The 72,089-nt window shown below is 28.7% G+C and overlaps 1 protein-coding gene and 1 long non-coding RNA gene across 3 annotated transcripts; both read right to left on the bottom strand.

Annotated features, from left to right (window-relative positions):
- Positions 1 to 18,507: 18,507 nt before the first annotated feature.
- LOC129961973 (protein PTHB1-like) lies at positions 18,508 to 52,347 on the bottom strand. 2 transcript variants are annotated; one of them, XM_056075624.1, is made up of 23 exons: positions 51,961 to 52,347; positions 51,490 to 51,600; positions 49,217 to 49,349; positions 48,767 to 48,929; positions 47,512 to 47,576; positions 46,613 to 46,726; positions 45,855 to 46,026; positions 43,873 to 43,948; positions 43,700 to 43,784; positions 41,994 to 42,089; positions 41,781 to 41,910; positions 39,895 to 40,070; positions 38,151 to 38,227; positions 38,012 to 38,074; positions 36,109 to 36,310; positions 33,412 to 33,552; positions 31,813 to 31,908; positions 29,272 to 29,447; positions 27,348 to 27,500; positions 26,628 to 26,810; positions 24,741 to 24,936; positions 23,855 to 23,980; positions 18,508 to 21,571 (listed from the first exon to the last, which is right to left on the bottom strand). In XM_056075624.1, exons 3-23 carry the CDS (start codon positions 49,326 to 49,328, stop codon positions 21,486 to 21,488), a joined length of 2,688 nt encoding a protein of 895 aa, XP_055931599.1. In that variant the 5' UTR covers positions 49,329 to 49,349; positions 51,490 to 51,600; positions 51,961 to 52,347; the 3' UTR covers positions 18,508 to 21,485. The 2 variants fall into 2 exon arrangements, with proteins under 2 accessions (XP_055931599.1, XP_055931600.1); XM_056075625.1 differs by lacking the exons at positions 47,512 to 47,576; positions 49,217 to 49,349; positions 51,490 to 51,600; positions 51,961 to 52,347 and having other exon boundaries at positions 48,767 to 48,897.
- Positions 52,348 to 60,513: 8,166 nt separating this feature from the next.
- On the bottom strand, positions 60,514 to 63,228 carry LOC129961722 (uncharacterized). Its single transcript, XR_008783817.1, has 3 exons — positions 61,720 to 63,228; positions 61,429 to 61,508; positions 60,514 to 61,333 (listed from the first exon to the last, which is right to left on the bottom strand). It is a non-coding gene; the product is annotated as an uncharacterized LOC129961722 (long non-coding RNA).
- Between the last annotated feature and the right edge of the window lie 8,861 nt (positions 63,229 to 72,089).

The following is a 72,089-nucleotide window of genomic DNA, read 5'->3' as shown; positions in this document are numbered from 1 at the left end:
TATTAGATGTTATTAGTTTGATTGCCTACTTAAGGAGAGAAAATACAAATTTTACTAGTTATAAAACATTTAAAGATACTATTAGAACCTCGACAAATATAAATGATCATGGTTTTGTTTGTTTTTCTACGGTCACTTAGCTATTTTAATTTTATTGTATAAATACTGACCATTTAATGATATAATTTTGGGTACCAGCTTTGATACCACGCAGTTATGAATCATAATAAAAATTTTAAAATAAGCATAAGACTATTTACAAAATTTTAAAATAAACGTAAAAATATTTACAAAAAAACGTAAAATAAACAATTAAAATGTCAATTAAATTAAAAAAAAAATGTGAAATTCGCTTGAACAAAAGGAGTGAATTCATAATAAACACTGACCAGCCCACTGACTAGAACTACAAGAAGCTTTTAATCTGTTCCTGACCAAATATCTGTACCAAATTATTGATCCAATTCTTTACAAAGATTTAATTTCTTTATTGATATTATGAAGCACAAAATGATCGAAACCCGAGGGTGGTAAAACACTCCTGATTCTCTTTCCTTCCTTGAAATATGTTTCTCCAAGACACAAATTCTTATAAGAGGAACGAAAATAAAATGTGCTGCATTGTGCAAATATACAAAAAAAAAAAAAAAAAAAAAAAAAAAAAATCGAGAGGAGAACCTTTGCTGATTAGTATTAACTGTCTTTATATATTTGCTAGAAAAGCTGTTCTGATTCTAGAAATTCAGTGTCGATATAAGTGTTTTGTTATCAGCTTATATAATCCACTGCCGTCCGTAACTTTATGCAGAGTTAAAAATATGCCATCTCTTTTGGTTGTGTCTTTATCGAATGTGAAATACCATCTTCTGTTTCGGCACCCAGAGGCTGAGATAAGTTTGTTTATGATGTTCAAATTAATTTATACATTTGTGATCAGATAAAACTAAACATGAGCAAAAATTAGTTATAGAGTCACAAATTTCACATTTTATTTACCCTTTTCTTATATTGAATTGTCTTTCAACGGGGGGGGGGCACCTCAGAAATGAGGATTAGAAGCTTCTGGCCTGGTGGTTGGTTCCCTCCATTTTGGTTTGTACAGAAGTGGTGGGGGTCGGCTATTTCCTATCGATGGCGGGACATGTTTTCCACGAGAAAGGTTGTACGGTGACTAATGATAGTCCTTAGGACTCAACCATATTTTCCGCCAATGTTGTTGTCTCGGCAGTCCGGCCAAATTTAATCCGAATGCCTTTAATTAGGCGGGGCGGAGTAGTGTGGTTATATATATATATACATATATATATATATATATATATATATATATATATATATATATATATATATATATATATATATATATATATATATATATATATAGCATTTTACCAATATATATGAGATTTTCTATTACCACTTCCGCAAGTTAATCTTTTCCATTCATAGGCGACCTAGATAGTCATACTTCCAGTTTTCAAAAATTTATTGCTTAAATTAGATTATATTTTCAAACATGGAATTCTCACGCATGTGCTATAATTCAGAAGAAGAATATCTTTATTAAATTTTTTTTCTCCCTTCTCCCACTTTCAATATAAACTTACATAAATCCTCAAATTCTGAATTTTAAATCTGTTAAAACTGCATTAAGAGATTAATATTTACTTAATATAAATAATACATATTTTTTTATCGACAGAAGGTCAACCTTTCAATCAATTTGATTAAAAATTTTATAGGGATCTGTTCTTTATATCATAAAATTGTGCACTGAAAATTATTTATATAGCTCACTTGCACTCAGATATCCTGACAAACAGATTTGCTGTGAATATGTTTTGTTCGAACTTTAATAGAAATCTTAACGTATAAAATTTTGTACGTATATATTAAAATGTTCTTCAATTATTGCGGTTACAGGCAGACATAACTTCCTACGTGCATTTTTGGAGATTCAGAGATGTTGAAAGAGTGGAAATTCTTCAAGATCTCGAAACTGCATTCAGCGTTTCGAAAAGTTTGGACGATTACATTACTTTTTCCTTGTTTAATTCGTACACAAAACATTAAAAATATCCCATTTTTCCAGCCAATTTTTATACCTATTCCATAGTTTCATTTTAAATGAGATAATTGGCAAGGAAAAACTTTGATACTATGAATTTTATTGCGAACTATTTTCTTTTTTCAATCAGTTGAAGCCTTATTCTTTAATAATCAGCATTCACAAGCGATAATTTTCCCGTTTCCAGAATTTGTAAATTTTGGAATAATAATTCTTTAAGAGTACAGTGTGGCTTTAGAACAGAGAGTGTTGTTTCATGCCGAATTATGAAAATTCTGTTCTATCAAATGTAATCTAATTTCTTCTACATATCATTTCTACTTTTATACTATTACTATGCCGCATCGAATCTTTGTTTCTAGAGCGTAAGTTGCTGTAAATCAGTCTGGAATGAATTTGAGTAGAAACGAAAAATAAAAGGCGATTTTTTAAAGATCTTATGAGTAGAGAATGAGGGAAATTTTTTAAATTATCTGAAATAAAAATGGGGAGTTGGCAATTCATTTTACAGCATGAATTAAATTCAGTTCGAGGTTTGAAATTTTCAACATAAAAATTATTACTGGACCTACATTTCATCTCTTTTCTTTTGTGGAACTGCTACTTAGTACTTAGAAGAGAGGAATTAAAACTAGAGCAATTGAGTGGAAAGAAAATTTGGTAAAAGAAAGAAAGAACATTGACTGAATATGAAACATAAGAAAGTAGAATTAAAATCTTTCATTATTCGCCCAAAGAACAGTGAAAAAACTATTGTTTGTTTGTTTGTTTCTTATGGCACTTGCCACTGACAAGCCCGCTGTTACAAAGACAGCGATTTAAGCCTGAGGGGGACGTCTCTTATTTTTTATAGCAGCGCCAACTAGGGCCAAGAGTACGACTTTGCTACTCACGCATCACTCATTCGCTTGCACAACCCCTTTTTACAGGAGGGCACATTCACACATCTCACAGATAGAACAACAGAAGAACAACCATGCCCAAACCGGGACTCGAACCCGGGACGCCCAGATCACGGGGAAGACGCGCTACCCCTATGCCAGGACGCCAGCTTGAAAAAACTATAATTTTGAAGATTAAACTATAAAAAATAACAATTCAAAATGCTTAAAGCTTTTTTAAAATTACTCTAAACATATAACTTCATTTTATTCAGGATTTACTGGAAAATAATTTATCGAATCAATAAAGAGGAAATCACTTTCTTCTGTATTTCAAATAGTACCTGTGATCGAAATTCGATACTGGTATCTCTTCAGGTTTCTTGTATTCTTATGTGATATTAGTTATAACACGTGATCAAATACTATTTTTTCTAAATTAATTGAGTTTTGAGTTATTTAAGCAAAATTTTTTGACTGAAACTCTTTGTCTCTTAAACTCTGATTTATATTATTTATTAAACGTAATATTTTTATATGCTTGTAGCTTTTTTTAAAAAAATAATAGCACCCACATCATTTAGTTTTACTCAAGCTTGCATGAAAATAATTTTATTGCACAAAATTATACGCATTTAATTTATTCCACACTTAATAGAAACCAATAATATCTAATATAAAAGTTCGGAATGATATCTCCTGAGATTTTTCATCTTCTTCATATTGATGTGGCGAAAACTAATTTATCTTTGTTAGATGGTTTTGAAACAGATATTTTTTGACTGACGTCCTTCAAAACTCTCTTAAAGAATCCAAATGAGTTGATAAATAAGATAATGTTTTTATATGTTACATGAAATCAGACAAACAACATCTGTACACGTAGATGTACAGAAAATACATGTTGTAAAAATCTGTCAAAGCGCTCTATAGAGCAGATCATTGGATATAAAGCTCCTAAATTTGTTCGGGTAATTATTTCTTGGGTGATAGTAAAAATGTATTTCCTAATAAAGGAAATTCGACATTTTAATTATATTTTTTAAAGATGAACGAAGCGAATCTTTGACACTTCCGTTTTAATGATATTGGGGAATAAATCATTTAATAAAATCTAAACAAGAGCTTTTCATTAGTATGAACTCTATTTTTTTACACTCTTTTTTTATATAATCTCAATAAAACTTAACAAAATTTGTAAAACATATTTAACGGCAATACTTTTCACTGTCTTAGTTAATAAAATATAATCACTCTCTTTTTAACAACATTAAGTTCATTTTTTTCATGTATGCATCATTACTCTTATAATTAAGAGACTAATTAAGCTTAGGACGCCATCATGCAATTATATTTCATTTAGATTTTCGAATGAAGTAAATTTTCAACTATGATTCGTTTTAATTGCTTTATGGATTAGTAAATTCCGTACTATTTTCCGTTAGATATTATTTGAAGCCACAGTGTCTAATTTCCACTAAATTTTTTCGCATACTCTCGAATAAAGGCTTGACTACTCCATGCTTCATATAAAGCAAGGCCCAGAGCATGGATGACATGAGTGTTCAAATTGTTATTTTCATACATGGTAGTTGAGGACTCCTTAGAATTGGAAAGAAATGCTTACCTTATGTATTAACTGCATAGTATTAGGGAACAATAAATACAAAAAAAGGGATGTCCAATGTGAATCCAACTTTTGCAATTAATTCACAAGTATCTGAAAGTCAGAGTATTTTGGGCTTTTTTCCCCGACCGTTTGAAACCCAAAATTCGACATAGAATTATAAAGGTAGTCATAGAATCACATAACAAAGTTTTTTTTTTAAATCATTGTGTTTTTATGCTATCACGTTCACATGTATGCAAAAGTATAGATCACATAGGCTAAGCATTTGTAAATGTGTGTACCAAATTTTATCTGTGTAGCTCTTTATGTTTTGCAAATATCGTATTTACTTGGAAACCGGAAAGGAAAATTTCCTCTGAATGGATTTCGTTCTAAAACTGATAGCTGTCTACAAATTTGATGTAAAAACCATATATCAAATTTCATCCTTATAGCTCAACGCATTTTTGAGTTGCCGTGAGTTCAGACAGACATAGTGCCGTGAGTGAGACAGAGCGACAGACATAATTCCAAAAATGTATTTTTCTAATTTATAGGAGTCTGAAACATAAATTTTTGTCAAAATTCTATGCATTCCCTAAATATATAGTTGTGCTAGTAGGCAGACGGCAAACCCTCGAAGGTCATGGTAATTCACAAACTCGAGTGTCATTCGATCGTTACGAAATATGCCGTGTTTTTTGCTTCGTAATATAATGGAAAAATATTATGTATGCATTTTGGACTCCTTTATATTGACTGACTAATAAAATTTTATACAAATTTGGAATCTAGCTATAATACCACACACCAAATTTTATTTATCGAAATCGTTCTGTTTTCCAGTTACTGTATTTACAATGCATGTTAATATGCAGTTCATGAAATATTGTCTCAGTGACTAATTTGATACAAAATCGAATACACAACTACGATTCTGATGACAAATATGCATACCAGATTTCAATTGTATAGATCTTTGCATCCTTGAATAACTGTGTACACATGCATATGGATAGACTTCTCTTTAAAATATTTCGTCCAAGTTTTTGATTAAAAATTTAGAAATTTGATACTACATATATATCAAACAAATTACATACTAAATTTTATCGCTCTAAGTAAAAGCTTCCGCCACACAACCCCCACCCCTCATGATGCAAACATATGACAAACAGGCATTATTCCGAAAAAAAAAATCAAATCTGAAGAGTTCTGAAACATGGAGATTTTTTAAAAACTCGAATTATAAGATGGAATCTTTAGATGATTGCTACATTTTCTTAGTGTTTGTGAGGAACTAGAAACAGAAAGAGTTATATGAATGGTGTTTAATATGGAGTTATAACATGAGATTTTCTACTAAATAACATCAAATAGAAGATGATTTTTCTGTCTCCCATGTATATGCGAATGTATAAATCGAAAGCTACGAAGGATTAATTAAATGAAAATTGTATGTGGTCTCAATACTCCATATCTGTCAAGAGGATTGTTTCCTTACATTATGAAATTGAATGAAATGAATGCCGTACTATGAAATTGAATGAGAAACTAGAAAGAAGATTCCTGCTCATGGAATTATCGAGTGTATCGCATGCACCTAGCTGAGACAACATGTAAATACAGTTAGAAAAATGCCTTTTCAGTCTCAGGACTATCTAACAAGCAGAATTTATTAAAATTTCGAAGTTGATCATCTTGACGATTACAGTCCTTTACAATATAGTATCTGAAAGATCAAGCTTCGTTCAGCATTTTGCGTGTGTGTGTGTGTATAAAATAGTAAATAAATTCCTATCCTATAGCTTATTTAAAGTTATAAGCGAAATCTAATGGAATTGCAAATGCTGGACCGAAAGTGAGAACAACCCATGGGCATTCGAAGCCATAACAACTACGCCATCTCCGGTGATTATAGACGCATCCAGGTCATTTATAGACGCATGTCAATATTTAGTTATTAAAAACAATTGCGTAAAATCACGTTTTTCCAGGAAAGGCACCTATATAGAAAGACTTAAAAAGCAAAACCTTATCTAATTCATTTTAACCCTATCTAATTTTATAAAATTGGATCTAATTCATTAGAGTTGTTTCTAAGATACACGAAATAAATTTATATATATTCAAGAAATAATCGTTTAAAGTTGCAAGATTATTTATGTATTGTGTAAAAGGAAACAGAAGCCTCAAAATTTATTTCTTTCAGTTAAAACAAGAAAATGGTATCTTTGAACACAATCAGATAGATTGAAAATTACTTATTTCCAATGATAAAAAAGGATAACATATCGAGTTATCAATTTCAAAAGTATGATAGTCTAGAATCTCGAGTTTAGTGTAATTTAGTTAAATTATTTTCGTTTTGAAGTGACCAGAAGCTGTTTCAAAACGCTGTCGAAGAACTCAGCTAAGCAATGTATCCATAAACTTTAATGTTACATAGGTAATAAGACATTTGTTTCTATAAAATTAAATGCTCTCGCAATGCTACGGAGGTTCTTTTATTCTGATTATGAAGCAATCCGATTTCGAAGCTGAAATTCAGCCATTAGGCTGGCCACTGTGGCCCTGTAATCGTTTATATATTATCTAAATTTTAAAAATAATTTTGTAAGAAGTTACCAGGTCATCATTGCTACCACTGGTCCGATTTCTCTAATTTTTAATTCATTTTAAAAATTATGACATATACGTATTGAGTTTTAATATGTTATCAAAAGTCTCCTATCTCCCTTCTAACTTCCAAAAGAAATCTGAAAAACACAATCTCAGTGTGCTTTATTTATGACGTAAAATCTCCAAAGTGCTCCCCAGAATTAAATAATCACCGATTTCACCAATTTCCTTGGAAACTCATAATGGCTAGATATATCAATAATTGATTGCTGTCACCATTTCATTTTTGAGAGAAATCTTCAAAATATTGTTTCACAGCTTATTATTTATGAGACAAAGCCTAGACATAGTTCTCTACAAACAATTGGGTCCTCGACATCTGACCACGGTTCAAAATTCTTGTCCCCAAATGGAACTAGTGTTGCTTAAAAATGGGACGTTAATACAACTGAAGTGAAACCAATCATTGGTGCCAATTTGAATTTTATTTCATTTAATGTTAGGGCGTCTGAAGTCACCTATCCTCTACCGTCTTTCATTGCTGAAAAGTATCTCAAAATAAAACATTGATGCAGACCCCAGGGGCAACAACCCGCCATTCATTTCATTGTTTGTGAGCAAAGAAAGCATATCAGAATACTCTATGCTTAGTATGCCATTATGATTTTCATTTGACCTGCTAAGAGGTAGTTCGCCAATGTTCGTTGATGTGACTACTTCAATGCTGACTCAAATAACTGCTTACCAAAAGCAGTTTGTAAATATTGTTTTAATATCTTCTGTACTGAAGAATGTAGCATGTTAGATGAGATTTGATTTTGATGATTTGATGCAAAATTTTATACTAGTTCACATAATTTTCTCTTATAATTTGTCATTTGCTAAAATTATTAGATTCAGCACACGACCTGTTAACATTTTTATTGATAAATTGAATAGCTTATTTCCAACAACAAAAACAAAATGATGGAAAAATAAGGAAAATATATGATGCTTTAGTTAAATCAACCCGGGGGACAAATGTAGCATGAAATTTTCACTTTAGCTATAGTTATTTTCTTTCATATTTTTCTAAACACATTCAAAAATGCCCATTTTCTGCTAGCTTCGCAGTTTTGCAAAAAGAATTGAGTTTTAGTTTATATCTCTTTCCGTTGGTCAGATGTATTCGAAATTCGGTTTAAATATATAGACCATATGCTATATATTTAATTTTGTTTGCTGTGTTTTTGAATTATCGAGCTAAAAATAGAACAAAGGAAATTCCAAAAAATGTATTTTCCGAACTCAAGGAAATCTGAAACAAAGATATCCATCAAAATCTCAAGTTCAAAATTTTTTTATGGTTATAATATTTTCTCTATAAAAATAAAAAGAATTTGGAAAACTGTGTGATTTTCAGCTCAAAAAGCACCTCAATTGAAGGAATTCATCAAAACTTAGTTGCAACTGTGATTACAGACAACGCACGTATATAGTCAATAGGGAACCAACTATTATTCGGTTACAATTTCAATTAATTTTTTATCTATTATATTAATAATTGCGATTATGTATGTGTGTTTTGATATGCGAACTTTGTGTCATTTATTAGTATTATCAGCTGCTAGACTATTTATTACACAATTAGCTGATATATGGAATTTCTCAGGATTAAAATATTTTCCTGCCCAATATTTTTAAATGCAAAAATTATTATTTTTTTGTATAAATCATTATAATAAACGACATCTTTTTATTATTTGAAATTGTTTTTAATTAAAGCAAGAATATCGATTGAAACAAACGATTTTTTTAAAAAGAACCATGGCTTATTTATTTCCAAAGCAATAAACCAAATAAATAGTTATTCCTGATTCAATTTTTGATCATCTGTTCTTTTTAATGTTCTTTCAGAGTTCTGTTAACGTGTTCTGGAAACTACAACTTTATTTGCCTTTTTGTTCTTTTATAACAGGAAATATTGTTATATTACATAAATTGCCTTTAAAAACGAATAAAAAAAGGTGTCAAAATTATTTTAAGAAATAAAGCAGAAATATCAAAAAATAAAAGTAGAATATTTTGAAGTCTCACCGCTGTCTAGGTCCTACAGTTTTATTTCAAAATCATCTGAATCGATTGAGTTTTTCTTTAAATTTTGAGAAATTATTAAAAGTTTAAGAAAAAATAACACGGAAATGAAATTCATGTCAATTGGAGAGCGTAAAAATAATTTTAAGATGGTATTAAAGTATTTCTTTTGGAATAATTTGCACCGAAGATACTGAAAAGATGCGTCAACCTTTCGTTTCATTTCTAATCAAGTGAAAATTTAATTAACTTTTACATTTTGAAAAGTTAACAACATTTTTTTATTTGTCTTAAGGAATAAATATGCAAAATTTGGTTTCATTCATCCCAATTGTTTATTAAGAGATGTAGAGCAAGCATACATAACACAACCACAATGATTTTCATTTATATTAAGACATTTATTTTTGGCAACATGACATCATAAAGCCTTTTCGTGTAAATGATCAAATCATAAATTATATACTTTGTAGTTGATTCTCGTTTGCATAATTACGCGAAGATTTCTTTATTCTTTTCTTAACTTTTAGTAATACACAATATGCATAATAAGTAGCATATATTGAATCTTTGGAAACAAAAACAAAACATTTAGGCATCCACTTAATTGACTATTCTTTTATCATTTTTTGTCTCGTCATGTAACTGTTAATTTAATTTTTTCTGTGCGAATACGTGTAATAAGTAGAATGAGCCTCCTATGAGTCCATTACATTCTTTTAGGGAAAGTTTAGCATGACTGGCAGACGGAAGGACATAAAACAAAACTTTATCCTATATATAGAAGTACTCATTAATAAAATAGTAAAATTTCATTTATACTTGCAACAAAATATTACAAAATACATTTGTAATTATAATATAGCAAAATTAATTTGTAGTTAGATAATTAGTATTTATAAGGTGTATCTTGTCAATTGACGAGCATAATAAAAATCCAGCTTATATTTGAATATATTCTACTAATAATATTGAGAACCCTTCTTTTACTGTTTAAACTAATTGCTTTATGTTTTATTTTACATTTCTTCATATAATATTTTTAGACATTACACTAGATGTGTTAAAGGTTTAAAGATTAAGAGGCTTTTTTGTAATAGTTTTGAAACATTATTTAATATAATTTGAATAAGATTTTTAAAAAATTCCGTAAATTTAGTATTAAAATGTTTTAAAATATAGGAATTTGAACTTTAGTGTTAATATTATCACGAAAAACGTTATCACGCGTTGTTTATATTTTCAAATAGGTTTGACCCGTCAAATAATAAATTTAAAATCTTCAGATTAAACTTCCATTGAATTTCAAATTAAACTTTCATTCTCTCTTTTCAAGTAAATGCTTGGAAAGCAATTTCATTGCTTTAATCGTCTGCCTCGTTTGTATTAAAATAGTTGAAAAATAAAAAATAAAAAAAAAAGAAAGAAAGAATCATTCAGTTAAAAAAAAACAAAAAACGAGATGCAAAATGTGTCGTTATACGGTTGATGATGCAGTTATTTTTGTCTTGTTAAGTAGCGCCGCATCAATTGAATACTTTTCAGGCATGCCGGTTTGAAAATTAGTTTAGTATTTATGTAAATTAGTTATGTACTTTTTTCGAATTATGGCTCATACATAAATCAAACCCCATATTTATTTAATTCAGAAAACTTTGAATATCGGCCGATTTTTTGGTCTTAAATGAATCATTCTCCAGATAACTAAATCTAATTGCTGTCACATGTTAAAGGATGGCTATTAAATGCGATGAGTATGAAAGTTTATGTAAAAAAATAAAGAATTATGAAGAATATCTAATCCGAATTAAAACATGAGCTAATCATTTATACCAGACAAACTGGATTCGTAGATTCCGTGCCTTCTCCATTAACCATTTGACCGCTGTTTGTAAAAAAAAATTATGTTAATAAATGTCGTTCATTTTCAAAATGAGTAGCAAAAAAGTAATTTTTGAAAATATTAAATGTTATCTATTATATAAAAATATGCTACCGAAACAAAACCCATAATGAAAAAAAATGTAAAATCAAATATGAATATGAACGTAATCATTTCTTAAATGTTGCTTCATCTAAGATATTTTTTATGAAGGTGAAATGGAATAAATAATTTTGTTTCAGGTTTCCTTACCATTGTAAAAATGATAAGGGAGAAACCCTTATCAATAAATGATGTCATTTTCTATTTTAAGCGTGATAATGAAACGACAGAAGGAAAAATATAATAAGTCCGTAATTCATATAAAATTAATGTAACCTAATTATACCATGGAAATTTTATGGAAATATCTATATCTCTATTACAGATACAAATTTTGGCAAAGTTTTAAACTAAAACAATTTTTATTAATTATAACTTAATAAGATTACGATTCTTGGGAAATGGCGGAAATGTCTGATAGTAATTGTTATTTCATTAGATAAGAAAAATCATTAAATTCTGAAGGCATTCGTATCATAATAAATCCAGCAAACTCAAAAAACTCTCTACGTGACAGAGAAACATACACTTCAAGTTAATTAATGTTATCTGAAAGAAGCAAATGCATAATGTATAAAGTCAGATAATATTGTAAAAACATTGCTTTAGGAAAATTATCAGTGGAGAAAGATTTTGAAAAAGTGAAATAAAGAGTATGTGTTGGGAATAAGTATCATCCATTCGCCAATGTAATAATAATCTTGTTTACATTAATTGACTGTCCGTTGTATGAATTTATATTTAGTTCTTACAATTCTACGACGCATTTTTCGTCATGACAATAGCTGAAACCTTAAACAGAAGAATTTAGCTGCTCAGTTTTACAGGAATTTAATGTTGTTTTGTTCAATGGATTATTTTCAGAAGAAAATGAATTGCCAGGAAACATAACTGTCACCGTCAAAATCGTTTGGCAAAGTTGTTATTGCCATTGTCGAAATCAATTATCGTTTTGGTGGCAACTATAGTAATCGTGAAAAACAAAAGGTATTTGTTTGGAAGGAAGAAGAAAGGTTAAAAGGATTGCATGACAAGCATTTTTATATTGATCATGAATTAATAACTAATAATTTTTATTGTATAACGTTGATTATATTCTTTGATATTGTTTTTATTGCTGGAAAATTAAACATATACAAGCTGAAAATAATATATATTGATTTGAAAAATAAACCTAAATGTACTTATTTGAAATTAATCATACAGAATTCTGTGGTATATTATACGAAGTCATGGATACACAATTAGTTAATTTTGCTTGATAAAAATTCTACAATTAACTTTTTGTGTTTGTTTATATATATATATTCGATAAACGTTATAAAGATAATTTCATTTAGAAAACATACGGGTAAAAAAAACCCACAACGTAAACAAATAATTCTAACAATTTTTTAAAAAATCTGTTTTTAATATATTTAATGCATCTATCTATCTCTATATATGAATGGAAATATATGCCAAACCTTTCAAAAATATTATATCACAAAAAGGATTTTCACATTGTATTAAAACTTCAAATATTATATATTTAACGATACCAATTATATTTTCGTGCAAATTTTCCCATAATTTTAATAATTTTTTTAACATTTACTTTATAAAATACATTATAAAACATTTAACATTATAAAATAGCTGGTGAAATTTTGAACAATGCTTTCCTTATTAATAATTCAAGAAGCTAGAAAACCCAGTACTCTGCCTGAACGAATGGGTCGCCAGAGGTCATAAAGTTGCACAAGAGACATATGCTCTCCTATTATTGTATCTTTAAAAGAATTTTGTACTGTTTCAAGCAGTAATATTTCAATAATATGAATTTGAAACACATTTGTACATAACTTATAAATTAACATACATATTATTAATTTAACCTTTAAAATTTACTTTAATTTTTTATTGTTTCAGCTGAAAAAAGAAATTTCATTACCATAAATGAGCTTAAACGAATGTGGGGAACTATCGAAAAAGTTATTGCTATTTAAAAGAATTTTGACTTTTTCTGAAGGAGTATTTTGAGCCAGCAGCCAGCAAATGAGTGAATTAAAAGATGCCTATTTTACAGATACAACGCGACTCCATTCGTTTATTAAAAAAAATACAATTCACATACATAGTGTTCAAGCAGCAAATGCAATGTTCTTTTATGTTTAAATGCAATAAATAATTGTTTCATGAATTTTCATGTTTTGTAACGTAATGAGGGGTATTATTATATTATAGTACGCAGTAGATTTGTAGAACTAACTCAAGGAGTAATTGTTCGTGATGATATAGAAATTATTATTATTATTATTACTATTATTTGAAAATTAAAAAAAAAATTGTGTGGTTTTTTTTTAAATGTTCCCATCAAGCTACACTTATTACCCAGTTGATTTCAAATTTTATTCATTAAAAAGGAAAATTTATGCATTTAAGGGTTAAAAAGTAATTTATTTAGTACTCAAAACAATGGCAGAATAATCACACCTAAATTAACAATAATATATGAAAAAACAATGATGATATATTTGCAGTAATGGCAAAATCCATTTGTATTTCATTATAACAAAGAAAAATATTATTGTAAAATATACTTAAAAATATTTTTCAGCATATTGAAATTGAAGAAAAAAATCAGAATCTAACTGATGTCATATAAATGACAATTAAAAAAAATCCTTACAATTTAAAAGTTGCTTTTGTGTTGTAATATTTTTGGTAGTTGTAAAGAAAAAGCACTCAAATGTGACTTAATTTTTTAATTCATTAAATTCTTTTTTAAATGCTAAGTCCACATTTATTCAAAACATATTTGTGAAAATATTTCATCTGCTTTTTCAAAACTGGATAAAGCTGTGTGGCAGATTCAAAAGGCGTTTCTGAGAATGACTCCCATAAAAATCAAAAATAGATTAACAGAGGGGAAAACCCACATGTGGTGTTACTTTTGGACTTCTCTATTTCTCGAAGTCATTTATTACCATCGAGTTTTATGCGATTTCTGAGAAAATCTCAATTTAGATTTTTACATCTAGCGCAGTTGTTAGTCACGAATTCAAGTCCACTATTTTTAGGTAATTTTAGAAATCAATCCTGTTTGTAGATTTTATATTTAATTTTAAAAATCACTCACATTATATAAAAAATATATACGCTCTTCATATATAAAATATGTAAAGAGGTAGCATTGCAATCGACGAAAAATTCCACCTCGAGATCTTAAAGAATTTCCACGTTACAGTGCTATTTGAATTTGTAAAACACATTTTTGGCATTATTTCGGCTTTTCTAACTGTATCTATGATAGTTCAAAATCCCTTTGAGTTAGACAAAGGAAAATGAGTTCAGGTCTTTACATTTAATGAGTAGGTGTCTATCAAATGTTGAACGAAATCCACTCGCAGGAAGGTAGGAATGTAGGCTGTACAAGTACAAACGTGAATACGATAACAACAAATTGTATAGAGATAGACAAACAAAATTAAGTGCGCAGGCTTAGTATCTTAAGTGAAGATGCATATTCATTTTTTAATCGCATCCGTCAAGAGGTTTGATCATCCGTTTGCATTTACTTTCGCAAACATTAACATGCAATAACTCGAAAACGGAATTAGACAAATGAAACATTTTACACAATTTGATCACCTGAAATGTAGATTCTTATTTCATTTTAAATCTCATCTATCAAAAGATTGGCTATTTGTCAGTCTGCACATGATACAATTGTATACAAATTTTGTATGCGATCTATTAACTATAATTGTAATTCCATACCAAAATTCAGAAAACAGTTTCGGTTCCGGCTGAAAAAGAAAAATGCGTCCGAAATACATATTCATTTTTTTTTTTTTACCTACAGAAAACTATCATAAAACTTGGCTCTAAAAACTCGAAACTCTTAGTGTTTACAGTCTTACCTATAATGCAAAATTTTGTATGGGGGAAGGGGTGGCATAATACATTTATTTGAGAGTATTGGAGAAACTCTATGGGACCACTTTCACTGTTTTATTTTTATTGTTTTCCTATTTACATTTATATTACATGAAAAGCTACCAGACTAACATACTAAAATTATGTTCACAAGATACTGTAAACAAATGACATTTCCCATGTGCATTAGACAATCGAGGTAGGGAAAAAAAAATGAACTGAAAAAGAAAAGAAAAAAAAAGTTACTGAAATGATAAAAAAAAAAAGTGTTGCAGCACGGGTTTATTCTATTTACGATGCAAGTGTCGCCTCCTGAACTAAGGGTAGCGCGTCTTTCCTGTGATCTGGGTATCCCGGGTTCGAGTCCCAGTTCAGGCATGGTGGTTCTCTACCCTGTGAGGTGTGTGACAGAGCCCCCCCCCCCCTCGTGTAAAAAAGGGTTGTGAAGCGAGTGTCATCTTCATATGAACTAAAGTCAGACTTCTGCCTTCGGTGCTCAAGGGTCCTTACTCTCATAGTTTACTGCGCCCCTCTATCTCTGATTTCTTACTTCGTTTGAATTGGAGTTCAATCCAAGGAGGAGAAGCAGCAGCAGCAGCAGACACGATTTCGTCGAAGAATCGTCATGTAAGTAGGTCTGGTGCATGCTAAATCTGTCAGGGTCACATGTCTTCCCTCTGATGGGGTGTGGAAATTTGGAGAGAAGAGTGCCAGTTCAGGCGTCGTCCTCGTCATCTGACCGCGGTTCAAAATTACGAGGTCCGTCCCAAAATAACTCTAGTGTTGCTTTAAAATGGGACGTTTACACAGATAAACTAAACTAAACTCTCTAAAGATGTGAATCTACTGTCTTATTCATTTTTACTACACATGATGAGCATATTGAAGAATTGGAATCTTACAGGCTGCCGAAAGATCTACAGATTTATCGTCAACTCACTTGAAAAAAACAAGGGTGGAAGGGGTGCTTTCCCGTTTCTTAGTAAAAACCACCTTTTAAAAGGATTTTCAAATTTTTCTAGACCGTAATCTAATTTGTGCACCAATGCATGCATTAATGCGTAAACGAGTATGAAAACGTGGAATATCTCGTCATGTTGGGTTAGAAAACATGGATTATTGTTTAATATAGTAATAATTTATGCCAAGAGTTTGTGGTGTTTATTGGAGAGTGTGATATAATAATCTATCCCAAAAGTTTGTGGTGTTTATTGGACAGTGTATAAGCAACCCTTGTTGTTATAAATTTGGTAACGTACTAAACGAATGGGTAAGTTTTTTTCCTCGGGTTTTTTTATATTAATTAGTATTTTAACGTAATGTATTTTTAATATTGGAGAGGATACATTTCTCGGAGAAATGCTGTTTGAATTGTATTTTTAACTTTATTAGTTGTTGAGATATAATTTTTTAATATGGTAAAGGGGATTCGTTTTCTATTCTAAAATTTAATCGTTACATCCGTTTATATAAATTAGTATTTTAGCATAATGTATTTTTAGTATTGTAGAGGGTACATTTCTCGTTGAAATGCCGTTTGAATTGTGTTTTTAACTTTATTAGTTGCCGAGATATAATTTTTGAAATTAAGTTCATCCTTCCAAAAAAAAAAAAGTTATATTTTTGAGATTTTTTTTCAATTTCTACTTTATAGCGTAGTAACTCAAACACTATTGACCCGATTTTAATTTTGTGAAAAATTATCTACATAATAATCATTTTCGTATCTATCTATACTCGATGCATTGATTTAGAATCATTTTAAAATGTGCATGATTTTTTAAAAACAGTTTACTTTTTTTGTCACCCATTGGCTAACATATATAAATATTGATATGTTTTTCTTATTGGTAATATAAGCTGTTTTTTTCTTTCAACGGCTTGCTTTTTATAATAGTGTGTCTTTTTTTTTTGTATCAAGAATTGAACTTACTTGATAGAGAGATGGTGAAACGCACATTACTTAGTTTAATAATATTAATATATATGTTATGCTGTTATTATGCTTGTTGATTTAACGTTATATTTATGAATACTAATGTTATATATTAAATTAGTAAATAACCATTGAGAAATGTAATTGTAATGTTTTACCTATACTAAAATACTGAATATTTTTGGCCATTGACTTGTGCGTCATTACATGTGGTAACGTAAAATATAATCAAAATAAAATCTGCAGTTTCTATAGCATTTTGACGGCATAACTGTTTTGCCCGTATGCCATACGTGTATCGATTTATCGAATTTCGATAGTTGCAAGCAACAAGTAAACCATTCATAACGATTATAATTCAATATTAAAATTACTTTGATTACATAGATAAGTCAAGTATACAACGGATATCCATTTGAATCAAAATAAGAAAATATTCCCAAAATAGAAAGTGTCATCTTATTAGATAGAAAATAAAATAAAAGAGTAAAGTGGTTAAACACCACAAGAACGAAAAATATGTTCAAAGACGAACTAATAATAAATAGAATAGAATATAGTCTATATAAATAAAATTTTAACACCACGTATTCCCGAAGAATTCCAAGCCGATTCCGAAGCCGAGACCTTACCACCAGGCCACCGCAGCCTCGTTTAAGTGACTAGATTATCTCCCACAGTTTTAGTACACCAACTTGACTCTGTATCGTATTTCGCCGATAAAATCTTAAGTAAATCCACTCTTCTTTTCTTGTTTTTTTCATATCATAAGTAAATTTTAAAATTACCATGCACTTTAAGTTTTTTTTCCCTCACGCACAATCACTTGCTAAATTATTTCACTGCTTGTTATTACTTAATCCAATTGCAATACTTGTAAGAACTTTGTGTTCAAGTACTCTGTGAATCTTCTTGTGAAACGGCAAGATACAAGAATGAATTAGAAATAGTTTAATTTTGAGGCTGCTGTTAAATAATTCCAAATAAAAATTTTAGTTGAACAATCTAATTAAAGTGGTTAAAGTTAGAACTATAAGAAAATACTGAAGATTATCTTTAGCCTGTATGAAAATATGCCAACTTTAAATTTACAGTTTCCTACAGACGCTTGCCCATTGTGACATAAATCCTTTTCTTAATTTGTTTCCATAATGAATACTAATGTAGGAACGAAATGTGTCTAAACTTAGAATGAAATATATTATTTCAATATAAAAATGCAAAAATTCAATTGTTTTATGAAATATTTTATTTTCAGTACTATATAAAATATACAAACAACACATGTTAATTTCCAGAATTCATTTTATAGAGAAAATATAACCTTATATTATTTGATTTGATTGCTATAATAGAAATACCTCTTTTGTAAGAAATAATTTATAACATATATTGCAGTACATATTACATGACTTTAAAAAGCACTGGACGGATACATATGTATGTATATAATATATTATAAATTATAAATTCATATTTAAATGTAAAAATTTATACAACAGTCACTATTAAAGATTTATTGAAAGAAGGAAGCAAACTATATTGGCTACAGGACATTGCAGTTACGAGTTTTAAATTTATTGCATTTAACTGAAATTAAAAATATATTTTCAAATGAAATATTTTATAAAATAATTTGTAGACAGTGTGGTCCTTAAATTAATGCTGATGCAAATTTAAGGGTGATGGAAAACTAAAATAGGTAAGTGGTAATGTACGTACAGAAATAGCAAGTTGAGGTGATGGCAATTGTTGTAAACAATCTTGAGCAATATGCACCACTGCATAAAATAAAATTTTATACCTAAATTAATCCATACAAGCAGCAGATACCATTTATGCCAACATTCAATTAACTAGGGTGAATCTATGGCACAAATTAGCACTTGAACACTACACCAGTTGAAAAAATAACAATGGAGAATCTTTGTTAGCATGTTATCTCATGCCATGTGAATTACCATTCATCAAAAATGTGAATAATCGGTGTTAAATGTTTGTATTATCTCTTCCATAGCTCTCTACCACCTCAATAGGCTGTTTCCACAACAAAATCTATTTTTCTTGTACAACTCTATTTGCCACTATATTTGCATCAGTTATTATAGCATCTCATTTAAATTAAAAAAAAAAAAAGTCTGAAGAAATATCATACTACATTTTTCATTTAATTATAAATATATACATCAATATTTTGAACAAACATTACATAAAGTATATACTTAGTGAAATTCCATAAGCATATTAATAGAATTTTTATCAGTTTCAAACACTGTAAATATTTGTAAGTTTCATAAAATATATCAGTGCATATAAAGTTTTTAAAAAAAAGTATACAGCAAAATTCACAAGTTTTTTTTTCTTTTGCAAAAAGTACAAAAACACCAGGCATAATTTTTAACACATTTTAAGATTTTTAAAAAATGATGTACAAACTAATTTTCAAATGTACTCCTTAATCCTATACAATCAAACAAACAAGCACATGTGAATATACAGGATATGACTAGACTTTAAACTTTAGAAATAAAGAACAGTCCTTTTCATAAAAGCATTGCACATTTGAAGCTGCTTCTTTCATAGCTGATCGATTGAACTTTACAGTTAAACTTTTTTTAAAACCTAAATCAACATATTAATGGTTTATTACTTTTCTTTTTATTTTAAATTTTAGTAACTTCGAGAAAAAGGTATATGTTTATATTGATTTATTTTTTGGTATATGCATTATAGGAACATATTTAAAATAATAAAATTCTTGAAAATTAGCTGTAATTATTTTAATACTCAAAAATAAAAGCATTTGATTACTATAAAAGATTTTATAATGTTACTGAATTTCAAATAGACATAACGTTAAAATTTATTATGTCACAGGATTTGTCAAAAACACAGCATAACAGTTAAATAAACAATTAATATTTCAATATATTATAAAAAATAATTAAATAAATTTGAGTTTATTTAATAATGATTTTAATAATTCAATGTAAACATGCATTGTAGTCCAAATATCTTATAATAAATAGAATTTGTACTTTTTACAAATATATTTGGTAACTAGGCTGACATATTTTTTTGATCGATTCTATCTGCAGTCTTGTTCAGCTCAGCGGGCACAGGCAGCCGCCTAGTCAGTGGTCTGTCTCTGAATTCGCGATTCGCGGGAAGAAAAAAAAAAAAAAAAAAAGAAGACATGTATAATTCTAAACATAAAAGATACAATGCTATTGCAGTATATAGAAAAGAAAGTTTGCACAAGTACAAATAAAAATTCTACAATTAAAATTCAAAATTACATTTACAGACAAAATGTACATCAATAGTAGACATGAGAAAAATTCTAAAATAAATTTGAAGAACTATCTAAGTTCAATATGCATCTCATATTTTCAGAAGGCATTGTTCATTGAGTAACTGCTTTAACATGTATAATTGACTATAATAAGCATTCCTTGTTATGTGTTATGACTACAAACAATGCTACGCGAAACATGCAAACAATCATCCAAAAAACAAAAGTGATGTATAACTAACTATAATGAACATTTCCTGCTATAGCTACAAAGAATAATATAAAAAAGATACAAAGAGCCTCTCTACAAGAATGCACATATTGAAGTTAATAAATATCTTGAATAAAAGTGATATGCCATTGCATTTTTATTTGCACATAACCACTATGTCCATTAGCAACTTCGGTATAATAAAACTAAACAAACTAATTCTTAAGGCACATTTTTTTTTTTATTGTTCTAAAAAGCAGAAACTTTTTCATTTTCGACTTTTTAATCTTTAATTTACAACTCATCATAATAAATTTTAATTTATAGAAGAAATCAAAATGCTACTTCCATCAAATGAAAATGAAATCAACCAATTAATAAATAATTAAGTATTGAAAGCATTAAATTACTATATTGCTATATAGAGTAAACAAATAGGCAAAATTTATCAAAAGTTAAACAATTCAGAAATAAAGGTAAAATTAATTTCAAAATTCCATCTTGTGATAATTGTAGCAAGGCTAGTTAAATTAAAGAATGCATAACATTTTGGACGGATTCTTTTTTTCAATACCGCTCTTGTCTTACCAAGTTTGGATTTAAGTTCAGTTTTCAGAACAAGCTACAGACAATTCTTAGCAACGGGAATTTCATTTAAAAGAAACATTTAATATGTCTCAAGCTAAATACATATAAATAAATTAATTAAATAAACACTTACTAATAAAATTAATTATTAGTAATATTGTCTATTCATTTAATTAAATTATAGTAATCGCATAGTAAAAAATGAACATTGGTGAAAAGTGCAGTTTATCACAACAATCACAAAAGCCAGGGAAGGAAATTAAATTTCGTTTTCCGCTGCGTTTCCGTTGTTTGGCATTTTCAAATTATCATTTCTTCATTTTCCATATCATCAAATGTGTTGCTGAAGTCATCTTGTGGAATGTATTCTGATTCATCTACATTACCTATAAAATAAAAAATTTACACATTTATAAATAACATAAAGTAATGTTCAAAAGTCAATAAATATATTAAACATATTCTTTAAAAATCAACGGAACCAAATTTTATTTGTCTATGTTGTTAAATGTTGTAGTCACCGGGTTCCCTTTTTTTTGAACAGATGAACAGATAGACTTCCTGGGATGGATTTCGTTCAAAATTTGATAGAAATATGAACGTTTGGTGTAAAGACCGTGTACCAATTTCATCCACTTAGCTCAAAGCATTTTTGTGTTATCGTATTCCCAAACAGACAGATGTATGCGAAAAAGACAAAAATATCGATGACGCAGCTTTATGTCACACTGTCTTGAAATTTATTTGCCAAATAAATTTTAGGATAGTATAAAATTTTATTTTACATTAATCTTTATGTTACAAGTCTTTATTTTGGAAGATGTCATCCGTAAAAATAGTCAATACGCAATGAACAAGGAAAAATAATAAAAATTAAAATGAAATTAACGATTGCAAATTTCAAGTTATCCTGTGAGAACATTATTATTTTTAAGTCATTATTTGTCTTAATTAATTTAAGCCATTAACCAGTTTAAACCGGTTTGAAACAATCACGAGACTCTCTCTCTCTCTCTCTCTCTCTCTCTCTATATATATATATATATATATATATATATATATATATATATATATATATATATATATATATAATTTTTTAAATTTTCATTTTCAATTTTTCTAGATGGCGAACAAAATTTCGGAGCTCGACCGATTTTGAGATGTAATAACAGCTATGATGTGATAGTTCTACGTCAACCTTTTAAAAACGCATCTACTGTCAAAGAAGCATACGTAATAATAAAGCAATAAAACATGATGAAAATTGCCATTTATGCTTCATTGCTTACGCGATACCGAACTTCAAAACCCCTAACCAAAACAACAGCATGTTTTCACATGATAATAAAGATTCATTGCATCATAAAATGTTTACTTTTACTGTTAAAGATGTAGACCATTGCTGTAAAGATGTAGGGATATTAAAGAAACATCAGCATTCATATAAAACTCTTGGAGTATTCTTCTAACAATGCCTCTCCCCCCCCCCCCTTCTAGAAAACTTCCAATAGGAAACATTGAACTGAAAAAATATTTTTCAACTCACTAAACATGGGAAAATCCCAATCTGAGAGGTCTTGTCTCTAGAGAAGTGATTCAAGACTCCGACCTGAATGTGCCATGTGTATTCGGTCTTCATGTGTAAAGAAAAGATCAATGTCGATGAACAAAGTCATTTAGAATAATTTACATGTCAAAAAACTTATTTTGGAAACAGGACATGAAGTAATGATTCCAATAAAGTCAAATATGTTCCAATAAAGTCACAGTTTCTCGATAACATTTTTCCTTCCTTTCTTTAGCATTCAGAGACTACCCTACCATTCCTTGTACGAAGTTCTTCGGAATTAAAACAACTAGTTAGAACGAAGCGCCCAACTAAATGTATTCGTTTTGCTTATCTTCGATTAATTTGCATGCCATTCGACAGAGAATTCTTGTAATAGTTCTTCTTGAAGTCTTTAGGACTTCAGGAAGAACTGCCCCCCCCCCTTCATCCTTCGACTCTTTTTTAGCATTGCCCATTTGTCCACCCTTTGCTTTTTTTAGCACTGCCCGATTTTATACCACCGGGTGGAGGTATGAGGATGAGAAGCTTCTGGCATGGCGGTTAGGTACAGAAATGGCGTGTGACCGATTACTAACACCGATGAAAAGATGTGGTTCTCACGAGAAGGGTTGTACCGAGACCGGTGATGATCCTTAGGAATCGACCTAGATCCCGCTAATGCTGACGAAGCGTTCCGGTCGTTCAGATTACCTCAAGGAGGGTCGGAGTAGTCAATGTATACTTGTACAGCTTGGGTCTTGTAGCAGGATTTGAAACATTACTTACTGAGCGATTCTGCTAACATACATAAGAAAAATTCTGACTACAAATAATTTACATACTAAACAAAATTACTAAACTAAAGCAAAATTCTGAAATTTATAAACAAGGTCTACTTCGTCACACACACACACAAATAAAAAAAAATCGTCAAACATAAACAAAATCCACCATGTTAGATGGCTACAAAAAAAAAAAAAATGCCTATTAGATTGTTATAAATTTGCCAATATTATATTATTCGCCAAATGTAATTGCAAAAAAAAAAAAAAATCACTTCCGGAACTTGCACTGCATTCTAGAGGTTTTTTTTCAAAATATATTTGAAATGAAGTCTTACCATTCGAATAATCCTCTGGCAAACTAGCCTGGGAAGCGGATGTTGGACGAGTAGTGCTATTATCGACATATTTACAGCCTTCAGGAAGAGACAGGTCATCCATTTCATTAGCGTTGAATCTTGCAGCTAAATCATTATAAGAAATAAATTCATTTAAAATTATACATAAAAATTTTCAAAATGTGAATGAACTTCAAGAATAAAATCAAACACAGTACATGCAAGAGTATCCGGCCTAGTTTTCCTTTATCGTAATTAAACGAGGAAGGCAAGGCTTGCATTGACAACATTGCAGGCGTCTGCTTCGATCATCTTACGTGTTGTGTACAAAATGCAAGTTGTGAGAGGAAAAGAGCAGCGTTCGGCTCGTTGTCTTTGTTTTGTCAGTGTGAAACGGAAATCAGTTATTGATGCTATTCGTGACTATAATTGCACAGTACGTACAGTATTCGTAAATTGTTTGCTTTTTTAAGTGTACCACAGAGGAAATTTCAAAATGGGTAATAACAGAAAAAAAGTTGTAATGACTATGGAGGAGATATTACGCGCTACAAAGCGACTAGACTGGTGTAACGGCAAAAACCAACAACTGCTCCTATGATTTACACACATTCTACTTGGCTTGAGTCAAATGGAGGACTTAGTACTCAATAAAGAGCGAGAAAATACGTATTATAACAGTGAGTTTTGGTATAAAAACTTTGTCTTCTGGCTTTGGTGGGGAAAGAAATGAGTTCATAGAACTTCGCCTATCCGGGGTTGTTGTTGTTGTTGTTGTTTTTGTTGTCCGGCCAACCCTTCCACCACATTAGGCCGGATACTCAGGAGTGTACTGTAGATTATTCAAATAATTCTAAAAATCTAATAATAAAAATAATAATCTTACTATCGTATGGAGAATCGGTTAGCGCAAGCGAGGTGTTTTTCATGATTTTGTCTACCACAAGTGTTATATGCTTCTTCAGTTTCGAAATATCTTTCAGAGGTTCCATCTTCGCTTCGGGGAATTTCGTTTCGTCGCCCTTTCCCAGACAGTGCTTCAACAAATAGATCAGAGCAATATTCACTTTTTCTTCCCAACCCTGGCAAAAAAAAGAGAAACCATTAAATTAAATACAAAAACATATTATGAATAAAAAACCAAAAAGGAAATAAAATTTAAATATTTTAACACATTAGCCTTTCTTATTTATACAATGGTCCTTCATTTGAGCGCAAATAATGATCAAATGAATAGAAATTCCGACAACATTAAATTTTATGATAGCATCGTCAAGCTTGAAATTTTCTTTGGTGATAGTTTGCCAAATCAATTTATTTAAATTGATAATTTTGGCAATCTTTTATATTTGGCGGTGGGGGAATCTGGCGAGAATTGTACATAAATCTCACTAAAATTCCGTTTGATTGTCTCCTATCTCTACTACTAATAAAAAAGATGAATGTGCATGTGTGTGTGCTTTGGTGATCTATAGGTCCTAGATATAGTTTTCATTAAAAAAAATCCGTAAATCTCTCGTCGAAGCTATCAGGAAAGTAACACAATAGATTCATGACGTCATCGTAGAATGCAGATTCCATTAGTGAGATATATCATGTTGTGGTCAAGGGTAGATTTTCTATAATGCAGATTAGGGAGATAGCTACCTGGCAAGAATAACTGGATTGAGAAAGGCGTGTCTTTTAGAAACATTATTAGCTTGGCTGTTAAATAAAAAGTTTAACTTCTTTAGATTATAAAATGTTAAGGCTATAATATAGTTATTACAATGAATAAATAAAAGTAATCATTAATGACATAATTATATTGTAATATTAATCAGTTACTAATTCTTTATTTCACATGCGATTTTGCCATTGCTGCAAAATAATTCTACTTTTATATCCGTTAGAGATTTATTATTTCTTTACCGTTTACCATTTAAAAATGCATTCTTTTATTTACAAATAAGGAAATCATTAAATAATTATGTTTCATTTTTCAAGAGTTTCATTATTTCAATCATTTTTTCAATATTATGCATATCAAATAAATATTTTTGCATAAACATTTTGATTATATCAAAAATGTACTGACATGAGAAACTATATCGATTAGTAACTAAACGATGATCCTCATAATGTGCACTGCTTTATTTTTTGAACTATGAAAAATAAATGTTATTTTCATTGCACATGTATTCGCTTTAAAATATTAATTAAAGGAAATTTATATGAAATTCATTAAAAATTAATATAAATAAAACTATTTAAATGACTTGCGATTTTAGTAACATGCAATCAAAACTAAATGTTTCCAGCCTACACATTCAAGTATATCGCCTATGGCCAATAAAATCTTAAATGGATGGTGAAACTTTATTACTCCGCTATTTTACAGTTTGATGGTAGGATTTGTTTTGAAAGCATTCACTGAATTTTAAAGTGAACGTCTACTCAGAAAATAATTTTCTGCACTACACAGTAAAACATCATCTAAAAAGGTATGAACTAAACATTATTTTAATACATTCTAATTTATTTTCAATTGTATAATAAATTTTATTATTAAACCCAAGAAACATTCGAATATTTATTTTGAAAAAAACGATTAAAAAAAGTCCTTAAAAAAATAGGTGGGACAGATGTGGGCCCAGCGACCCCTCAAAGGGTTAAAGGACGAAACATCTCAATCTTGGAAAGTTTTGAGGCAACTATCAAGAAATTCTAATAGATATGACAGAAAAATGGTATATTCATACACAAAAGAAATAATTTTCGCGAGAATTCTTACCTGATAGGAGTCAGAATTAACAGCAGGAGAAAAGCAAGCCGTCAGATACATCCACTCATCTTCTTTCATGCCGATGGTGACTTTGATGAGCAAAAGAATTAAATTTGTGGCGGCACTCAGAGCGCAGCAGCTACTTTCCAGGGCCTTCAGGTGCCTGTCCATAGTTTCAGTGACAGACATGATCTGAGGATTCAATCCAATTTTTAATTTAATTCAATTCAATTTTAATTTAATTAATTAATTCGAATGCAAAACATAAGACAGTGGGCATGGCATCAAAATACAAAACTGATTTGGAGCATTTAAACACATTTGGTTTAGTTATTTAAATTAACGTCTCGTTTTAAAGCAACATTTGGACTACTTTGGGACAGACCTCGTAATTTTGAACCATGGTCAGATGACACCTAAGTTGATACCCCCCTCTTCAAACTTCCACACCACACTAGCGGGTGAGCGTTTGGCCAAGGCGGATTTAACGTACACCAGACTCGCTTAGACAATGGTTCTTCAGTGAAATCGGGTCTCTAACCTGAAACCCCCTGGTTCTGAAGCCGAGACCTTACCACCAGGCCACCGCGGCCCCTTTAAACACATTTGGAACATTTAAACTGTGATGGGAAAAGTGATAGCAGAATATTTCATATTTAAAATTTGAAAATTTAATTTTTAATGTGGAAGAAAAATTTTTATCTATGGATTTCTGTGTTGAATACTCACTTGACGATGAGTTGCTTCTAACAAAGTGTCTAAATTATTCAGAGGAGAAGGTGTGCTGTCTTTTAATTTTGTGAGGAGTCTTTTCTGTACGACTCGAAACTGGAGGGATCGGTGAGCAATCAGATCTTCCACTTCTTGGATCACTTGACGATTCTGGAATGAAACAGAATAAACTAGGGTAAGTGAATTGTCTAATGAAACTGGGTAAGAACGAAAACGTCCAATTATCTGCCAAGCATGCGAAAATCGCAAACGCGGCAGATGCTTGCCATTTTGAATGGCCACAAAAATTGCATTAAAAAAAAAACTTGTCAGAATCATCATATTTAGCAAGAAATTTTTCAAATCGTGAATTACATGAACAAAGAAATACATATAAATAAAACCTAAGGTAAATGAATGATCTTATACAACAAGTAAATGGGTTATATTCAAGAAAAATGTTACTTCATTTGGCGAAAAACCCTTCATACCAGAGGGAATAGTCTCCCCAAAACTTGATATTGATTATTAAATTGATGATTGATATTGATTATTAACCCCATTGATTATTAAAGATAACTAAATGAGTAACAATAAAATTTCAAAATTCTAATTAACAAAGTCTGATAAAATTATGAAAATAAAATGAAAATTATAAAAATATTTTCTTAAACAACTAACAAATATTCATTTAATACAAAAGGTAAAACCATAATAACCTCATGCCGTACTTTGACGAGTCCAATACGTGATAACAATTTTGGACTAAACATGAATATCACGAACCACAATGCCAATCGTGAATGTGACAATTCACACTCTCGGAATGAAGAACTGGACCGTATGTACTGCTTAGTTGGTGTCTTCGTAGTTTTAGGTTTTATTTAATTATATACAATATACATATGAATAATCCATATCAATTGCATTATTAATTGTTGGTATAATGTAGCTTTAAACAAAGAACACATAATCAGTTATAATTTAATTTTATCAATTGTTTTTTTACAATATATTATTTGTTTTTAAACGAAACGTTGCTATATTTCTTCTGATAACGCCCCACTGGATGATTCTCAAATGACTGGCCTTTCATTATTTACTGGTTGCTCTTAGTTGTTGTTGGCTCACGAGGGATATTGCTTATATTTAATTCCAGTTAAATTATATACATATATTTTTATGTGCATGACTCTACCAAATTGTGTGGCATTAAAAGTCTTATTATTTTAATTGCCTTACATATGTTCTTTCATTGCATACATGAACCATCCTAATGAAAACCAGTTTTATGATATGATAGTGCAATTAAAAAATGTAATGTTGCGATTCATTTATCTTCCAAATTTTGCGATATTGTAACTTTATTTCTTTATTAGTTTTGCAAGTGTTTTAGTTCTTTTTCACGCCTTTTCTACACTTCTAGCTTACTTTCAACTTTCACTTTATTTGTTACTTTTTCGTTGTTGTTGCTATTATATTTTTACTTGAACTTTCTCGTACGTGCGTCAAAATTGAATAAGTTTCGACATACACAAGAGTGATTCATTTCGGTGAATAATTCTGGCTCGTTTAGTGCACGCCGTCGACTACCGATTGAGCCAGGAGTTCATTGAATTAAATGGTACGGGCAAGGGGTTAATAATATATAACTATAAAATACAAAATGTAATCTTCAGCTAACCAAACAGCAATCAACTTATGCGAAAAATCAATCATTATAGGATAAGCGCGAGCTATATTAACGTGACTCATGCACTAAGTACAGCAACTTTAAATCGCAAAACATAATTTTATTTCTCATGGTGCATTATCTAATACTTTAACAACTGATACAATAACAGGAAATTGATTTGGCGCCTCAATTATGCTCTTTGAAATTGTTGCCGAGTTAGTGGAGAAGCATTAACATGTAAAAAAACATCACTAGATATGCACTCACTGTGAAATGTTCTTCAATCACTTTAAAATAATCTTGCAAAGGAATGGGAGAATTAAAGCTGCATATTAACTTTGCATTATCAGCTTCTTTTCGAAATTTATGTTGAAGCCTCCGAACCAATTCAGAAACAGCCAACCAGAGAGCAGGGAACTGGTCACTCTGAATCCTGTAACGTTCTTAAGAACAAAATAAATTAAAACAATTTCAAATATAGAGAAAAACAAACATTTGCGGGTACAATTCGGTTTTAACGGAGGCAAAAAGCGTCAAGAAAAAAATTCGCCAAATTATGGAAATATACTCAAGTCGCGAATCACATGCTATATAGTTTGACGATTGAAATCGCCAAATTGGCGAAATTTTTACTTGGCGCTTACAACCAACAAGTAACCCTTTATGATACATTTCAAGCATTCATTTATTTTCACAGATTAGAATTCCAGTTGAAATCTACTTTAAAGTGTCTTTTTCCATCGTCAAAATTGCTAAATCGTGAAAGTAAAAGGTTACAGTACAACAAAAAATATTACTTAAAACATCAGTAATAGTATCACCCTATTTGCTTATCTGAGCTATATTAGTGACAAACTTAAAGGAAATATTAAAGTAGATTTCATTCTAGAAAAACTAAAAAGGAATGGAATGTTTTTGCAAAAAGTTTCGGATATGATTCTATAACAAACTGTTAATTTTGGCGATCAACTAAGTTCGCCTAGAATATTTACCTCCTTGGCTGGTTTAATGTGGAAATCATTGTTCTAAAATTTCGCTTTTGTTGTTTGAAAAGATTGACAAATGTAAATTTAACGAAAACTAGAATAAATGCGAAAATAAATTCCCTGTTTTCTAAATAAAATAATTTAATATTTTGGGAAAACTAAATATCTGTGCAAAGTCGGTTTTAACAGAAAAAGTTAAGAGATGAGCAAAGTTGCATCCATCTCTAAGATTGGTATATTTAAGAGAATATATCATTATTGGAAAGCTTTTTTTTCCTTCTGTTTTCCCCTTTAAAAAAAAGTATTTTTAAAACTCAGGAAAACTTTTTGGACAATTAGAGATAAATGAAGAATAGTGAGCACTTATATCAAAAAGTTAATTAAGTTAATTTAATGAAACAGAATATGTTATAATTTTAAATGTTTATTTCTATCAAATATTTTTTGTTTTTTACAGCTTTTTTCATTTTGTTACAATTTTCTTTTCAGAATAATTATATAAGTCGAAGCTATTAAATCCAAAGGATGATATATTTTGTAAATAAGAATTTTCATATTTGTTTAAAATGCTTTATCTCTACCAAAGCTTCCTAACTTCAAATTTTTCAGTGGAAATCTACTTTAATGTGCTCCTCCACATCGCCAAGAATGCTAAGACATCAAAGTCAAAAATCTAGATAGCTGACACGGTAAACAATACTATGAACAGAGTAGTAGAAAAATTACTCTGCTTACTTGCTATAGTTACTATATTGGCGACAAACTCAAGAGGCATTTTAAAGTAGATTTCAAACAGTAGTTTTTTCACAGTTTAATTCTAGCCGAAAATAACCCTGTAGATGCGGATGTCAATAAAAATTATTAAACCTTTGGTTGAAATCTACTTCAGTGTGCTCTTTGATTTTGCTGTTAACATGATAACACAAACAAACAAATAGACCTTTTTTAGCAATTCCTTTCACAATAATGTTAACAGCCATTTTGTTTTCTGACTTTGACGAATTGGTATTGTTGAGATCTTTGGCAAAATGAAAGAGCACATTAAAATAAAGGACATTTTATTAGTTTGCTGTAGTCCATTATGTTAAAAATGGTGGCAAAGAAAAAAAAATGGTCCAAACAAGGATAAACCACTAAAAACTAAATGAAAAATAAATTTTTCACTTGAAATTATTGATTTTCAAAAATCGTCACGGTTAAAGCTAGAGTTCATTAAGCTGTTATGTGAATATGACAACGGGAGTAATATCATTCAGCACTGCTGCGATGGACATTGCACATTCAGCCAACACACATGATCACATTTGGATGGCCTAATAGAAACTTTCTTTGCTCCAAATAACACCTCTGAAAATTCGTTTCGTTTCCAGATATTCCTTGCCATATCGTTTCCTTCATTCCAAGCTTGTCAAGGATACTTGAGTATTAACGGCAGCCATTGGTGAACTTTTGGCTTAATTGCATTACATTGGCGAACTTTAGGCTTAACTGCTCGTCACTATCGAACATATTCAAATTCTAACTATGATTAACATGGCATCTTTGACAGTTACTTTTTACGAATAATCACTGGTATGCGGTTGATGCACAAGTACTTCTTTGAGAAAGGAGCTGCAATTTCAGAATTTGGGATTCACTTTCACAGTCCCATATAGTTTTATGAGCCTTGTAACACATACTTGTTTTCATTCATCTACTCATAACAATTTATTCATTAGTTCAAAAGTTTGACTTTTAATATAAAGTCAAATATTTTGAAATTCAACTGTATGATCACTTAGTTAAAATGAGGAACTGCTAAACACGATTTATCATTACTTACGAGCAGTTTTAGATGGCATAATAGTGACCACATGTCCTGAAAAGTATTCAATACCCAAAGCTCCTCCAGGATACGATGCACCATCAATAAACAATTCTAAAAAAACAACAAGATATATCATTCTGAGAATAACCATTACAAAATCCATAACCAATAACTGCAAATTTATCCATACAATATGGAGAAGTTAAATGATGATGAAATGGATCGGCTCACATTCAAACTTTAGAAGCTCAATACAATATTATTAAAATTTTTAAAAAAATTATACTCTAAATAAGAATACATAATATCTATATTAAATTTTAATATACAATAAGTAATATAAACGATAAAACATTGAAAGTCATAGACATGAGATGAGCCAATGTTGTTTACAAAATAAAGAAACAAAAAGCTAACAATAAGATATGCTCAGGAAGAAAAATAATCTAATACAAACTAACCTTCAAGTTTCAGAGAATCAGAAATTTGAAAACGCTTTTCTGCGTTTTTAAACAGACTAACTAACAAAAAAGCATTTTATTGAGACTTATTTATTATGTTGACTTATGGGCAACTACTAATGGGAAAAGATAAGAATCCTTTATCAGTTTGCAAAGAAAGAAAAAATTGCATACATCACCAAATTACCCACAGATGGAATTCGACAAAATTAATTATTTGAAACTGAAAAGATTGTCGAAGAAAGGATCATAATTAGTAACAAAGAAAGTTCATGGTCAATTAGTAATGAAGATTTTAGAATAAATTTTGAATAGAAATTTCCTCACAAGTATCCCTGGTTTCAGAATTATTCCAATAAAAAATCATATATTCAAAGCAGCATTTTTTAAACGAAGAATATGGCGTTGGTAAACTCTTAAAATATTCCTCACAATCGGTATCAGTTTTCTAAAATGGTCGGTCATTTTAATCACTTGCAATACTACATAGAACCACTGTACTATATAGAAATATTAAAGAAAATAAATATTCATTTGTTATAATTGTAAAATAAGCATTTATACAAAATGAAAAATACAAAGCAAAAATCAGAACAAAAATGGAAAAAAAAAAAAAAACCAGGTTTACAAATAAATATACTCTATGCAAACAGGCATTCTCAAATTTTATTAACTAAAATAAGTATTTTATATTATTGGCAAATTAAATTTAATTTCTTATAAATGTTTATGCTTTTTTTGCGACTTAATTATCTTACTGCATTTTTTTAACACCTCAGGCTTTTATTTATTTATGTTCTTTTTCTGAGCTGCAGGCTATGATAGAGAAGTTATTTTCGGTAATGTTTTCATGTTCTTTTCACTCGTATTTTTACTCAACTGCCCCTTTGGCTTTTAATATGCAATATTTTGAACGAGATGTAAGTTGAAACTGCCAATTATATTCTGTTAGCATTCTTCAAAAATTTGCAGCTTATTTTAGAGGAGTACGCAAACATGGCGATCAGTTCTTTGGAAAAAGAATGTATCCAAATGAATCAAAGTATAATGAAATCTATATAGTTTTAAAATAGATAAGAAGTTAAAGGTAAAAAAATCTTTTAACATTGAAACGAATAATACATATCGTTATGTAAAAACAAATAAAACTTACCAGGAAATAACTCATTCAATAAAAGTGGTTTCTTGTTGATGTCAATCGTTACTTTTGTTTCCCCTTCTTTCACAGGTGGGCATGCTTTGGCTACTACATTGAAGGGAAGCAATGCAGATACATCAACGATTCTAGGAGCTCCTATACACATATGGTTGAAAATTCAAACAAATAATCTTTCAAAAATTATTAATAGTCCAACAATTAATTAATTATTAACTAAAAATGAAAAAAAAAATGTAATTATGAATTTAAACTTATAGAAAGACCTGCTGGTCTCAGACTAACAATACTAAAAAAAATGATATATTAGGGTGATTTTATTGAATTCAGTACACTTATAAAAAGAAGAAATACTGTTTAAAATCTTATAAGCAAAACTTTTTTTTTTCTTCTAAAACCAATATTAATAATCAAAATGCTGGATGATTAATTTTATAAAAGATTTTTTTTTAAATTTACACTTTGATTTCTTTTCAGAAAATCCAACAACTGTTTATTTTTTAATTTACCAGGTAAATTGTAAAAATCATAATAATGATTAATTTTATTTTGCTGAGTACATATTTATTAATTAAAGTTTTATAAGCAAAATTAATTTTTCTTTAAAACTCTGTCTAATATCATAATGTTGAATAACACATTTTCTCTGAAAAAAATTCTACAACTGTTAATAATTTAGTACACCAGGTAAATTAAATACTTGAAACATAAAACATTTATAATAAATTATTTTGCAAAAATTCTTCTAGGATGATTTTACAGAATTTAGAACTTAAAAAAAAAAGAAATTTTCGGTTAAAATCTTGTACACAAAATTCTGTATTAAAACTCTTTACAATATCAAAATCTTAGATGTTTAGTTTAATGAGTGACATCTCTGAATAATACAATTTTAATTGTTTTCATGAACCTGTTAATTTTCAAGCATACCAGGTAGATTAAATATCTGAAGCATGAAGCACATCATGATTAAAAATAATTAATGAAACCAGATCCATGATGTACATTTTTTTTTATAATTCACAAACTGCTACAAAGAAAAGATTATAAAACATAAGAAAGATTCGAAGTGTAAATCAGGCACATGATAAACAAATTAATTTCACAATAAGATATGAGGCTATAATCACAAAGGGCAATCAATGAGGAAGAAGTGAATTTTGTAGATTGTGCTATTGTAAATTTGTATTCCATTAATTTGTGCATATATTTTTATTTAATTCCATGGCAGCCTCTTTGGTTATTCCCCTTTCGTGAAAGGAAAGACATTCGTAAAATAAAAGGATTTAAATAGGCAAACTTACTACATTGATCTTATAAATCCAATAACACTAATAACACCCTCTTCATTAAATTCAGAGTTTTCAGATTTGTTTTTTTATCTATGTATGCTCTATTCAAATGAAAAACTTTACTGCTTCTTATATTAGAAGCAGTAAAGTTATATCACCAAAAATTAAAATTACTTGTTTCTTCGTAATTGGAAAATAATTTGCAAATTTTTAAGAAATTCTGACTACAATGACAAAATAATGTGGGCAGTAACTTCTACAAAAGTGTTTAGCTATTTTTGTAAACAGCTAAGCATTTTTTCTTTATCTTTTAGAAAGTGCAAAAAAAAAAAAAAAAAAAAACATTTAACAAAATTATTTACAAGAATTTAATATAGTACATGTTTTTAAATTAAATATTAATGAAACATAGTTTTATTACACAATTTTGATTAATAGTATTTTTAAAAAAAAAATTATTTTTCAATTATTATTTTCTTTTTGAGGGTAAAAATAAAACACAATAGTAGCTGAAGGAGAGGTAAAACAGAACATTCAGTACTGCATTTGTAACTCTTAAAGAAAAATTAAGAAATTATTTTTAAAAGAAATAGAGGAGAATAACTTAATTTGAATCAAAACATCATAGACATCTCCTTTTTCAGAAAAAAAAAGGAAGTAATATTATCATAATTAATTGCATATACAACAAATGTAGAAACTTTTAAAGAAATAAATGGATACTTTCGAGAAGAAAAAAAGTCAATTTTGTCTATTTCAAAACTTAAAGTAGGAAGGAAATGGAAGTCCTCACTCTCTCACTTCAAAAATAAGAGTTTTAATAAAAATATATTCAAAACAAATAAAGAAAGAATTTAAATTTATTATAAAGCAGAAGCTCGTGGAATTTTCTAAAATGATAATTTTATGCAGAAGTAATAATAAATATTTAATTGCTTAAAGCAAAGCAATTAAATAAGGAGTAGAAAACTTTAGAAAACTCGCAACTAATTTCACCATAACAAAATAAAGAAGGTAAGAGAGAGAAAATTTTTTATTTCCCCTAAATGTGTAATAAAAGGAAACATATAAACAATCCATATTGCATAGTAAAAGAAAAAGAACCAACTTTAGAAAGATGTTCGTTTGCCAAAGTTAAATATATCTGGCTGATTGCCTACCAAATATGGTAATTCTGACAACTTTTACAGCGACTCTAGAAGCCATTTATTAATTTTTCTTATAGAGATTCAAGATGACAGATTTTAGGCGAATTTTTGGACGGTTGGTACTATTTTATAGTATTGTATGAAAACTAGTCTTAATCAAGAAAAAGTTAATTTTAATTTTTAAAGAAACAAACAGATTAAAATGATTTGAATCAAAATTTAATATACCTTTAAGAAAAAAAAAGTAATTTTACCATAACTATTTGTATAAACAGCATGTGCAGTAACTTTTAAACTTGAAGGAATAAATGGATATTCTAGAAAAACACTGGCGATTGCTTGTGAGCCATCCATCACAGAACCAAACACAAAAACGTTCTGAGACACTTTCAAAGGAGATTCTACATGGACCATGAGTCTCACATCATGAATAACAGACCTGCATTTCAAGTTCACCTGAAAAGTAAATAAAAGATTTAACAATACTTCATAATAATCTCAAAGACAGAAATCACAAGAAAATTAATAAAAAATTTTTAAAGTAGTAAATGAATTTTAAACATTGAATAACAAAATTTGAACTAACCTCCCGAGCAGAGATTTTGAAAAAACTCAATCGAAGATAAGATACCCCCCCCCTTCCATACCATTGGAATACATAGTTACCAAACCTTATTCTTTAATCCAACCTCTCTTTTCTAAAATCATTTGAGTACAGGAACCTCAGAATATTGAAACCTCAGAGTACTTTTCTCAAATATAAGAACAATTTCCTCCACCCCTCAAAAGTCACAATGACAGCTTGTGTTCTTAACCAATAGTTACACAAAAGAGGTCTCTGCTTAGCTAATAACTATTAAGCCACTGTATGCCCCAGAATCCTTTCATTATTCTTAAATTCCCTGTCCCCAAATTTATCTGGGAGAGCGTCTCTAATGAACAAAGAATGTACCATATGTCTTCAATCTATGGCACTTACTGAAAAGTAATAGAATTTGGAAGTGACATCCAGAGGACAGGGACAGGCTTTGCAGTTTCGTTAAGTGAGTGTTTGGTGGCCTTTCTATATTGAAAGAGTTAATTCTAAAATTTAACTAAGCATTTTCGGCGGCCTGGCCATATTAATAGCATTAATTTAGCGATGTTACCAAATCTGATGAACTGCATCTTGAAACTGCATCAAATGAAAATACTATTTTAAATTATTGTTGCACAATAGACATGAAGTATCCTAACTGGTTATATATAAACATAATGTGACAAAACCACTCTAGCTTTTGAGGCTGAATGCTCTGCCACATTATTTTCTTTTTTTCCTTCAATCTTTATTATGCAATATTTCTCGATAATAGAGGGCGGAGACGGGCATGTAATAAATGATAAAGTATCTAAACGAAATAAAAAAAATAATTGGCAAAAACCAGTTAAATTATTTGGTGTGGGTAACTCTGTCATGAGGAAAAAAGAAATAAAAATAGAAATAGAAAATTTTACAGGGAAATAATGTTTTATTTTCCCTGAAATTTCCTTCGAAAATAGGATATGGTGGAAAACCAGTAACTAATGGTAACATACCAAGGGGGGGGGGGAGGAGTCATGGGATTTCAAATGAAACAAAAACTGGTGAAATATGTATAGAAGTATCGATGCAGTTGACGTCACATTGTTGGTTCAAAAGTATACTTAAAAACATAATTATTTCTATTTTTTATTTTTACCTCATGTTTATTTCTATCTCATTAATTTAAACCCTTTTTTTTACATTATTTTGCAAATGGAACAAAAAACGAATGTTCGATTTCGAGATTTTGATGAATTCCTAGGTTCGGACTTCCCTGTGCCCAAATAATATTATATATAATTATGTCCGAGAACATAATACAAAACTTTTTTGCGCCAAGCATTTGAAATGCGTGGGACTCTGAAAATAAAAATCTAACACTTGTGAAGTTCACAGCTTTGCCCAATATATACAAATTTATTTGGAGGGAGGAGAAAATATCTATATTAGAGAGTTTGTAAGAAAATTTTAAGAAGATATGACACTGGTTATATGAAAAATCATGAAATAACTTCAGATAAGAAGTCTATAAATAGAATGGATTTTTAAAGGCTTCAACATAACAAAATGAGCATGAAATACAAATTGTGGCATACCTTTATTGGCACAGCAGGAACAGGTCCAAGTGTTCTTCCGGTAGTATCTCTAGATTCATTCATCTGAAAATGAATCATATATAAGTAGACAAAAATAAAATAATCTGATGTAAAGAAAAGGTTATGGAATGAAACTTACATCCGCAGGTGCTAGATGATTGGAAACAGTTATCGATAGTGATATTTCATTCCCCAGTTTTTGAGTTCCAAGTAAATCTAAAATAAAAAGGGGGGGAATCAAAATTAATGAAATATGGAAATAATTTCATATTCAGGACAAATTGTAGATGATATGCTGAAATCTATAAGAGCTCACATATTTAGTACATGTACATATGAAGCATGAATAATACCATAAGATTAAATGTTTTCAAATATAGATATTTCATTAATGATATTGCATGTTTTTGTTTCAAACTTTTTTTTGCCAAATGAATAGACTACTTTATATATAAAGGTGATATATTACAAATTATTTAGCTATACTACATGATACACTGAATTTCCAGCCTTGTAAAGCCAACTTGAATTGCTATTGATTGTAATGCTTAATACTTCTTTGATTTCAAAAAATATCAAAATAAAGGAAACAGGAAAGTATGGCCAACAAATATATAACAGATACCATCTTTACATTTAAATATTAAACTTCATTCTCAGCGAATTCAAAGCAAATTTAATTTCATAATAAAGTGAAATATACATCAGAAAATGGGAAAGTAAGCTACTTTCTTTCATATTATTCTAATATTTTCTTTTATCAAATTTCCAAACCTTTCCTACACATAACTTCATATTAGTAGCAAAAATATTTCATGATCTAATTCATGCCTTTTTTTTCTATGATTCTAAGTCAGATATTAAGATACATCATTGAGTCCTTAATTAATATTACTCATAAGGAATTTATAACATTTAGAAACTTTCATTCAATTTAATAAAATGCATATGGTTATAGCCTAGTTGCACATGCTAATAATAAAGTTTATTGGCAATAAAATTTCCAGAATTTGAAAATTCTTGTATATAATCCACTTTGTGTTAGAATCTATACCTTAAGAAACCTTAATAAAAAAAAAAGTGCATAATTCATAGTAAATAAAATAAATTTTATTTCTATAATTATTTTAGTTTAAAATTATTTTAAAAGTTGTATATTTATTTAAGGTTGTTACAAAATGATTTTTGCAAGATTTTTTTAAAATTAAATATTTGAATAATAACACTCAGTGCTAATTTTATTTATGCACATAATTTATATAGAATGTGACTTTTAATATGCTTGTATCCTAACAAAGTTTGATGACATCTAGTTGGAGTTTTGACTTGTCACCTTCAAATTCACCAACGTATAAAATAAAATTTATAAAAAGCAAATAAAAGAAGCAAATTTATTAATTCAAATTGCAAAGTACAGAGAACATAATGTTAATTATTTTGAAAGCAATTTTTTATGATGAAAAACACAGTAAATAAACTAATAAAATATAATGTCAGAAATTAATAAACTACTTTAAAGTATGATGCAAGAATTTTTTTTTTTCACAGTTATAGAGCATAATTTTATTATTACTATAATGCAATTTAATGAAAACTCAATTATTTACAAATTTCGTTCTCTAAATCCAACGGACTGTGCCTTAACATAATACTAAGTTCTCTTCTTTCTAATAAATTGTTCTGCAAATTTTGAAATTTCATCCTCAAAATACATATTTTTAGTAACACTATTTTCAATTGAGAAAATGGCTAAATTAAAGCATTCATAGTGGACCTCAGATAATTCGTAATAAGTCTGAGTTCATATAATTTGTTCAAGTTCATAGAATAATAAGTTTATGTTGTTTATAAGGAGGAAGATGATATCCAAAATTAAATCTTACTTTGATTCGATGACTTAATTACTTTCTTTAACCTCTCCATTTCTTGTTCAGCTACTTTAAAATCAATTTCTTGAGGTTCTGATAAAGGTGATACAAATAATGAAGGTTCTGTGCCTAGATAACAACATGCTAAATTGCCTTCCTCAGATAATAAAGTAAGGATTCCTCTGATGTCCCTAAAAATTAAAAAGAAAAGAATAACACTTCTGAGTTAGTAAGAAATTTTAGTGGTTTTAAGTTACATTGAGGCAAATTATTTCAAAACTGATGTCAGTTTTACCAAATTGGCTCTAGTTTTTAAATAAATACACATTCTCAAAATTTTAATGATGTCTTCAGCCACTGATTTATCCTCCTGATTTTAATTTCTATATTTATCACCTTATTTTATTCTTTATGTAATTTTATTTATATATTTAATGTCACAAAGGAAATGGTTACATATTTTCAATTAATATACAAAAAAAAAAAGCTTGTTAGTTAAAATAATAAAAAAAGAAAAGACATTAAAATGGTTAAGCAGAAGTTCTACTATGGTTTATTTGTGTTGATCTAAAGATGGTCAATTTCATATTATTGCAACAATGTGGATATAACAAATATCCTAGTTCTATTTGCTAGTGGATTAGTAGGGCACACGAAGATTACTGAGAGAAAATAATATGAACTTTAAGAGAAATGCTAACTATAAGTCAGTAGATATTACCAGAAAGCCATGGATAGTCAATTCTCCCACTATTTCATATAAAACTTGGTCTAATGAAATTATTCATTAGAACATTTAATAAAGATAGTAACTGCTCCAATACTTTTGAAAAATGCTCCCTGGTCCAGACAATGGAAAACTACAAGCAATGATTTTCAATGTTCCTCAAATTTGTAAATGCATTAAAAACATTGGAATATATGGAGAATATTATTATTGTTGAGTAGTGCTATTATTGGTTAAAAAGATGCTAACCCTTTTTTTTTATTATTATTATTTAGAGAAAGGTAAAATTACAAAAACTAAAAAATAACTTGAGGATATATATTTTAAAATATTACATATATAACAGCTTGAAGCAAAAAAAAAAAAAAAAAAAAAATATTGCCAGAAAATTCATTACATTTTACTTTTTTTTTTTTAATATTTAGAGTGTACTATTTTTTTAATAACTATCTTGCATTTCTAACAATAATGGCATCAGGATGTTAAATGACCTAACTTAAAAAAATACAATCACACATAAAAATAACAAGGGCTTTTTTTTTCTCATTTAATAGGCATGAGGATTCTTTGAAATTGATAACCATATATTTATTAGCCCTGTTATTTGTAGTTATAATTACTTTAATTTTAATGAATGCCTTGCCCAAAATAGTCAATAAATCATATTTCTATGATGTTGAAACAACAAATTGAGTTTAATTTAAGAATACCATACAAGTATTCAAGAAATCACATAATCATACAATATAGAAGCTGATAATTCTTAATATTTTAAAAATTCAATGATAATTCTTCAGTGAATTTTTGAGCTGATAAATTCTCAAAAGCTAATAATTCTTAATGCCTCAAATGCTTTCAAGAAATGGATCCTATATATGATTTACAACATAACTTCTTTACTATCTTATATCTAGGTTATAGTGCAGACTTCAATTGGTATAAAAAAACAAAATGACATTGAAAAGTATGTTTTCATAGAATAAAATGTAATATTAATATATAATATGCACAAATGCTAAATTAAAGTTATTTAGTGATTTTAAATCAATAAAAAGGATAATAAAAGTTTCTATATAAATACATTTTACAGTGTTTGCTTTCTTAGGCATAGAAAGTTCAAATTTAAATATATGCAAACTAAATAAAAAAGGCAAAAAAGAAAAGAAATCCTTACGTAAATGAAGCTCGACTAATACAAATTGGAGGGAACATTAATTGTACAGCCCATTTCAGTTGAGTTTCGTGATAAATTAGTAGTGTCTGATTAGCAGTGACAACCAAAATTATGAGGAAACCATGATGCTCTACAAGATATGAAAATAATAATTCAGGTTATTCAATAAAAAATTACATTGTTTTATTTTAAACTATTTTAGAATAAATTTACCTTCTCTGTAACAAGTAAAGCATCTTGGCATGAAACTGAGTTTCTTAGAAAATTTTATTGAGCCATGAGAATTTAAACCAGTTATAAATTTTTCACCTAAAATGAAATGACAATAATGTAAATCATGGAAAATATATTAGATTAAGTAAACAAAATTATCAATAGAGCATTCAATACAAAAATATAAATTATCTGAATGACAGCCGGCTTTGAAAACAAATTCACCAAGGAAAAAAGTTTATTTAATAAATATTTATTCCTAACTTAATAAAATTCCCCTAAATTATTTCAATAAAAAACAAAATAAGTATTTGATTAGTGCAAGAAATAATTATTCTTATTGAAGTTAAACATGAATGAAACATTTAATTTTAAATAATGAAACAAATGAAATATTATACAGTGAATTATTATTATGATTCAGAATGCATTAAAAAAACAATTACTATTTTCTAAAGCTATATTACACTAAAGATCAGAGCATTTCCACAAAAGTAATACATTTTTCTAAATATTAATCTTTCACAAATAATTTTATAAAATAATTTAAAATTAATTAATTGATACGTAATAATTAATAATTACATAAGATAATTTAAGTATATTATATTTGAAAAAAAAAACAAGCATAATAAAAAAATAAAAAATTTTAAAATCTGTTTCTCCAACTTTTGAAATCTCTTTAGTTATTTACACTTTTGCTCATTGCAACACACACTACAGCTTTTAATTACAAGGAATAATAAAATATAGCTTATAAAGAATAATAATTAAAACATAAATGATGTTCATTTAGCTTGAATAGATTAATTCTGGATGTGAAGTTGTATTGAGACTACTTTGAGTAAGATCTAGTAATGTTGAGCCTCAATCAAATGAATAGAATAATAAGCAACATTCAAGGTTTCATGACACACCAATTTGAAAACATCCGATTTAATACACTATATTTAATATACAGTTAAGTGAAATAAATGACAAATTTATAGGCAAAATTTGATTTTAAATCTTTATCAATTCTTACCATTTAAAATTCTAAAGTAAATTTGGAGAAAAGTGATAACAAAACAATTTGACCAGCATAATCAATTGAAAATCTAAAAATTTATGCCTGATTATGCTAAATACAAAATAATAATGTCAAATAAATAATACAAAATTAGAAATGGTTTAACTTTTAAAAACATTTATTCATGATTATGCTAAATACAAAATAATAATGTCAAATATATAAAACAAAATTAGAAATGGTTAATCTTTTTTTATACATAAGTTGATACCGTCAATAATTTTTCTATTTTAAACTATAGTATTTTTTTCAAAACATGCACGCAAAGTGATTACATTAATTTAGTTTCCAAATGAATTGAGTTTTAAATCTACCATTTAAAATTCTTTAAAAAATACTTTTATATGTTTGAATTTTTTAAATATAAAATTTACTTTTCATTAACATAAAATTTGTAGGTTAATTATTACATAATAATAGATTTAAACTTATGATTTGTAATTTTCTGTTTAAAAATCAGCAACTTTCTTTGAAGCATATTACAGTTTTTTCTAATTTATAAAGTGAGTGCAAAATGGTATCCTGCATTAAAGAGTATCTTTAAATTTTAAAAAATCTTAGAAAATTGGGAGTCCTAGATGAAATAAAACAACCAAATTATAAATATTCATTATTCATCAATAATACATTTTATTACCTAAAATTGCAATAGTTGGAGATGTCTTATCATCAACCAATATGATATCCATGGCAGAATCTCCTAAAATATAAGTCCATTCAGGCTAAAAGAATGAAAGAGAGATATATTAATCTATAAACAATATAATAATGAATTAATTTATGAATTAACTAGGAAAGAGAAAAACATACTGCAACTTTTTTCCCTTTAAATCCAATATTTTCATTTTCAGTGTTTTCATCGGTTGCACTGGCTAATGACTGAAATCTATAAAAATAAAGAAATCAATGGTTACAATTTTTTTTATCATATTTTTTAAAGGTTTTGATGAGTTAATGGTTTTAATTTTCAAAGTAGGTATAAAAGAATCTCTATAATCTCACTTCATTCAATTTATTTCAGAAAAATATTAATACTCCTACTGTGTTTTACTACTCTTGCTATTTTGTAGTTGCATATGAAAAAACATCAAAAGATTTAAAAACTGGTCCTTTTTCTAATACTGGATCTTTTTACACAGTCACTACATTAGAATTTTACAGACTATCATGCATATTAACAAAATTGGAAATGAAATCCAATTTATATTTCAAAACATAATTAAACTAATTGACAATAACGATCAATCATAACCAAATCAATATCAATTATATTCCGTAACTGAATAAATAATTAAAGACAAATTTTCATTGATTTAATTTCAAAAACAATAATTCTATATATGATGTTTATGTTAAGGATTTGCAGTCTATTAGAAGTTAGAATGCCTTATCATATTTACTTGACCTCTTGAATCTTTTATCTCTATCTGATATTTTTACAACAAATTGCAAATAAAAGTTAAATATTTAAAAAATCCAACATATATCACAGATTTTTATAATATCATTTAAGAATATATCAGCTTATTTTAATAAAGAAAACCTCATCAAATAACACTCTAGGGATATCTCTTTCATATATTTAAGGTGTGTTCCATACATTTAAAGGAATTTTGATATGTCTACTACATTAATTTATAAATGTTCAAGGAATTGTTAGATACCTAGCTCTATTATGATTTCTATTTTACATCACAGTATGTTTGAAATATTACTGGACTAGTAAGAAGTTCTGATTTTCTGGAACCAGTGTAACTCTAGAACTCAAAGTTAATAATATTAAATGATGGAATTATTAGCCTTATTCTAAATAAAAGAGAAGGTATTGACAGCAATTTCTCAGAATTGTAGATTAATCAAAATGACAGCTTGGAAGAGATTTATTTCAAAAACACATTACAATAATAAAACTTGAATGATATTATGAAATATATAAAATTATATTACATATAATAAATATTACAAAATAAAATTCAAAATGTGCAACCTTTTTTGGGGGTGGGGGTGGGGTGGGGGCTGTTTACCTTGTCAGTGAACTTGCAGCTATCTGTTTTCCCTTTAATATTTCGCAATACTGAAAAGTTCGGATTAGAGAAGTGCCAGATTATTGATATATAGCTATATGTAATTCTGATAATATTACATAAACTTTATTAACTGTTGTACTCAAAATTAATATCATCATATGATGCTTTGATAAGCATGCTAAATTACAGAGAATATCTATGCAATTGTTTCAACTTAGAACAATCAATAAAAATGGCCATGATTACATTAATCAGTACATTTTATTTTTAAGTAAAATATCAGAGTCATAATGACCGAGACGAGAGGAGAGGTATAGATGCTCCAGGCTCCAATTGTAGAAGGTGCTAAAGGGACAAAAACAATTGGTCCGTTTATGACAAATATTTAAAAGAACTATCATGAGTGGGTGGAAACAATGCCTATGCCCTGGGTGCCACTTATCCTTGCTAGTCATTGATATGAAAAGGCAGTTTGAACTCTAAATAGCTGATCATTAAAATGCAACAAATGAATCACATATTATCTAATGGAATCTAATATTTTTTTCTTACATGAGAAATTAGAAAACAATTCTTTAATAACAAAGGCTAATTAACAATAAGTCAAAAGGAGCAAATTAAAATTTCTTCATTTCATTGCCTTAACAATAAGTGAAATATGAATGATTCAAAAGAAATAGAAATTCACCTTTTAGTGAAGAGTATCAAATTCTATACAATAACATAAAAATACATCTAAAATGTATTAAAAATAAAAATGCACACCTATAGCTCTCAACTGCATAACCATTTACTGTAACAAAGGAATCAGTCTTTTGAACATAACGCATTGGACCAGGTAAAAGACTCTTTGGAAGATATCGACTAAAGGAAAATCGTTCCTGTTCAAAGAAACATAAAGTGCCATCCAAACACTGTATACACATCATTTCTTTACCTATAAAAATTTCAGCAGCATATAATGTTTATATATCAATAAGTAAAAATCAACAGGTAGGATATTTACATAATTATGTCAATGTTTTAAGTAATCTATGAATTTCAAGACAATTTAATAATTTTAAATAAAATATTAGATGGATATCTATAAAATACAGAATGTTTTGAAAATTTTACATTAACAATAACTAATAAGATCTTAATATGTTTATTTTTTGTACGGAAAATTCCTACAATAATTGGGCAAATATACATATATTCCATTCAAAGGAAATGGCCATTTTATTTTGAAAATATGATATAACTAAAATAAAAGCAGAAGTTTTCTTTAATTATCTTTATTAAAGAAATAAAAGATAAATAACATATAAATTCCAATTATAATCTCATACATAATTATTTAAAAAAATTGATGAACATTTCATCATTTTATGTAAGCAAAATAAGATAATCAATATTAAGGACTACATGAAAAGGGGTAAAAATATCTTAATATAGAATTAATGAATACATAAAGTAATTTTAAACAATATTTGATAAATTATTTTTTACAAATGTAAAAAACATATACAAAGAATATTTACCCTGGATTCCTCCAAAATAACCAATTATGAGTGAAAATGCATGTCTTTGTAAATTATGTTCATATATCAAAGATAATTTAACCTGTGTTCCATGTTCTACACTTCCTTGCACAGCTATAAAAAATTAAATTGAAACAGTTAAATAGTTGTGTAAAACAATAGGAACTAAAAGATGCAATAAATAATTTATTAAAAGTAATGTAAAATACAAATGTTTAATTTTTGATGACAAAAAAAATCAGTGCAATATATAAATGAAGTGGAAATTTTTAAGTGCTAAACATAACAACAATCAACAGATCATTGAAAATGAAATTAGAAATATGTATTTTTTTTACTAGTCACAGTAAATTTAGTATAGTAAATTCTTAACTGGCATAAAGAATGAATTTTAAACTATATTAAATACATGATAAAAGAAGTGACACTTTGGTAAGGCAGATGCCAAACAACATAAAAATATATGCATTTGAAAAGTACATTTCCTTTTACAAATGCATTTGACATTTTCAAATTCCAGATTCATTTAAAAAATAATTTTTAAGGTTTTTTTTTTTTTTTTTTTTGATGCCAGATTAATAAAAGTAATAAAATAATATGCCAAGATGAGCTATAGAACAAATCAATTAATAGTAAATTATTAACAAAGCATTGTATTATATAAAACAAGAATAAACAAATAAATAGAAAATTAAAGAGAATGGATATGTGAATGCTATTTCTCTCCCTCTTTCCCTATAGAATCTCTAGATTAGGTTTTTAGTCCAGTTGCATAAAATAGTAATAATTGCCAAAAATATTAAAAAATAGTGTGAGATGTTAATGAACTCTTTATTTATTAATTCATCATATATTTAAGAAAAAATAATAATCAGAAATAGTGTTAGAAGAAATGTTACCTGAAACAGAAAAAACAGATAGTTTAAAAGGTTGAAGGACAGCAAGCTGAAGAAGTGTAGAAGTTCTGTAAAGCACATTAAAAAACAAGATGTTTACTAAATCATATGAAAGCAGAACAAAAAAAATATGAAAATTATGGTAACAACATTTTAATGTAAAGAATATGTGGTACAATTTTATTATTAAAAATACTTTATCACATTTTATTCAAATAGCAATATTGCAATTGAAAAAACAGAAATGTATTTCATTGTTTCAATACCAAATAATTTTTCAATTAACAAAGTTTATTCATTTTAAAAAGCTTTTTTTTTTGTATTAAGTTTCATTAAAAAATTAAAACCAATTCTTTTAAATAATAGCTTATTAAAATTTTTCTATTTTGAAAATTTATTATTTTGCTAAAAAATGACAAAATTATTTTATATCTTTTATATGTTTCATAACTGTATTAACTATTAAATCAAAGTAAAAACAAGTATTAAAACATTTTAAAGAATAATTTACATACTGGATTTCAAAAGAAGGAATAAAATGAATTTAAAAAATCATCTCTAATTACTATAAATAGACTCATTAATTCTGGAAAAAATATCTTTTGTGGTTCCTTTCTTTGATTATAGATAATTGATCATACAGCAAAAATAACAAGTTTTATTTAAAATAAGTTTGCTTGACATTTCATTCAGTACTTTCAAGAATAGCTTTTCATATTTTTAACAAAACAGTATTTCAATGCCATATTTTTTTAAAGCTTTCATTTATTTTAAGATTTTTGAAAGGGAAAAAAAAATGATTTCTATTTATATTTTTACTGATACTGATTACACATATTTGCTTCAAAATATTTATAAAAATATTGAACTGCAATTTCAGAAAAATAAAACAATTTACCAAGAAATAAATTTTAAAAAAACTTTAATATTTAGATTTACTTGCATAATGCTTCAACATGCATAATCTTTATTCAAAATATGATTTTAAAATTTTAGTTCAAATCATTATTTCTTTAAATTGTATAAAATTCATATAATAGTTTATTATATTGTTATTACCAGCACTTATATGTATTGAATATCCATAAGATTTATTATTAAGATTACTTTTATGAAAGTTATTCTCAGATATATTCAAAATTATAAGAACATAAAGTCAGAAAAATAGTTGTTTTAAGCAATTAAATTTTATTTAATTATTTTTATTAAAAATGGAATCATTTTGTCAACTGTGCTGTGAAATCATTTAAGAACTTACGATGACAAAACACCAACTCCTAAATGAATTATGGGATGCTTTAATTGAGTTTCTAGAAGCAAGTCATCAGGGCGAAATGAAGAATAAGTTCCATCTTCTTGTTTAATTGGTTGAGGTTTGTAAATTCTTAAAATGCCACTGTGACTTCCAGTAATAATTTTATCTACATGGGAAAAAAATCCTTTGTAAATGCAAAGAAATCAAAATAATAATCTTTTAATAATTTAATTATATGAAAATATAAAAATTCAAATCTTTTTGCAGATTTCAATAGCAATTAAGATAATAGCATTATGAAAAATATGAATTTGGCATAAAGTTTTTATACTTTTGATGGTAGTATAAATTTGGTACTTAACATGCTAATAGAAAATAATATTTTATTACAAGTCAAGGTAATAGTATTCATATATTTAATTTAAAATAATTTATTTTTGTAAAATATCTTACCTGATTTATCAGAATTATTATCTATATTAGCCACAGCAAGGCATCCTTTATCGAATTCTTCATCTGCACCACAACTGGTACTCCACCAATCACACGCTTTGAAAAGAGACATAGTTTACAGAGAAAAGTTTTACTGAAAAAAATAAAAAAAGATTTTTAAAAATTAAATGTTAATATAGTTATTAAATTCAAAATAGAAATGATAAGGTGTCTATACTCCAATACCTTGTTTCGACTCTGCAGAGAATGATTTGTAAAAAGTTACAATATATATTTCTACTTAGTAAATTGGTACTACAATAATCTTAATACATTTTCTAATTAAACATTCGGTCAGTAAAAATTTGGTTTTAAATATTGATTACTGATATTTTCTGTTTTTTTAAATTTCAGAATGAATGTTATTTAATATAGAGATTTTTTTTTCCTCCACCCTATATGAATTCTATGAACAGAAATTTGATTTTAATGTTTTCAGAGAAGAATCATTCTTTTTCATTTGGTTATTTACATTTGATATTTTAACACTGTAAAAGCTATCATAAATCAATTTATTTAAATCATGTCAATAGATTTATTGTTTGTTAGTTGCTACAGTATTTTGATTTGCCTAACAATAACCAATATGTAATTTTATTAAATAAAGAAAGGAAGATAGATTGTGTTAACCAGATGAAACAATATATATATCAGTAAAGAAAAAATTTAACAATAATCAAATAATGCATTTTTTTTTGTACATCTTATTAAAATTACCTTAAGAGGCATTTTAATTTATTTTATGCACAAAGTATAGAATAAACGAAATTTCCATAGTAAACATTTAAGAAAAATCTTACTTTCTATTAATTAGTTTTATTTATTATCTATTAACAATAGATAATAAATAATAATAAATGTCTTGACAGAAATCCTTTAAGTCATACTCTTTTTTTATAGTAGATATTATATACTGTGTGATATCATGACCTAGCCAGAGGCCATGCAGGAAACTTTATGGGGCTACAGAAGAGCAACCCCACCTAGCACGAAGAAACAAACTACATTTGATGATATTAGGCCCTTGCAAACAATAAAGAACCCTCTAGAGAAAATGCACATTTTTACACAAAAAGAATAGAAAAACACATTACATTTTACATTACTAAAGACAAAAGCTTTGACAAAATGTCCCTAATAAAAGATTTAATAACTGGAATTTTTTATGAATTCTTTGATGTCAAGAGACATCCAATTTCTTGGCTATCTGAGTCATATGTACAATTAGCTAATTAGCTGTTTATAAGAGCAACCACATATTCATTTAAATTTACAGTACATGTAATTAAAAACTATCTAAGTTGCAGATTGAAATTTAGTCCAATTATGCAATATACATAGTTTAATATTTATAATAATTGAAGGCAAATATTTTAATTTTAAATCATAAATTAATTTTAATTATTAAAAGATTTCATGTATACTTTATGTCAAAATAATATGTAAGAATTGTTAAGGTAATCATTCAAAATATTTTTTGGTGCAAAATGCTCAGCCACAGAAAGATTTAAATATATACTATATCTATTTAAATTAGTATTTTTCTTTAACGAATAATGCAACAATTATATATTCAACTGTAACAGAAAGAGAGAGAAAAATATTTGATATGTCTAACAGCTTTCACTTTTTGTTTTGAAAGCAAAGCATCAGAACAAAAACTCAGTGCACCTGAATTTAAAAAAAAAAAAAATAAGGAAAAAAAAAACCCTGCTTGTTTTGTTATTTATTTTGTCTAACAGAAAATGAATATGTCATTCCTCTATGAAATATATACTTTTGTAACTTTTTTTGTCTTATCAAGTTAGACTATACCAAGTTCTGGTTGTTTCTTAGAAGCTCTTACAATATTTTTTAACAAAGTTAATAAGAAATTAACCATTTAGTGGCATATCTTTGAAATATTTGACATCAATTTGGTTGTCTTCAGATTAACAGAAAGCATCAGCATTTCCATTACTACCAAAAAAGTTATTTAATTTCAGGTAGAAATATATAATTTCAATGATAAAAATGCAATTTAAATCTAAAATAAAAAACCAATTAAAGAAATTAAAATTTTAGATAAATCTCAGAGATTTTAAGAAATTATGAGTTCTGTTCTTTAAAGAATTGCACTTGTAGTATTTTCAACAAAACTGAATACTTTAAATCGATAAAAATTTAAATTGATAAATTGAATTCCAATCGATAAAAATACATAAATAAAAGACAAGACTACATGCAGTACTGACCAATGAAAGCCAATTTTCCTTGCAGAACATATGCTTGTCACTGTTCTCTGAATAAGATATAACGCATGGGGGAAAATATTTTTTTTCCACTTTCTTGAAAGTAAAATGAAGCTAGAGGAAAGATTTCTAAATTAATTAAATGCTATACAATTTTTATATTAAACAGATCTTATTTTCTTTACTATTGAAAATAATAATAATAGTTGATGATTTAACGTGGTAATTTTTATATCTTATCAATATATGCAGATTTTTGTCAGTTTTAAAAAAAATAGTAAATCTTTAAAAATCCATAAAAATATTTATTTTTCAACTAATGTCAAATTATATTTTACTTTTACATATCAGAAATATCATCTGTAGAAAAAGATATGGCATCTTTTTAAGATCCAGACATAAATATTATAAGTATACAGAACAAAATAATATAATCTATTCATATGAAATGATATAAATAAAAAAGAAAGTCACCTCTTCACACAAATCGGAAAAGTATATTATCACAACATTTTAAAATACTATTATTATAACAATATTACAAATAATTAATCAAAATATCATACAGTCAATTATATTTTTTACACATTTAATGTGTGTAGAAAAGAGTCTCAAATTTTAGTAGTTGTTTATCTAAGAAAGCTTCCGGCAATGACGAAAAACTGATGCTTGGAGTATTCATAGTACTGATGAATATCTAAAAAAAGACACGCTGATCTAAAAATTTAAAAGTGCTAGAACTATTTGAAAATGTCAAGAAACAGTTGTATGGTAGTATTAAACACTCAGTTTATAAATTAATTACTATTAACGAGTAACATGTGACTTAAATGGAAATAAAAAAATGTAAGTGAATGTCAACCGTTGCTATGACAACTATGATTTCTACAGTTACGGTTTATTTTATTACGAATACTCCAACAGAATGATTCAATTAATTGTTTTGACATTCGTTAGTAAACTAAAGGAATGAAAATTTATTCTCATGAATTTTTTTGCATCTAAACAATAGTGGGAAGTGCTGAAACCCTCAAATTTTCGTAGAAAAGTAATAAATTCAAATTTTTATATTTTAAAATCCTATACATCTTTCTAGAAAAATCTTATTTTAATCTCTACGGTAATAACAAATATCAAATATTTAGTTTTAGATCATTGTCTAATCAGGGTGAAAATATGTTGTCTAGAGTAACGTAATATATGAATTTTTGCTTCTGTTTTTCATATTTATATATTCTGAATAACTATTTTGAATTAGTTACTTCACATTTGCACTTCTTTTTTTTGATAGATGGAATACCAAATTCAATACAGTTCTACAATTTTTATTTTAAAACCTTATATCAAATTTCTTATGTGCAAAGTAAGGAATTTCTGCGATAGTACATTCATATATATACGAAGAAACAAACCAATAGATATTGGTGTTAATTCATGTGACGTAACATCTATGATAATTCACTTCTTCCAAAGTTTTATCTGATATGGATTTGAAGATAGCTCTACCATTAATTTATTCTTAGGCTATTTTATTTACATTTAGAGAGGTGCTGTGAAATTATAAAATGTATGATGTTTTTTGCTGCAAAGCAAAATTATTATGCATGTAATTAGATTATGCATATGTCTAAGCTATATTGTGTTATATTTTTTATGAAGGTACATTTTATTTGTTTTTTTATGAAGTAAAAAGTGTTTATCTTGTTGAAGCAACTTGTTTTAAATAATTTGATTAAAATTTTAATTTTTGTGCACGATTCCTTCATGGAAGTATTTCTTATTCCGAAATAATTATTTCAGGTGAGAAACTTCTAATTTATTCAGAGACAGGCCTAGGTTCAATATAGTATTTTACTTTAGATCAGTACCAAATAGAACTGCTTTTTAGAATAGATCTATTTTCAATTTTGTTTATTTGCAAAACGTTTGGAAATGAACACTAATGTAAATACGGAAAAACAAATTGATCTACAAATATCTTCAAAAGACATGACATTCCGCAAGTTCCTACGATTAAAAAAAATAAAGAAATATATTAAATCAATAATTTTTAAAGGAGACATACAACTCTTTCTCGAGAAAATCGGAAGAAAACTGTCTAGTTTTATGTCTTAGATTTTTTAAATAATACAAATGGAAAGCTAACATTTTCTCCTAAAAAACTGTATCTTTTAATTACATATCTTATAGTAAATATATTTTCAAACCCTAATATAGATATCTATTTATTTGAAATCTTTTAGAGAAAAAAAAAAAGAGTTAGTCTGTTCCCTTGCTTGCTGGATTATTGATAAAATACTTGTCTAAATACAATATTTTGAATACCTAAATAATTTAAATAGTCAGTTGGAGAAACTGAACTACACATTATTTAAATTTAATTTCCATTTTATATACCAACTTAAAGTGTCAAAATCAATTAAAATTTCACCTTTTCAAACACCCAGAAATTTTTTTTAAAGAGGAAATTGAGGTTCAGTTTGTAGAACATAATATATATCTAGTAAAAATTTCATGTCTATTGTTAAAATATAAATCCGAGTTTATACCTTAATTTCACGTAATTCGTTAAAACAAAACTTTACTAATAACAAATATCAATGCATTTATAACTAAACTGATTATTAAGTACAAAACAAAATATTAAACTTAACTGAAATGCTGATTGAAAAGATTTCGCAATGCTGATTCTAATATTTTAGTTTAAGTGGAATTATAAGTTAATTAAATGGAATAATAGTAATTAAGTAGAGACAAGTCCACTTGAGTTGTGGAAAAGGTACCTTTACATTTTCTGATACAAATGCAGTCAAATCTATTAATTCTTGTTTCATTATATAAAAAAATAGCAAATGCTTAATCAGTAAAATAGCTCATATTTATTTAAATAAACATAATTTAATTTTTAAAAAAACTCTTTTTTTTGCAAAGTGCCTGAAAATTGTAGTACTGCTAGATTAAATACATTAGAAGCATCTTTTTACATGGAAAGAGATTAAATAAATTTCACTGATTATCTTGCATTTAGTATTTTATTTATTATGATTCATAATTATTTGTTCAAGTAGTGAATGTGCTCTGCAATGTTGATTTCCTAAATTGTCAGATTTGCAATCCATTTACAAACAGTTAATTATTTAACAACTCTCAAAATATGCAATTAAATAATAGGTAATTTTATTGAAAAGTGTTTATAACAGATGCAATTTTTTGTAATATACAAAACATTTTTAGTCAATACTTAGGATGGTTCTTTCTTAACTTTGTAAAAGGTCACTTTTTTCTACTCGTGGTATATTAAAATATTTTTAGGATTGAAATTGGCTTAAGAAAATTGATTCATTTAGCTTATTAAATAAATGTAATTAATTTGGTTAATTAATAGTTAAGTAATAAATCAAGGCATACTATTTTGTGTGAGATAAAGGACCAAAAACATCTAACTTTGTCTTTGTGAAAAATTTGTCAGAACTTATGCCAACCTACATAATTTCATACAAAGATTGATGAATTTGCTGGGAAGCATACTTTCCAAAAAGATAGGTTAAAAGATAATTTCAGTAATAAGATACCGTAGGTGCGAAATACATACTTTTTTAACAAGTAAAATACATTTTCTAATTCCTAAGATGTTGTGATTCACTTTCTTCCATCTTTCAGTTTAAATGAAATAAGATCCACTCTTTAAAATGTCGCTTTTAGCATAAAAAACAAACGATATTTTAGAACTTTTTTCATGGATTTAAATTAGTAGACTATATTTTAAATAGTAAACAAGCTATCTTAATCAAATTTTTGATCATTAAAAAAATTTAGGAACCTGCCCGTTTTTTTAAAGGTTGCCCCCCTAAATTATAAAATATTTTGTTTTCAGGTAATGTTTTTTTTTTAATTATTATTATTAAAGCAAAGGCATTATATATGATGGATGGAATTGTACTGTAATTTTAAATATTGTCCAAATAGATAATTTTCAGAGCATTTTTATTTCAAATAATTAATAATAAAAAATAAAAAAAATCAATGGAGCTTTCTTAATATCAAAATTCGTTCAAAAGAATTCTTATTCGTATTGAGAGGCTTTATCTTATCAAAAGTTAATAATGAAGTTAGTTAAATGCTATGACTAATAGACGGTGATTAAAAGCAACAGAAACATGCAAATGCTTGCATTGAACTGTGATTAAGCAAAAATGCATTCTAAAATCTACAACAGTCGAAAAACATTTAACTTTCATTTTGAAATCTCAAATAATTCCTATAATAATGTCCACGACTATACAGAAATTAATAATTTGAATGAAATACACTTGGTAATATTGAGTAAAGGAAAAATTCTAGTATTTTACTGATAGTAAAAAAAATTATTACATAACTATGCTAACTTTTATTTTGTTTGTCTGACAAATATCAAATGGTCTAAAATAGCTCTTATTTTTTTTCTATGTACTTGAAAACTGTTTCATCTAATATTCTCATCGAAGAAAAAATAATTTTTAATGGATTTTTTTTTTGAAGAATATATTAAAAATTTCGAGAAAAAGACTACATTGTCTATTTGCTCATGTATAATAAAATTTAAATTAAACTATAAAAAATGCATTTCTCTACTATGAATTATCATAAATAAAAATTAAGTTTTCTTCTTGTGTTTCTTTCGTAATTTTTCAAATGTAAAATTATAATCTGACGATACTTGATCTATTTAATATGGTTATGCTACTCTGAATTTTCACAATTCATTCAGGGTTATTATCGCATAGTTCACTTCACTCTAAATTTGATAAGTCTGTTGGAGGATTCAGAAAAAATTTTTTTAGAATATTAGTGAAAGCATTTAAAAATAACGAACTAATGAATCGATACTAATTAATTTTTAAAAAGTAATTTAATAATTATTTTAAGAATCATTTACCATTTCCTAAAACGTTTATGTCATTCATATTAGACTAATTATGCAAACGAACCACTATTACTATCTTACATGCCTTAGAAAATATATAAATAAAATAGAAAGCCTGTCTTAAAATGAATGTCCTTTCGCCAAAGTTTAATTTACGGGACGATTTTTTGTTAAAAGTAATTCCGACATTTTCGATTGCCAAAAGATATTTGTCACCATCTAGTAGCCATCTAAAATAGCGAACTTTTGGCAAGGTTTTTTTTCTTTTTTTTTTTCCCCTCCCTAAGATTAGCACAATTTTGTCTAACTTGGTGAGAAATCGGACATGAAGCATAAGTCTTACTAAATAGAAGTAAATATTTCTAAACTTAAAGTTCATTATTAATGAAGAAAACATCACAAAAATCAAATCGTTCTCCTTTAAAAAGGCCTTGTATGAGATCATATCAATCATACCTATATTGGCTTTGTGATCGAAAAATAATAAAGGAACGTTAAAGTTATAGATAGATAATTGAAATTTGCTGAGAAACCTTACTCACGGGTTGTATGGTAATTGTCACCGAGAGTGGATTGACCTCATTAACTCCCTGGCAGATTTGGTTTTAATTTGGACACATATTCAAATTTAATAGTAAAATCTATACAAGTTTTTTAAATTCGCTCAATTAGCTATCGTTCTCACATGCATACAAACTTCTCAAACAATTTTGGAATAAAGGTTAAATACCAAATTTTATTTTCCTAGTTAACGATATTCATTAATAGTTGTGTCCACCTACTAATAGATAGACTAACATTTCAAATAAACAAACGGACTTGATTCCTAAAATGTTTTCGGACTCGGACACGAAATAAATACGATTCTGTATAATTTAACTAAAGCTAAAGCAAATCTAGGATAAATATTCTGCTTACCTCACTTTGATACTGCTTGTGGCCACTCGTTTTTTCCATCCATTCATTTTAACATGAAATTGAACATCCCGTTTTGAGTTTGACACTTGAAGAGCTCACTTCATATTTTCTGTTGATTCTTATTTCGAATTTTGTCTCCAAAGCAAAATAATGCGAAACTTGCTATATGTCTTTATATTGTCATTTCTTTCAAATCCAAAATAAAACGTTTGATTGGAGTTCTGAGGATATACCTTTCGATAAAGTCTTGTTTTGAAGGATCGAAGTCGCATGATGACGGCATGGGACGATATGCCTTTCTTCACACTCACTAAATTAATGGAGACTACTAATTGGGTGTCCTGACACGGGTAGGGAGGGGAGGTCTCTTTGCCCAATTGGCTGAATATGTCAAGCGAAGAGCGCGAATAAGGGATTCTTGATAGAGTGAAACTTTTTTTTTTTTTTATTGATCAAAGCAACTTTGAAGCTTAAAGGTAATATCTGCTGCAAAAGTCGAAAGTGTTAAGAAAATCAACTGTTGGAATGTATATTGAATTAAGTCTAACAGATCAAGGACACACAGGAAACTATTACCACCTCCAAGGTGTAAACAAAAAAAAACAGCACTTGCTTAAACTAACAACTTAGATAGCAAATCACCAAGTAGAAAGCAATGGGATAGCTCGGTATGAGTAGTTAGCTTGATTTGTAAACCCCCCTCCCCCCCTCCCCAAAAAAAAAACCTACTGGTTCAAATGTTTCAGCCTTTAAAATAAAGTTCCTAATAATTGTGTAGTTTGCAATTCGATGTTAAATATCAGTTAATTGATATTTAACATTAAGATAAATCAAACCTTTTCTGTATTTGTTCGTAATTAAATTTAAGATGCATGCATTATTTGAAGAACATTGTTTATCAAGGTTAATTTTCATGATTCAGTTAATAAATTTTATAATTAAGAATGACTATTTACCATTAGAAATATCACTCAAACAAAAAGTTAAACATACTTTATAACACGCATCAAAAAGAATTTGCACTATTTACACTTTTTTTTTAAATTGTTTTTTGCATTCGACTCTTATTAGCTAAACAGTAATCGTCTAAAAATGTCCCCGATATAAGAATTACTCTGAATCAATAGAGCAAGTGTTACTTAGCTCAAGTTTTGCGATAAATCTAATTTCATTGCATATCGTCACTTTTAAATAAGGAAAGGCCTCCCACTTTATTTTCGCTCATATTGCGTTTATTCTAAAATACAATTTGCAATTTTGGAAAAATTCAATACGAGTCGAATTTTGAAATTTTTTATCATCCAAGTAATTATATTTTCTCGTTTATCAATTTTGATAGAAATTGAACTTATCTACAGAAACATTAAAGTCAAAGAGTAACTAAGACAGTGATTAAAATTTCTACTTTGAGCACATTAGATAATATATATTACGATTCTACAGGTTTTTGTCCGAGTTGCCTGACAACTTTATCTATCTAAATTTGTATTCATTGACTTTCTGAACTTTCTAATGTCGAGACTGATTATGAAATTGAGCACATTCGAACTATTTAAAAGTAAATTACAGCTTTATTCGATTGTTACTTTATACAGGTATGGACTATTTAGAGATTAAGGATACTATGAAAAAAAATTATTAACTTCACAAAGGCATTAATACAGAAATCCTGATGTATAGTATCAAGAATAAAATCTAAAATGCAATAATTTTACGCACCAGTTAATAATGAAGATATTAGATTAGTTCAGAATATATGAACAGGTTCTGCATTTATCGTAAAGGAATTATAATATGCAAGATATATTCATAAGAGCAAATATTCCAAGTAATAATATGCAAGTTGGTTCATTATAGTAGCTTGCTTAAATCATGATATTCGATTTGAAAAATAATTACAACTAGAATACAGAAAAATAAATGTTTATTTACAGATTTGTGACAGATACAAACATTGATAGCATGAAAGCTATAGCACTGGAAGTGAAATACATATGCATTTGAGAAATACTCAGTACAAAGGCTATAATATAAGACAAATCTGCATACACTTTTAGAAAGAAAAATTCGTAAAATAAACAATCTTTATTTGCATACGAAAAAACATTTTTAAAAATTTTAATTTTCAACTTTAGTTTTTAATATATAAATCATTCAGGCAAATGCTATAGTATTTTAAAAGCCTTTCTCAAATTTACTTTCAGATGGAGTCGCTGATATGGGATTAAATCTTAATTCTACTAATTATTAAGCTCTCAAAGTTGCAATAGTATATTAATTAGAATACAACTGCACTAACCTTCAAAGCTTTAGCACAGTAGGAAGCGAAAGAAAATTCGATTAAAAAATCGAATCTTTATAAGCAAATATAAGTCAAGATAAACAGAAGTTTTAAATAAAGCTTAATACACATTTTAATTAAGACATGCACACTAAAAAATGGCAACACTAAATATCAAATCGACAATGTTTAGAGGAATTGCTGCATTAAAAAATTCAAAATATTAGAAGACATTTAAGAGTATTCAAAGCTATTCCTATTAACTGCATCCATTCGATATTTTGCTACAAATAAATAACTATATATTATTCATAAAAACACTTAAGAAATTTAAATTAATCATGCTATAAATATAAGCTAAAGTTACCCGTTCATTTAAAGCATATTGATCACCATGCTGATCAGGCATGATGATCAAATAATGCTTTCTCAAATACAGACGATTCGTGAATGGTTGGCCGGCCGAACCAATCAAGAATCCCAAGCCGGAAAAAAAATTAAAGGGGAAAAGAATGAAAATTTAACTTTAAGCTATTTAATAAAATATTTTTCCTACAAATATTAAGATACCTAAAAAAATTAGCTTTTCATTTAATTTCCGAAACATTAAGAACTTACTCAAAAGTACATTTAAAAAGAATCTTCAAATGGATGCAATTAGTGGAACATTAATATATTGATGCAGATCGTATTGCGAAAGTCTAAAACTTAAGATTTAAAGAGATATTTAAATAGAATTTTTATAAAAAGGTTATAATTTTTTAGCTTCTGAAAAACAAAACAAAAAAAACTGGAACCATTGATTATAATAAAAAGATTTTTAAGCATTTAAATAGATAAATACAATTTCCTGAAGTGCAGAAAACACAAGGCAATTTGTAAAATATTAAAAGAATCATGAAGAAAAGCAAGACAATGTATTTTATTACTGATTTCGCATTGTCCATTCGCAGATGCAATACGCTGTGATTATCGCTTATTAATAATCAATTTTGTTTTATTCTTTTATTGCAACAAAATATTGATTGCAAAATCGCAGAATTATTTCAAGGCTTTTAACTTAACACATTACATACATCTGACAATAGTTATTTACCAAGAAATTTTTTCAGGAACATAGTTTGATATATTCGTTTCCGTATCGCATTGTTTTACTGGCAACTTCTCCATGTGCAGATGATCGGTTTTTTGTTCCCTACTGTAAGTGCCGATCAGATACTCATTAGACATGCGAAACACTCATTTTATTCTTACTAAATCATGATTTCAAGATGAATGCACATTTAAAATTTTAATATGAACAAAATTAGTTTCAAGATTTCTGTATTTACATCCAACACTTCAAATCTTTGTACATATTTCTTTAAAAATAAAAATTATAGTCTCGCATGAATGGAGCCACTTATTCGACAACTACGAGTTTTGACTACAGGCATTTAAAAAAAAAATTTATGAAATTAAACTAATAAGAGTTAAAAAAGTGTTTCTCCTTTCTCAGCTCTCAATCTTCAGAATTTCAGCACGCTGGAGAAGGGCGGTGGGTCACAAGACCGTTCGAGACTTTTTGGACAAACTTCCCTTTTCCTCCAAAATCAAATCTTCAACTGGTTGAAACTACTCCAGATGCCACCTACGCAAGAAATTGCATGCGAAACCAAATCATTTCCAAATGGAAGGGTTCCAAAAATTCATGGAATTGACAACCTGAACATGAAGTCAAACAAGGCTTTCATGGAATTCTTTATCTGCATAAAAAATATCAAAGTTAATACTTTCTCAGATCCATTTAAAATCAATATATAGCTAAATTCCTTATTACTATCAATGAATCAAAACTTACTTCCTGTTGTAGAGCAATCGCATTTCTTTCATAATTGGCAAAATCCCACAACATTTTCATCTCGGCGTCGAACATGCAATCTGGAAAAAAAATCGACTTCAAATTAGCATGAACTTATAGCAGGCAAAATAGTTGATTAAGCACTAAACCTCTGGGAAAATCTTTAAAGTAAGGGAGGACTTCCATGCCATGATCTTGTTGCTGGAAATTAAGGGGGGGGAATGGAAAATATACAACAAACAATAGAAAGTAATTTAATAAAATTGCGCATTAATAATCAGGTTCACTTACCAGAGCCTATTCCAAAATAGGAAATTTTTCAGTATCCCAGAAAGCTCTGTTTCAGGAGAACAAAATGAGAAGGCTCGCAGAGTTTCTATAACGGCGCAGTTCTGTGTGTTGACGAATGACCTCTTCAATCAATGTCAAGTTTTCCTGGAAATGTCGGGAGCTTTCAAGACTACTCCAACATCGACTCTGCAGATCATTCGTAGAATACCTCCATTGCACTAGAAACTTCAACAAGTTAGAGTTGACACTCTACATAGATCGAGACAAAATTTCAAAATTCAAAGTTTTTCATCTGCGTAATTAAAGAATATTTTATTCTGGACAACACACCCGTCCTTAAACCTCTATAACGCAAACGATCTCAATAGTCGATAGAGGTCATTTCGCACAGTCTGATGGAATTTAAATTGATGGCTCCAAAATTTTCAATGGAGTCGGTGCCGCCTTTTGCGAGATTAAAAATACCATCCGCTACCAATGATCAGCAAAACTAAAAAACAGGAAGAGTTTTTCATGCAGAACTTTTAAGGAAGATGCAAATCACACAAAATCGTTGCCATATAACCAAAACAGAAAAATCTTCACTGATAATAAAGCCATCATTATAACATCCGCCCAGAACAGAATGACAAGAGAAGTTTCATCAACTTCTTGATCACTAGAGAATCCACCAAGTTTTATTGGACCAATGATCATTCAGGCTTCTTTGAAAACGAGTCAAGAAAATCCACTGCTGATTTAACGAAGGGGTCTATTGCCTTCAACGAAATTAAAATCTCCCCTATAAGCCGGTCTTCTGAAAAACCTCATCGAGCGTTGGCGAATAGCACGGGATAAAGATGTTAATTATTGGTTTACTCACAGTATAATCCGCCAAGTTTCCCTCCAACCAGCAGGTTGGTCAGAGGAAAATTCTTTCCCATACAATACAATGCCTGACGATTTTTCCAACTATCTTCACAGCTTCAGGCTGGACAATTCACCACTGTTCATGTGTGAGCAGAGAGGTGACCCTCTCCATTTGCCACTGAGTGCAAGAGTAACCGAATGAGATTAATTACTTTCTCAAGACATGTACAGAAAATTGAGCTACAGTTTGAGCCGATTTGGCTCCAGTTTCAAAACCGAGCTCTCTAGACATTAAATAAGATCCATGATGAACCATTTTATTGCCAATCAACCACTTTCAGTCTGATTAGTGATTGTTTTTCAGCTCAGAGCATCTCGCTTCTCTACGGTTCCAAAAAACAACCCAGATGTCAATGCACCCAAAAACGTATTCTTCTCAAAGAATTCAAATGTTTTTGAAAGACTTTCAATCTATTAATCATGGATTCCAAGTTCCCTAATAAATAGTTGTCTGTTATAGATTTCAGCATCAAATATTGGTTATTTCTCGACAACTACAGTCAGTGCTTCCTCTAATAAGTATCAGTTTTTGTAAAGTCCACCATGCTGTGTTTTTAAGAGTCTGTATATATTATTTTTAGAAAAATTAAAAAGGCTAACAGTTTTCGAAACCAACTCTTTCACATTGGAGCTAGACATCTGAAAAAATGTTCGACGCTGTGAAGCTAATAATGGACATCCTGTAGACGTTGAACACTTTGAAACAGAACAATAAGGTTCAGCCAGCAGCAGATGTTGGATGAATCGGGTGTAACCAATTTTGAACCTAGTTAAAATGATTTCCAATTTTCTGCCATTTGAAGATTAGAGAAATTAAGGAATGGGGAAATGTCTACTGCTTTTGAAATATTATTTTAAAGGTAAAAATATTCTAGATCAGGATGAAAGTCATACAAAAGTGATTTTTTTTTTTTTTTTGTAGAAATAGTGAGCATGTTCTTATTTAGCTATTCAATGCAATTGCCAGCTATATAAAGTTGTCTTTCTAGGAATTCCACCTTGAAGGCATGATATGAAATGCGTTAATAATCACCGTAAAGACTGATTAGCATTCAATAGAAATAATAAAAGACGAAACAATTCGGATCAGAAATAAGAGGAGTAAACACTGTTTACAATTATATTTTCATATCTGAAGATGTAACAAGTTCTTCTAACGTTATTTGATAAGACAGAGCTACGTACAACAGTATTATTCACGATTTATGATGATTTAAAATAGAAGATATATACCAAGGAGAGCAACTGTTTATTTTATGCACCAATTTATGACTTCAATATTACTGCAGAAATTAACAAGAAATCATAAGCGAAAACTGCTTCCTTTTATGACGGAGGGAATACAAACATTGTATCATAAATAAGATTACAAATCAAAATTCGTCCTCAATTTTAGTTTCTTTCAATTCGAATTCTATCGACCATTACGTCACTAAATGCGCATATGGAATTTCATATAATAAATCAACGGAATTAGCTAGCCATCAGAAAAAGATTTTAAGTATTCTTGAATTATATCAAATCTTTCATCAAGGTTTCGTAAAGAGCATGGATATTTGAAATTTAAAAATTTGTATTTCTCGGATTCTTATATTCCCTTCAATTTTTTTTTAAAGTCACAAAGGGGGAATAAAACTATGCTGAAACAAACATTTAAAACATGGAAAATTAGATGCATAGCTATTGTTAACATAATTGTTAAAATGTAACATCAAAAGATACTTTAATTCAAGACAGAAAGCATTTCAAGCTGCCGTATGAACGAACAAATGAAGACCATATCAGCACACGTTTCTATTATATCGTATTTCCAATCAAAGGGTGGATTCTGTTCTTAATGCAAGTATTCCACACGCTATCAGATAGCAGAAGGGCTGGACACTAATTCTTAGTACTGTTGAGAAAGACTGCTTGAAATTCCAAGAAGTGCGATGCCGATTCAAAAAGAACTCGACCATTTGTTGAAAGATCCACTTTGAAGTTGTCAAGCAATGTCTGGAAAAACAGAAATTTATTAAAATACTCGAATTTATCCCTCAGTTTGGTTGAACAGTTTTAATGATATAATACTGCTCAGCAATTTGTCAAAACTCCGATTTATTTGAAAATGGGACGTTTGGAATTTGAGAATCAATGAAATGGAAAATAAAAGCAGAAAACTGCTTTCCAATAAAGAAAAATTTCTAGTTCATCGATGGGAAAAGATTTTTTTTAGACAGTTTTAAAATTAACTCAATGTTTTAACAAGTTAACCGTTTCAACCTCTACGGAAAATGCGTATCTAAACCATCATAATATATTATATAAAAAATTAAACAATTATATAAATATAACCGTCATTGAATAAAATAGTCATAACGTAAAATGCTGTACTTCCATGACGAGTAAATTCTTCAAAATCAGTTAACTGGTTTATCAAGTCTATTATTGAAGAGACATTCTAATCTTTTGATGATTAACTGGAATAAAAGTAAATAGATATAATCAATAAAAGATAATTAGAAACAGTTCATTAATGAAATGCATTATTACCCAATCGAATATTCCTTTTTCCACAATTATAAAAATTCAGGAACTTACCTTGCTCTGAAATGACTAGATGATTGATGCCGTAAATGAAAGAACACCTTTATATCAAGAATCGTCGAAGTCAGGTGAAGATTGGTGTGGAACCGAGAAAACTGTCAGCAGCCGATTTCTTGTGATGTTATTCTGCATTTTATCAATAAGAGGAGAAACATTTAGCATCAGCAACAGGCAGTCGAATTGGCATCCTTGCGAGGTTGGTTTGTAGACGAGTTGGCATCAGGGTTTTCTCCTCATGTTTTATTAAAAGAAAATTACGTAAGAGTACATTTCTAGTTTAATAGCTAAATATCTTTTCTTCCAAAGATTTTAGAATTCATGCTTAAAACTAGAATTCTGAGGAATGGATTCTAAAGTTCAAAATTGAAAACAATTTTAAATTAAACAAATCTTTAAAATTATAGGAATCCTGAATCTTTCTGATCAGCTTGCGAAAAGGTACTTTCCCAGGTTTATAGTCAAATGTCTATCAAGTTTTTAAAGTGACAAAACAATTTCTTGAAAACATTCAAAACTTAGTAATTATTTAGTGATCAAAATTTGAATCTGTTGATTCAAGTTCGATGTCATTGCTTTCAAGTCTGCTCTTAATCTTTTTCGAACCCCAATTCTGTTACTCAGGTTTTGGGCATCACTTTGATGTCTCATTAGCAAACTATTCGATCCCATCATTCTAATTTTGTTCACTGCACGACAGTTGCAACAAAATATTTCAATCTCGCTAAATGTGTAACAGGTTAGAACTCTGCATGTATCCTACAAGCGCTACGAGATTCCTCTAAGCAACTCTGCCATGTTTCCTATTCACTTTCATTTCCAGAGAAGGCTCTATACAACCACTTGACATTAAGTTCACTAGAGTTGTTCTTTCAGAGTTTGGGGCTTATAGAACAAGGGCTATTATTTAACTAAGCTACAAAAATAAGTTAATGAGCAGTGCAAATGGTTTTGAAGAAGTTGTAGGTGTTTTTTTTTTGTTTTTAAATCACACCGCATTGAGAGACTTTTTGCCATTCCACTTCAAAATCAAGCTTCTCTTTAACCAAAATCAGTTAAGTAATTTGAAAATAACTTTCTAATTTCATAATCCAGTCATAGTTTAAATCTGCATTTTGATTGTCAATTTGTATAAATCAACAGTTCAGAATATACTACACGAGTCTTTCTTAGATACAGCTTTACAAACAAGTACAACCACGTGATTTTGAAATTTAACTTTAAGAGAGGAATACATTTTACCAACAGCGAAGAGCAGTTTAAAATTAATCTATTCCTATTAACTGCATCCATTCGTTTTTTTTGCTACAAATAAATGACTATTTTATTCATAAAGACACTTAAGAAATTTAAATTAATCATGCTATAAATTTAAGCTAAAGTTACCCGTTCGTTTAAAGCATATTGATCACCATGCTGATCAGGCATGATAATCAAATAATGCTTTCTCAAATGCAGACGATTCGTGAATGGTTGGCCGGCCGAACCAATCAAGAATCCTAAGCCGGAAAAAAAAAGAATTAGAATTTAACTAAAAGCTATTTAATAATTTTCCTACGAATGTCGCGATACCTAAAAATTAGAAATTTTACATTTCTGAAACATTAAGTACATTTTAAAAGATCTTCAAATGGATGCAACTAATGGAAAAATTTATGCCGATTGTATTGAAGAAATCTCCGAAATTTAAGATTTAAAAAGATCCATTTAAATTGAATTATTATAAGATTTTAATAAAGATTAAGCTTCTAAAAAAATTCTAGAATAAGTTGAATCATTAGTTATAATGAGGCATTTTTAAGCATCTAAATAGACAAATACAATTTTTGCAAAAATACAAGGAACTTTTTAAACGTTTTAGAAATTCATATGCAACAGTATTTAATACAAAAATGTTGTACACTCGCAGATGTAAACCGAATTATCCATACACTGCGATCACTGTTTATTACTTATTTTCGTTTTATTCTTGTATTGCAGAAAAATATTGTTCGCAAACATCAGATTAATTTTGGGACGTAGCTTAGCAGATTAAATAGATCTAACATCAGTTATTTAATACGAAATTTTTTTCAACAAAATTGGATATATTCGTTTTGGTATTGCATTGAAAGTTTCTCATTGTGCAGAAGATCCTTTTTCACCCTAATACTAGGGCTGCTGAAATAACCATTACATACGAGAACTCATTTTTAGTCGTAATTAAATCACGATTTCGAAATGAATGTTCATTGAATATTTTAATATGAACAAAATAGTTTCAGACTTTCCGTCTTTACATCCAACATTTCAAATCTTTGTACATATTTCTTTAAGAATAAAAATTATAGCCTCGCATGAATGGAGTCAATTATTCAACAGCTGCGAGTTATTTGACTTCAGGGATTTCCAAGATATTTACGAAATCAAACTAATAACGATCTATTTAATTTCAAATCGTTTATCTTCATTTTCTAGTAAATGTTGAAAACAAATTTCCCAGCAGAAAACAAAGTTTTTTCAAAGGCTTCAGCGTAGCAAAATTAAAATGGACCCATAACAGAAGATAAAAAGAATGCAATGGCATTAGCAGTCTACACATCAACCAATTACTATCATTTCAACTTATTCGTCCCCAGTAGAAAAAATGAATGTAACTTTCAAAGAGCTGTAAATTCTTTAAATCAATAAAATTTTCTTTGATTCGGACATGAATTTCAAACAGTAATTTTGGGAATATTCAAATGAGCACTCAAATGGCTTATCGATTCTCCTGTGATGAACTTTACAAGCCAGCTAACAGCTACGAGACACGGGTATTACTTTTGTCTTGTTACTCGGCTGCGAACCACAAGATCCCAGGTTCTATCCTCGCTCATACCAAACCTCCACATTGGTGACCACGGACGATGAATCTTCAACCTTCGTACAGCTGTTGTGGCGCCATCTAGCCACGTAACCTAAAGTCGTCAGACTCGCTTGACGCAACAGAAACCACTCACCCACACACGCTCTCCATGACGCTTGGCGCTGTTCAAATGGGTACGGGCGCATTCGAATCAACAGCTAATACATCACCATATCGTTCATCTCACCTCCGACTCACTGGAGGGAGAGTACTGTGGCGAACCTTATAAGCGAGCTAACAGCTACGAGACATGAGTATTACTTTTGTCTAAGTCTTGTTACTCGGCTGCAAACCACAAGGTCGCAGGTTCTATCCTCGCTCGTAACAAGCCGTTACTCTCCTTTTATCCTCGCCAACAATTTCTGTAATACACTTCGGGAGCTCAATCAAGTTCAATGGAATGCAAGAATTGCTGGATTATGTTCTTATTAAAAATTCAAAATTGGGATGTACTGGAAAATATTTCTAACAGCGACAATGCATACATTAAATCTTTGTCATCCACAATAACTAATTAAGAGATACAAAACATTGAATGGCAACCATCAACAGCTAATATCAATTCTAAATTTACAGTCCTGGGAATAGAAATAGAATGAGCATATTTTAATCAAACAATGATAGACTTGAAAATGTAATTATTTCACTATGTAACAAAGCATTCAAAATTAAGACCGTTGAAGACTTGTACAAAGTCTTCCCCTTTTCCTCTTAAATAAAACCTTTAACTGGTAGAAGCCACTCCAGATGTTGCCACCTTTACTACGCAAGAAATTGCATACGTAACCAAGTCATTTTCAAATGGAAAGGTTCCAAAATTTCATGGCATTGACAACCTGAGCATGAAGTCTATAAACAAGGCTTTCCCAGAATTCATTATCTGCATCAAAAAATATCAAAGTTAGAACTTTCTCGGATGCATTTAAAACCAATAATAGTTTTATTTCTTATAACTATCAAAGAATCAAAACTTACTTCCTCTTGTAGAGCAATCTAATTTTTTCATAATTGGCAAAATCCCACTTTCATTTCAGCGTCGAATATACAATCTGAAAAAAAATTGACTTCAAATTAACGTAAATTTAGAGGAGGCAAATTAGTTGATTAAGCACTAAACATTTGGGAAATATTTTTTAAAGTAAGAGAGGGCTTCCATGTCATTGTCTTGTCGCTGTATATTAGAGGAGGGGGGAGGAGGGGGAATTGAAGATATACAGCAACAAGAAATAGAAAGCAATTTAATAAAATTGCCCACTTATAATCGAATTCACCTTCCAAAGCCTATTCCAAAAAAGGAAACATTCAGTATCCACGAATCAAGTCATCTCCACCATTGTACAAAGATAAATTAACCATTTCATATCAAAATTTTTCCTTCATAGAATGCCATTATCAGCTCCGTCTATCTTCTGGAAAAGCAATAACAACTACACAAAATACATTAGAATTCATTTGGTACGACAAATCAAATTGGAACATTTAAATTAGAGAAATATGTACCGTCTTAATGATCAGAAGTTTCTCAAAATAGCCGTCTTATCATAGGACATTAAAAATAAATATAGAAGTCTGCTACACTAGACTTACTGAAAACATTTGAGTTGAAAGCTTCAGGCTAATATAGGAATCCGACAATTACATTCACCAGAAAACTCAAAATTTCCAAAGAAGCTTCCTCCTGGAAATGTCGGGGTCTTGCAAAATGTTACATCGGCTCTCCACGTCACTCTTGGAATACCTCCATTGTACCTGAAACTTCAAGTTCGAGTTGACACTCTACATAGATCGAGACAAAACTTCAAAATTAAGATTTTTATCAACAAAATTAAAGAGTATTTCGGGCTGAAAGCAACCCTCCTTAAACTATTATTAATCAAGCGATCTCAATACTTAATAGAGTTCAATTCGCACAGTCTGTTGGAATCTATATTGATGGCTTTAAAATTTTCAATGGAATCGGTGCCGCCTTTTGCGAGATTAAAAATACCATTCGCTGTCAATGATTAGCAAAGTTGAATCAAGATACGAGCTTTTCCAAGCAGAACTGCCAAGGAAGATACGAATCACGTAAAGACATCGCCAGATCACCAAAACAGAAAAATGTTTGCGGATAATAAAGCCATCATTATAACATCTTTCCAGAACTGAATGACAAGAGAAATTTCCACAGCGTCTTGATCACTCGAGCATCCACCTTAACTGGAGCAAGATTCTTGTAGGCTATTTTGAAAACGAGTCAAGAGAATCCACTGCTAATTTAACGAACGAGTCTGTATTGCCTTCAACGAAATTAAAATCTCCCCTAAAAGCCGGTCTTCTGAAAAACCTCATCGAACGTTGGCGAATAGCACGGGATAAAGATGTTATACATCGGTTTAACTACAATATAATCCGCAAAGTTTCCCTCCAACCAGCAGGTTGGTCAGAGAGGAAAATTCTTTCCCATACAATACAATGCATGACGCTTTTTCCAACTATATTCAAAAATTCATGCTGGTCAATTCACCACTGCATAACTTTAGCAAGAGGGGAACCCTCTATTTACCACCGAGTACGAGAGTAACTGAGTGAGATATTAAGTAGTTACTCTTATTGCATATACAGAAACCGGAATCGCAATGAGAAAACTTAGATATTATTTCAAAAACAAGCTATGATGAAACACTTTACTAGTTACCTGCAACTTTCAGCTCGACTAGTTATTTTCTTTCCAGCACAAAGTATTTCAGTTCTCTACGTTCCCGAAAATTGCATCTAAAAAACTTTTGAAAGGAAATTTTAGAGTTCGAGAAAGGAAAGTTTAAATTTCAAAGTCACAAAAGGCAAATCTAACTGTTGTGCTTAAAGCATCGAAAATAATTAGATACACAGTAATTGACAATATAATGGTTATAACTTAGCATCTAATATTGAATTTAAGGCAACAAGCATTTCAAGCTGCCGTATAGTCGAACAAATGAAGATTATACCAGCACATGTTCGGTTATAAATCACATTTCCAATCAGAGGGGATTCTGTGCTCTTGATATTAGCGTTCTACAAGCTGTCATGCAGTAGAAGATCTGGATGCCAATCCTTAGCATTGCCGAGAAAGGCTTGCAATTCCAAGAAGTGCGATATTGATTCAAGGAGGAACTCGGCCATTTTTCTCAAGATTCACTTTGAAGTTATCAAGCGAGATCTGGAAAAAGTTTAATTTTCTGAATTCGTCGCTCAACCAGTTTGGGCAGTATTATATTAATATTGTTCAAATTTGACCTCAAACAGAAAATCAGGATTTATTTCAAGATGGAACGTTTGAAATGTGAAAGTCAATGAAATTGACTTTCAATTGACCAAAAATTTACATCATCGATCTGAAGAGCCAAATTTTTTTTTTGTGGGGGAGGGATTTTAAAATTAACTGAAAGTGTTTCTAACCAAATTATTGAAGAGATGTTCTGAACTTTTGATTGGCTGAAATAAAATGGGTATAAATGAATATTTAGAAACAATTCATTATTTAATTTGAAAGTAATGCGTTATCAGTATTTTTTTAAATCAAAATTTAGTAACTTACTTAGTCCTAAAATTACTATATGGTTGAGGCGATCCAAGAGAAAGCATTCTGTGTACCCAAAATCCTCAAAATCAGCAGAAGATTGATGTGGAACTGGGAAAATGACCACTCAGATTTCTTGTATTATGCTATTCTGCATGCCGTCTTTGAGAGGTGCAATATTTTGTAGTACCATCAGCAAATGCAGAGGAATTCGCATTTCTTCCAGTGATTCTAGAATCTATGCTTGAAATTAGAATTCTGTGGAATGGATTTTAAAAAATGCTAAGATGCAAGTACAGGGTGTCCATAAAAGTACTCCGGGAGTTTTAAAAAACAAATTTTTTAAATTCCATCATAAAATTAGATTAATATTATATAAATGTATTTAAATATTAATTTAAAGATTTTTACCATTTAGTAGATTTCAATATGTGCTCCATTTGTGCCACT

Source organism: Argiope bruennichi, chromosome 2 (assembly GCF_947563725.1).
Source record: "Argiope bruennichi chromosome 2, qqArgBrue1.1, whole genome shotgun sequence".
Taxonomy (NCBI): domain Eukaryota; kingdom Metazoa; phylum Arthropoda; class Arachnida; order Araneae; family Araneidae; genus Argiope; species Argiope bruennichi.
Note: the sequence above shows the minus strand (reverse complement) of the source record. Positions and strands in the feature narration are given on the sequence as shown.

Excerpts from the sequence above, each read along its gene's own strand:
- LOC129961973 (XM_056075624.1), bottom strand. The coding sequence starts at position 49,328 with ATGTCTCTTTTCAAAGCGTGTGATTGGTGGAGTACCAGTTGTGGTGCA. Across the intron at positions 38,228-39,894 it reads AATTAAGTCATCGAATCAAA|ATTTACTTGGAACTCAAAAA; the intron begins GTAAGATTTAAT and ends TTTTTATTTTAG. Across the intron at positions 24,937-26,627 it reads TTAATTCTGACTCCTATCAG|GGTTGGGAAGAAAAAGTGAA; the intron begins GTAAGAATTCTC and ends TTTTTTTGCCAG.